Source organism: Varanus komodoensis, unplaced genomic scaffold (assembly GCF_004798865.1).
Source record: "Varanus komodoensis strain SLA01 unplaced genomic scaffold, ASM479886v1 scaffold4, whole genome shotgun sequence".
Lineage (NCBI taxonomy): Eukaryota > Metazoa > Chordata > Lepidosauria > Squamata > Varanidae > Varanus > Varanus komodoensis.
This window is the reverse complement of record NW_025335941.1, coordinates 52,790,443-52,855,519: the sequence shown is the minus strand read 5'-3', so window position 1 is coordinate 52,855,519 and position 65,077 is coordinate 52,790,443. Positions and strand designations below refer to the sequence as shown.

The following is a 65,077-nucleotide window of genomic DNA, read 5'->3' as shown; positions in this document are numbered from 1 at the left end:
CTGGAAGCAGAAGCCGCAGTAAAGCGATAGGTTGAAAGCTGCCTATAGGAAAGCCTTTTATCTTAGGCTTCCTGCACCTTTAATAGATTTTTCTTTTCATGAAGAACAGAATTAATTGCCGTATTTATACAAAGGGGTCAAGTACAAGGGAAAGTGTTGGAGGAGGGATGTTTGCATTGCTTGCACCATACCCTGCTGAAACCTGACCTAATAGAAAATACACCAAAGTGCCATAAAAATTGTGGAACTAGTGTATGGTTTTTCCACAAACAAACCAACAAAGCCAATAACTTAGTAAAGATGCAAATCTATGCAAGTTTAGACAGCAAAAATGCTTACAACTCCTAGCATTCTGGAAGTTGCGACCACTTTTTTCTGTCCAAACATGTACAGGAATGCACCCTACACATCTATATTCAGTATGATATACACCTGCAGTCATGAATGAAAGATTAAACTGAATCCTTTAGTTTAATCATTCATTCATTGGGTAATGAAATGCAATGTTCTGGGTTGGGTCCAAAAATCATTATACCTTGAGAAAGCAGACTGTTCGGTGAGCTATGTCCACTGAGATGAATCAATGCAGTGGAAAATGAATCAGGAAAATTAAAAAAATGCCAGTTGTGTCCAACACCGAAAAGAGGACAAAGGTGGATTCCACATTCAGGAAGCACTAAGTGCCCATTTAGCAACTGCGAGGTGCCTGTGTGCTTCTGATTTTTATTTTGTTTCTTAATATTTTGAATCATTTTTCACTGGGACACTGCAAAGTGAAGAGCAGACTTTCAATGGCCACCTTATTTAGGTGCAAAAGGGTGGTGCTGTGTGTGTGTGTGTGTTTTGCTCCGAGCGCACCTCTGCCTTGTACCAAGGGATTCTCAAATCACTTGCCGTTCAGTCTCTCGAGTTCACTGACCGGCACGAGCCATGCTGCTTTGCGACGGAGCCTGCTCGCCACAGTAGACATTTTACAAATGGGCAAATTCCATTGGTTTAAATAGGATTTAGTCATGGCTACCTTTAGGTGGACTGGGACCTCCTTGCCTGTCTCAAGCAGCATGAACATGAGCAGCTATTACTGCATTGTCAGGCTCCCGGCACATAAGTGGACCTTCCTAGTAGTGGCTGATGAAATACAATGGCGCATTCTCCCACAAAAGGTTTGGGAGGCAGAAAATGTGGCAAGCTTCAGATGATGATGATGATGATGATGATGATTATAACATTTCTATGCCGCCCCTTGCCGAAACCTATTCCTTCACTCTGGCTTTCTGTAACATGTAATAAGTCTCAACACTGTTCTATTTTATCGCTTTCATTTTATTTATTTATTTATTTATTTAAAGTTTTTTGTATGCCGTCCCCTTGCTATATAGCCTCGGGACGGCTCACAGAACATCTACAAATGTAAATGTATATTGGATATTTACTGATCATTCTTGTGGAAAACATGATCTTAAACTAACAACAGTTCATTATACAATTTATATTTGGCAGAATATAGCTGTGTTTCTCTTAAAACTAACTGCAGTCCTGCACACAATTGGTCTGTTCTGTCCCACTGACTTTAGTGAACAAGTTGACCTGGGAAGAGGATTGCAGCTTGTTTCCCTAGCAGACATCAGTTACTTTGCTTTTAATGTTAAGTGAGAAACAAAAAATAAGAATTGCTTTGGGTACATCCAACAGCTTTCAATCGCTCAATGGGAACATTTAAAAAACATATTTCTACAGCAGTTTCTAACCCATATTAAAACTGTTTTTGAAACTCCCCCAAATGTCAAAAGCAGCTTACTGTAGCATATATGTCGGGGAAGGAAAAGCAAGATCCAACCAGCTACATAGCAACTGCAGTGATTGTTTGCCAAATTAAAAATACTGCTTGTACTTTGTCTATCCATTGTTTATAAAACAAAAACTGAATGTGAATGTCTTGACAGTATTTATTGTTTTATATTGTTTCATTGCCATTTTTAAAATTTTATTATGCATGCTTTTATGCACACCTCTTGGAAATCTTGGGATCGAGTAGTACAAAGCAGCTCGCAAAAAGTAAATTAAATAGTAGGAAGCTTACTTCATTGTAGTACCTGCCACAGCGAAGGATTTCAACTGACTCCCTCATGTGGGACCCAGAATATGTAAACAGGTTCCTGATCAACAGCTGTGAATGATGGAGTTGTCTCAGTGAAGCAGGAGGAAGGTTAAACAAACTTTTCTGTAGCCTGTTTTACCAATATGTGACATTTATGTAAACATTTAGACTGTCATGGATGTTAATCAAGGGTACTTTCTGCTTAAAAAGAAAAGTAATGTATGATTGCAATAAACCTGAAAACAGGTGCAGAGATAGATATTTTATCTTTTCATCAATGACATGGAAGAAGGAGTGAACGGTCTGCTGATCAAATTCCCAGACGATACTAAAACTGGGGCAGTGGCCACAACTGAGGAGCAGGTACTCCAGATCCAAAAGGATCTGGGCAGACTATGGAAGTGGGCAGGAGATAACAGGATGGCATTCAATGTGGATAAGTGCAAGGTCTTGCACTTGGGGCATAGGAATAAGTGTCATAAGAACAGGTTAGGGGACAAGTGGCTGGAGAGCAGCACTTGTGAAAGGGACCTCAGGGTACTGGTTGACTGCAGGCTAAACATGAGTCAGCAGTGTGATGTGGTCAAGAGGGCGAACGCCACCCTTGGTTCATAGCCAGAAGTGTGGCTTCTAGATTGAGAGGTATTACTGCCACTCTATACGACTCTCATGCACCCGCACTTCCTGACAATTAGGACCCCGAGGATATGGAATGGGCTTCCACGGGAGGTGGTTGAGGTCCCATTGGTGAGGGTATTCAAGGATAGGCTAGACATGCACATGGAGGGCATGTCATGAGTGGAGCCGGCTGGAGCCGGGGATCAGACTAGATGGCCCAAAAGACCCTTCTAAGTTGCTCTGTTTCTATGTTTCCATGTTCTATGATTCTATATTTGGTGAGCCCTGATATGACTATTATGAGATGAATCCATCTTTAAAACTAGGGATGTGTGAGTTCAGTTTCGGTTTGGCTTTGGCCCAAAATGATCCAAATTAACCTCTCAAACCTAAATGCAGACTAGGATGGACTTTTGAGCTTGTGATGTGATTCATGCAGCAATAAAGGTACTTTCCAAGGTGGCACATGGCTGAAAAATTTGCTTGAATAACAGAACAAAATGCAAGAGCTTGCAAACTAATGCTTACAGTTGGATAAACAGGTTCAGATGTTTGGACAAACCTCACCACAAAATATGCAATCTGTGTGTTGAGGTAGAAATCAGAGAAGGTTGACAAACTTGAAACCTGCTGAATTACACTTCCTTACTTAAGACACATGAAACAATTACATCAGTTTTCTCAAAAGAGCAGCTTTCAGATGTGTTGGCCTGAAAACTACGCTGGCTGAGGATTCTGGAGCTTGCAATCCAAATGAATCTGGAGGCTACCAGATTGGGGGAAGCTGTTCTGGAGTATGGTACTTCCTGAACTGTATTTTCAGCATCCCCTTTCCATCTCTTTTTTCCCTCTTCTCTGCTCTAATTTCCCAATACAAACCTTATTGCTCACAGGCAAAGACTTCCACAAGTTATAGTTTCCTATAATCTTCACAGCCTTTTTACTGTAACAGTTTAAATTAAGTAATGTTTGTATCCTGTACTGCATGTGCAAACTTGTGTAATGTGAATTGCTTCATATATTGTTTTTGTGTTGCTTTTTTAAAGTTATCAGAATTCAGTTGCTTTGCATTTTCCCCTGCTCATCACAAAGTCTCAAATACTGGCAGTACCAGTGAACAGAACTGTAATGTCCAGGCTGGGATGAAAAGCAGGAGTGGGGGACATCTGACCTTCAGGCCAGGTATGGCTGGTGGGAAGTCTCCACTCAGCCCCTGACCTTACCTCCCCTGCCCTCTGCTTAGAGCAGAGATAAAGGATCCCCCTCCTCCCTCCAGTGGAGCCAATGAGGCTTCAAAAAGCCCAGTGACAGCATGGGACCATCCTGGGACCTCTAGATAGCATCTGATAAATATAGTAGTCTTCAGATTCCCAGATCCTTGGTCAGCAAAAAGTTTAGACCTTGCAAGCTGGGCATCTGGATTCCCACTGCTCCCCAGCACTGCAGCAGCTGTTCACTCTCTGCAGGTTGTGAGGCTTTCCGTGGGATGGAGAGGGGAGGAGACAGGGGCCACCAGATGACAAACTACACAGCAGTGCCTCTGGTCCTCCCTGCCACTGCTGGATTGCCATCCAGCCGTCTTTGCACTCCTCCTGCCCTGCATAGGAAGCTCGTAATCTTCCAGTTTCAACAGCTTACAGGCATTCCCACTGGGTTTCACCCTAAGGAAGTGAATGGAGCTATTGTGTTAGTGCATGTGCCAGCAGTAGGGTGGTCCCAGCCACCTGTGGTGTGGCTCCATCCCATTGGCACTTGGCCTCAGTGTGCTTGTCCGGATGTCACTTTGGCTCTTGGGCTGAAAAGGGTCCCCCACCACTTACGAGGAAAAGCGACAACGCCTGGAACTGAGAGAAAAGGCAAGTGAGGGCAGACACGGCCCAGGGGCACCAAATTCTGTACAATGTAGAAAAAGTGGCAGGGGGACATTTTCTCCCCCTCTCTTTACACTAGAACCCAGGATCATCCCATGATGTGGTGGAATGCAATGGAATAACAACAACATCATCTTCATTAACAAAAATTTTGTTTTGCAGCTTCAACATTCTAGATTGCATAACACTTTGTGCGTTAACAGAGATATACTTCAAATAGTTCTCTTTTCTTTTTGTTTTCTAAGCTAACAGTTAAACCAGCTGTTGCTCTTCATTACGCGAACCACTCTCTTAGCATTCAGATCGAACTCCCACTGCCTGGACCCATGGAAAAAATAGAAGAAACCTAGAAATAAAGGAGGGAGCATTATTTGAACCAATTCATATTACGGAGGGTTGGTATCAAAACAGGAGGGTCAACATGCTGTAGACTTTCTCCCCAGCCCTTTTGGAAATCTGTTTGACCAGCAACACAGTCAGGGCATAATCCAGGCCTCTGTGGATGCAGCACCTTTGCAGAGTGATGGCCACAGGGCCAGTTTCTGTGTCTCCTGGAACTGCTGCATAGGAAGCATGCCAGGGCACGTTGGGGAACGGAGAGTCTGTACACAGCTCTTGTATGTGTCAGTCATCCTCCTCTTAGTGGCTCTGCCGCTTGAGCAGAGAAGAAGAGTTGGATGGAGATCCCAGAGGTGTGCACTGCAGGGACATGGCTGTTTGCTTAAGGGCACCCTCCATGTGCTCACTGTGTGGGAGTCTTCAGTCTCAGGGCTTTCCGTACATCCCCTGCATGGAGTGAGCATCTCGGCTGTGCCCTGTGCCTGCACTGGGCCTTGTAGTTTATCTAGACAGCCCCTTTCAGTTGTCGAGATAAAGTGCCAAGGAGGGGAATGGACAAGGGCTGGGATGCCACCAGGAACTGGCATAATTTCTCCTCCCCTTCCCGCTTCCCAGCATGCCCCATCTTGCCTTCTCCAAGCTTCAATATCGGGGGCTTGGGAGGCATCCTGTGACATTCTTTCAGTGTTAGATGTGAGGGGAGCAGATTGGGAACTTGGCCTTTGGATTTCTAGCCCAGGATGACAGAATTGCAACTCAGAACAATTCTTTGGCCTCCCATAAAATGTCAGGAGCCCATTGGGTTGCACCCTAAAATGTCTGTCCACTCTTTCTCCACCAGTTCAAAAATATGAATCTAAAAATATTAGATTCATTAAAATCTAAGTCTTGGAGAAAATCTTTCCGCATGTCCATCAGAACTTTTTCCCAAAGAAACGTGGGAGACAGGTGACCGCATCCAGAAGGTAGTGATCTACTTGTCTTTCCTGGCGCAGCCTGTTTATGGACTAAGGGGCCGGCACATTGCAGGCCTTTGAGTTTAGTTCCACTTTAGCAGAATCTTAGTTAGCCTTACATTTCATCCAGGGATCCTGGTTTAAAACAGACTCTGTGACGCTTCCTCAGAAACCATCTTTGCACTAAAAGCTGGCTTGTTAAACTAACCAGTCTTAAACTAAGATCTGTGGTTCAAATATAATGCTAAGCTACAATTCTGCAAAAGTGAATTTAAACTCTGACAGTGTTATCCTGCCTGTGTGGGAGGCAGTGAGAAGGCGAGTTCAGAATATCCAGAATGCGGAAGGATTTGGAGGACCGGGTCTCACCGGCCCTAAGCTTCTGATGCCACCAAATTATCAGAATCAGCAAGCATGGTGCGAGGGAGAGAGACCTTTCCTGTCACAGTCCAACTGCTATGAGAGACACGGACGGGGGGCCCCTGGCCATTCAGCTCCATGACCCAGGTCCCTGGCCTGCACTGCTGGTTGCAGCGGTTTACCCTTACCATTTTGCTGAAAAGCAGCATCAACTTTCTGGCCAATTTCAGGAAAATCATCCCTTATTTTCCTTGGGTAGTTCTCATCCATAGATCGACTGTTCTCATCATACCTAAATAATATAATTTAAGTAAATTGATTGTGTCACATTAGGTGGGGAATCTGCCTAATCTACATCTAGTCCCAAAGATTTCAGACATAATTGATAAAGCTAATAACATTTGGCATCAACTATTATGAAGGAGAACTTCCTCTTATTTGTCCTGAATCTCACACCAATCCTGCAAATCAGTTTCATGGGATGACCCCTGAGTCTAGTATTAGAAATATTTCCTTTCCACAGTGGGGATGGCAAGCCTGATTTCTGAGTCCAATTCCTTCTAAAATTGTTGAATTTCTAAATTCTTTTCTTTGCTTCTTACAGTTTGTAATCTGTGTTGCCTGCACACTTCCACAGGCATTTGATGAAAAGAGAGCATACCAATATCCTGAATGAGTGAAAGTCAACTCAGTGCATCACATCAATGCAGCTAAAAGCAATATGTAGTGCCTCTCTCATTGTACTGACATTTGCTTTGAAAACTAAAATGTATTAATGCATAGCATAGCCAGAAGTGTGGCTTCTAGATCGAAAGAGGTATTACTATCACTCTGTACGACTCTGGTGTGCCCGCAACTGGAGTATTGTGTTCAGTTTTGGGCCCCTTGTTACAGGAAGGATATAGCCAGGTTAGAGTCAGTGCAGCGTAGGGCCACAAGGTTGGTGGCCGGTTTGCAGGGGATGGGGTATGAGGCGAGACTGAGGGAACTGGGTCTCTTCAGCCTGGAGAAGAGAAGACTCAGAGGAGATATGTTGGCGACATACAGGTATGTGAGGGGATATCACATGGAGATGGGTAGAGACCTGTTCTCCCCTGCAGAAGAAGGCAGGACACACTCCAACGGAGGAAAGCTCAGGGAGCCAAGGTTCCATTTGGATGCCAGGAAGCACTTCCTGACAGTGAGGACCCCGAGGGTATGGAGTGGGCTTCCATGAGAGGTAGTTTTGAGGCCCCATCAGTGAGGGTGTTCAAGGATAGGCTACACATGTACGTGATGGGCATGCCGTGAATGGATCCGGGGGTCAGACTAGACGGCCTGGGAGACCCCTTCTGACTTGCTCTGTTTCTGTTTCTATATGAGCCCTAAACTGCTAAGTGTATTAAAAGATTACTCTTTTCTACTTTTTCCTTTGGGGTGTGTGTGTGTGTGTGTGTGCGCGTGCGTGTGAACACTACTCCTTTCAAAGCTTCTCAGAAAACAAAAGCCATGATTTCACTGTGCGCATGGAGAGATCCAGCTCCATTTCTCCACTTTTCCATATGTACCGGAAGCAGCTTACCAGGGTGACCTACAGACTATTCCCCACAATGGCCAGTTGTACTTTTTCACAAAGCACACAATTAAACTATGGAATTCACTTCCACAAGAAGTAGTGATAACTTCTCATTTGCTAAAAGTGAAATATGAATGCAATGTAATAATGACAATAATAAGAATTCCCAGAGACCTTACCTCCAATACTGGTTACCAATGAAGAAATAGGTTTTTTGAGTATTTTTATCAAAAACAGCAGCATCAATTTTCTTAATGTTTCGTGGAAAGCCAAAATGGTCGATGGTTTTGGGGTAGCCAGGCTGCATCTGAAAACCACTAATGACCCAGAAGTGATTATCTGTTCAAACAGAGAAAAGACTGTCAAAAAGTTTATGATTTCATTGAATTATCCCTGCATAAAAATATTTATTCATTACAAATCAGTGCAAGTGCAGTTCAGTGCTTTCATCCAGCAGAACTGACAGTATGGAATACTGGAAATTGAAGCCCAAAACATCTGAAAGGTCATAACTTGTCTGCTCAGGCTCCAGAACATCATTCACCAACCCATTGCCTTCCAACTATGTGTGACTATAGATCCTATCATCCTCATCTATGGGATGATGGGAGAAGTAGTCCAACACATCTGAAGGGCAGCAGATTGGCATAGGAGGCTCTGAATCGGGGTGCTCAAACTTTGCCTTCATACTCCTAGCATCACTTAATTCGCTAGTAATCTGTACTTCTTCCCCCAGAGCTCCTCATGCAGATCATTCTTTCCATGCCATTGCTGGCAGAGATAAAAAGCAGGGACATGTGTGCATATGTGCAGGTGGAACCTGAGCCGCAAGCCAGCATCATGTGTGGCCCTTAGGGCCAAAAAGCTTGTGCACCCCTGCTTTCAGAGCGATGCTTTCCAGGTCACTGCAAACTGCTCAGCCCTGACAGTGCCCTAGAAAATGCCCCCAGAATCCTTCACAGCAAACAAGGACTCTGTGGCACATACTTAGTAGTTCCTCAGTGGAGATGGGCAAGCGCTCCTCTCCAAGGTTGGGGAAAATAAGTAGGGAAAATAGGCTGCATGTTTCTGTTCTTATGCAAGACAATTCACATGGTTAACAATAACCAACCTTCCAAACTTGGTCTGTACATCCAGATGTTCAGCCAGCATTAGCCCCAGCCAGTATGGCCAATAGTCAGGAATTCTGCAGTCCAGATCATCTGGAGGACACTAGGCTGGCGAAAGCTGACATCTGAAAGCTGACTCTGCCTTGTCATGAACACAGTCACCATGTGTGTCTTTTTAAGAAGCTGAAGGACATCTCTGCAGCTGCTTCATGTGATAAACCATTGACTGGTGGTGGCAGCTTCTTAACTTCAAGACCTGGATTGATTCCACCCACCCAGGCTAGCCATTGAATCCTTCAGGGCAGGTCAGCATAGGAAGGGTTTCCTGTTGTAGCTGAGACTTGCTGGAGCACAGGGTCTTCAAATTTTAATTACTCTTGATTGTATCTCCTTCCTTGTCCTCTGGATCTCTCCTAGGTCCTGATTTCTGGCTTGCTTCTTGACTTTGTCTCTTGGTTTGCCTGTGATTCTGACTTACTTTACTACTAACTTGCAGTAAGGACTATATGCTTAATACCACACTATAGCTCCTGCTTCCCAGATTACAACAAACCAAACTTAGCACTGTATGTGAACCAGGTATGTGAGGCCCCAGAATCATTCAGGTGGTGCCCAATGAGTGCCCAAGAACATAACCAACCCTCTCCTTTGCCCTAGCTCATTTAACCTGGATGTTTCCTGCCCACTTCCAAGTGGGCTGCACTGGGGAAGGTTGTTAACTTCTGTCTCTAAACTGGACCATGATTTGCACATTGCATGATTTGCACGTAGAAATGTCATTTCCAATGACATTTCTACGAATAAACAGTCGAATCCCATGCTAGAGCCTTGTGCTTATTCGTAAACATTTCATTAGCAATTTTAAAAATGTGCAGATCCCTCTCTGTCTTAAAGATGGAAGTTTGCATCTAGCTCATTTCACACAATAATGAGTTGGTGCCAGTGCAGGACCAACACACTGGAAATCAGGGGGTAGAACTGTGAACAGCTTTTGGGTTTTCACACACCCCTAGTCAAATTTGGAGGAAGTGCAGTAGTGCAAATCAGCAATTTCTTACCTTTGAAAAAGTAAACTTGATCGTTCATATTTTCATAAGCTGCCTGGATACCAGATGGTAGGAAAGGCCAAAAAGTAGAAATAGATTCGAGATCAACTTCAGAACGACCTGGGTACACTCTCCAGAGCTGCCTGAAATGAATAGATCATGGCTCCAATTACAAATTATAAATACATGAGAAATTGCAACTCATGGAATCATAGAATAGAATCATAAAACCAAAGAATAGTAGAATGGAGGGGTCAGTGAGGCCACCATTTTGATCCCCTTCTCAAAGCAGAACTCCAAGTTCAAGCATCCTTCTCAGATGCTTGAAGATGCCTAGTATGGGACAGCCCACAACTCCCATCATTTCCAGCTGGCGGGGAACAATGGGAATAGAAATCCATTGCATCAGGAGACTACTAGATTGGAGAAGAGTGATCTAATCTTATACAAGACAATGACTAAGATATGAGTTTCTGGTTCAGGCCCTGATTTTGGCATGAGCTCATTGCGTTGGAGTTCCTTTTCAGTTTGGGTGGGGGAGCACAATAGCCTTCCTACTTGAATGATAAAATAGAGTTATATAAAAACATATCGATTGGTTGTACACACACTCATGCACTCTGCTATGTGACAAAGAATCAGAATGTGGATCAGAGCCACAGAAATAGAAGGTTGCTTCTCAGTGGACAGGGTCACCAGTGGGAAGCAGGAGTCTCATGTAAGTGAATGGATGCCATTTAATCCTTCAAGGAGAGGAACAGTACTGTTCCCAAGGACACGATTACAATGAGAGGAAAACCCACTGTTCTGAGAATGGATGGCTGGATTATGCCTCCTGGCAGTTCTTGCAATATTATCTCTCTCTTTCTCTTTCTCTTACACACTTAATGCTACATCAGGCATTGGATGGTGCAAGGAGGAAGGAGAAGGAGGAGAAGTAGGAAGAAGAGGAGGAGCATTTTTACAGACTCCATCTGTCAATCAGCCTAAGGAGAAGAGGAAATTGGTATAGGGAAGGGGAGAAGAACAATCCTCTCCTCTGAACAGATACTAGAGCATTTTCAAGGGAACTGTGTTTACCTGCCCTTAAAAAATATGACTTCTCTTCGCAGCGTAGTGATGGCATCAAAAGATAACTTAGGATCACAAGTCTTTGGCAATGTTGGTTTCTCTGGTATATTTGGTGGATTGAGTGATGGTCCTAAGATAAGCAGTTTATGAGGAATATTTTAAACTCTTGCTAATGAAAGTATACAAGAAATATGTTTAATTATAATAATGTTAGCAAAAACATTTATGTTCCCTAAGTCCTCCAAAGAGCTCCAGATGCAATGCATAGTTTTTGCTTGCTAGCTCACTATTTTATCACCATAACAATCAAGTTACACTGAGAGATAATGACTGGGCCAAGGTTACCCACGGAACTTCATCATGGGGATTTGAACCTGGACTTTATTCTGTTATCCAGAAATGCCCAGGATTGGTAGCTGTACTAGCAAGTCCAATGGAACTTGGGGTGCAACACTAGCAAAGTTTGCTCAAGTGCTGTTACGATGGCTTTACAACAGACCCTTCTTCCAGCTGAGATGCTGCAGCCTTGTGAATCGACTGCACATGCAAGATGAAACTTTCCCATATTATAATTAGGGATGAGACAGAAACTAGTTCCAAATTATATTTGGGATTTTTAAAACTTTCTGTGCTTTTGACAGCTGTATTTGCAGAAAAATAAGTAAAATAGGCAAAAAATCTTTCCATGAGCATCACAGACACCATGTGACCCGGGAAAGCCAGTCCTCTGCAGAATCCATGGGGTGGACTTGGGCAGTATCTTCTAGATTCAAATGCAGACTGCAATCTGCAGGGTGAAGTCCATGCACACGCGAGCTTGTGATACAATTAGTGGAAGAACAAAAAGCTCATTCAAAAACATGAATGAAAAATGTCTACATCTGAAAATGTAGACAAGCCCTCTTTAGTCAATGGGAGAAAATGTATACATTTAAAAATGTGCACAATTGATGTGTACAGTTGGAAAAATGGGCGTGAAATATGTATATTTTCCATGTGGAAACCATCAGCACTGCTGCTGCTGCCCACCAGGATCACAGCCTTATAGAGACATGCCCTGGAAGAAGCCTCAAGACAAAAATCAGGCAACCTTAGTAAGCTCAAGTTTTGCTGCTTTGCAAAGTGTGGCACAACACTTAGGGAATGGATTGGGCATTGGGCAACCCGGGTTCTAGCCCCACTTGGCCGTGAAGCTCACGTGAAGGCTTTTGACCAGTCTAAACTCTCTGTTGTGGGGATAAAATGGAGAGGTGGAGGAAGATGATTATGCAAGGCCCTGCATTCCTTGCCTGAAGAGGAAGAAATGGGATAGAAATGTAATAAATGGAGTAAAATCCCAATGACAGTTGCTACTCTGCCTACAGAAGCCATACAGTTCAATCAGAGATTCTCTTCTAAGCCTGGAAGCCTAACAATACACAAATATCCTTTCCCTACCAGAAAAGCTTCCCTCTCACTGGAGGAAGTACATTTTTGTACCCAACTTCTGGCTAGCTAGACCTTGTTTGACCAGCAACATTGAGTTGCGCACAGGAACAATCTGAGCACTAATTAGTACTACAGCTATTAAGAGAGGGATGTTTTAATACTGATACAGATGCTGGTTTTGGCTTCATAATTGACCCCTTATTCCTTGTTCTTGATTATTAGCTTGTTGCCATTCTTTTTGGGTGGCTTCTTGGTCTTACCGTAAATAGCCTGGATGCCATCAATATCATCGCGGGAGAGTGGGAAAGCAGTGGGGTCCTCCAGAGGTTTGTAATTGGGGAACATCAGTGCTCTTGGGTCATTGGAATGCGCAAGACCAAGTGCGTGGCCAATTTCATGAGCAGCAACCAGCCTCAAGTCAAATTCTAAATAAATACATACATGTACAAAGGTACATTACAGATGGACTTTAGCATGTACTAAGAACTAGGAATGTATGAAAGGAGCAAAAGCTGGTCTACCCACATTTCAGGCAGCCTGCAATCCGTGTTTTGAGGACTCATTCTTTGTGCAAATTGGCCAAAATATGCAAATATCTCCAACGTGCTTTCATGCTTTTGTCTGGGGAAGGATTTGTACATTTTGGCATTTTTGTAATGTTTTGTAATTTTGGCAGATAAATTAGCAGCAAAATAGAAAATCTTTCCACAGGCCTCACAGACTCCATGTGACCCCAGAAAGCCAGTACGTTGCAGAATCCATGGAGTGGACTTGGGAAGATGTTGTCTCATTTGAATCCTTTGTGAATTTCTCTGAAATCCCTATTTTTAACTATGATGCACAGAAGTCCATGGGGCTAACTCTCTGGCACTGTGCATAGAAATGCTCCACCATTGTCCTTTGAGGGTGCACCTCCAGTGGCTCCAAAGCTGGATCCTCGCTGCCCCCTCCCTTGGAACATCCTATTTCAGGACTTCCACCTGCTGCCACTGGCAAGGAAACTTGCAGGTGGCTTTCTGCCCACCCATGGATAACAGAGACTGCCAGTGCGGCAGAGCCCCCTGCTGGCAGTTCTCCTCTCTGCCAGTGGGGGTCAGCAGAGAGGCCCAAAGTACTGTATTTTTCCATCTATAAGATGCCCCCATGTATAGGACACCCCCCACTTTTCTTACCATCTCCGAGTGAGCAAGCTGCTGCTGCCTGCTCATGCACGCCGCCTCACCACCTCCCCATGCGCCTGCGCCAGACGCCCCCCCCCCAAGCGTGCCCATCCCATTCCCCCCTCCCACTGAGCGCACCTGCAGTTCTCCTCTTGGCCCCCCATGTATAAGACGCCCCTCCATTTTTTGGTAAGTATTTTAAAGAAAAAGTATAGTCTTATACACGGAAAAATACGGCAATCTTCCTACCCGAACACTGGGGTGTTAGAACTGTGACAGAACAGATTGTTCATTAGGACATACGTTCTCCCATGTATGTTTCACATCAGAGTTTTGCAAATATTAAAGGGAGAAAGGGTCTTCCTTGCATCTTTTAGAGCAGCCTCTCTCAACCAGATTCACAAACTCCTGGCTTCCCCCAGCCAGCCAAGCAAATGAATGCATTTGGAAGGCACGGAGTTTAGGAAAGATGTTTAGGATCTGCCTTTTACTTCCCAGGGCTTGGTGGTAAAAGAGCACCTGCTAGCCAGCTCTTTTAGGCATTGATAGCTATTCAGAAGTGTGTTCTTTCCTGCCACACATATTCCACACATACAGAATCAGAAAGGTACTTCAAATGACATAACAGTGGCTCTATAGGAACTTGGTATCCAAGGATACATTCTAAACAATAAAGGAATTGCTCATCCCCACCAAAAAAGGGGGAAGGGAATACACTATTATTAACACATTCAAGTTAGCACCCCCTCCCAAATCCCACAATATCAGTTTTGCTCTGTGCAAAAATTGTTTATTTGCTGCTGTATATCACAAATTTTCGGGGCAGCACACCCAGTTAGATGATTTCTTGTACCTGCTTTGCAAAAACAGTTTCTCTGCTACTGTCATCACCTTAAAAATGAAAGTAAAAGTAACATGGCGCTTGCACGAAGCTATCATGGTTTTCTGCCTTACCAACAGTGTTGTAGCGGAAAGGGACTGGATGGGGGTGAAGGCCTGGCACTTTTTTCAGAGCAGGAGTGATGCCATCATCCATCCATGTTCGGCGGTATTTGTCAGCTACTCCCTGTTCTGCAAGGGACAGAGTGGATAATGAGGCTTTCAAGTATGACTGAAAGAAGGTTCAAGCAGAGGTTGGAGATACCTTTCTTTTCCTTTCACAGGCTTCCTACTGGACATTGGTAAAGATTATGGAGACACCTCTTTGTACAGTTGTTTGTATTTTTAATGGAAAGCTCAAAGTTTGCCTTTCAAGATCTTTTGTAAAAGCGCAGGTTATTTTATTAAAGGTACAGTCCTATGCATGTTTAGACAAGTCCTACAATTTTCAGCATGCTGAAGACAGCCATGCTGGTTTCTTTGTTTTCTAAACTAGGAATTTCTTGGTGCAACCATGCATAGGATTTTGCTCTAATAATACACACTGGGGGACTTTGGGCCAGTCATTTTCTGTTGGCCTAACCTACTTTACAGGGTTGTTGCTGTGAGGATAACATGGAGAGAATGAGAACCTCATAACCTGCTTTGGGTTCCTTGCAAGAGGAAGAAAGGTGGGTATATTGTATTTTAAATTATTATTACTATTCTAATATGTATATTTTAATTTATGTGGTTTTATTTATTGTTGTAAGCCGCCCTGAGGCTTCGGCGAATGGGGCGGCATAAAAATGTTTTAATAAATAAATAAAATAAATAAATGCAATGCCATAATAACAACAGGAATGTGGCTATGCTGATCCTAGTAAAGTGGGCATCGTGCCATGTACTGCTGCTTGTTGGCATATCTATGCACACTGCTATCTATTGTTTGATTGATTATTCACATCATCATCATTATCATTGTCATCATTGTTATTAATATACCACTTTATCTGCTAAAAAGCTATCAGAGCAGTGTACAACAATGGGCAATCGTAACACCTGAAAACCGTAGCACAAAGAATATTCGAACAGTAAAAATGCTAAACATGAGACTCTAGATTTCAAACAGATAAGATGAGAAGATGCCTTTTGCATGGCTTTCTCAAGGTGAAGAGAGTGGGAGCCGGTTGTAATGACTGAGGGAGGAGATGCCATGCTTTTTTGGCTAGTAACACATGAGTTCATTTCACACATGCCTGGAAATGAACCTCTTCTGCAGTTTGTGAGATTCAGGCCATTTCCTAGTGAGCCACGCAGTCTCTTGGATAGCCAGGTCCTAACTTTAGAGCATAAAAGCAACACCTTGAATTGCAGCTGAGAGGTGACTGGCAACCAGGGTAGGTGGATAATGAGGTCCTGAGAGCATGCGGTGGTGAACACCCCACTGCCACATTTTGTGCTTCTGATGCTCTGAGGCACTTCTCACAGCACCCATGTCAGTGGTCTGGACATGAAGTCACCAGCACATGGATAACTGTGGCCCAACTGGGTTGCAGCTGGTGCACCGACTGTCATTGTGCAAATGAACTCCTTTCCACAACCGCCACCTGAAAATCCAAGGACAGCAAGGGCCGAGTCCTTGCAGGCCCACATTTTGCAAACACATGTGCTTACCAGCTGAATTGGTAATCCAGTTTTCATCCTCATCGAAGTGGACATTTCCGCGGAAGGGATGGCCTGGGGGGAAAGCGTGTCCAAGGACTCCCAGAGGCCCATCAAATTGCCGAGGGCAGGACGGATGCACTAAGTAGCGACACAGGGAAGCTCAGTTATTCATCCCATTGTAGTGCTGCAGGGGTGCAGAACCTCTTCCAGGGCGAGGGTTGAATTCTAGTTAGAGAAATGCTTTGGCATGCAGTCCAGTGGAACTGGGGGCACAGCCAAAAGGCACAGGGCCCAAATACCAGCATATTGTATTGCAGAGCTCTTACTGCCTTTAATTCAGCACTTCATCCTTAGAGAAAACTGTGGAAAAAAACAGGAAATCACCAAGCAATGGGGACAAATGAAGAGTGTCCAGGGGAAGAGGGGGTAGCTATGTGGGGACAACTAGAGGGCTGGACTGGACGCTGAGGTTCTGCACTCCTGCAGCAATGCATGGAGCTCCATGAATCTTAAGACTGTGGTAATGCAAATATACTACCTCGGGTTGCAAATTCAATCATTATGTCGGCTCTCCCCTTATGAACCCTGCTGAAAGTTAAAGGAGTCACCATACTCCAAACCTCAAAGGCCTTTCGGATGGCTGTCTCCACATCAGCTCGTTTCATATCAGGTGTGTAATTCACAATCCTAGAAGATAAAATCCAGGAAAGTTCATTCTTTTCTCCATGACAACTAATGATGTGCATTTTTGTTTTGTTTTGTGATTGACCCAGACAGCATTAGTTACTGGGCAGATTAGAACTGCCATTAATAAATACATTCAGAAATGAAAATGTTATTGAAAACAGAGATCCGAAGGCCAGCTGGAATAAAATGCCACATTGCTTTTCATTCAGGCGGATCTCTCTTTTGACCAGTTCCAGATGATGAAGACAATTTATGTAACAGTTTATTTGTTTAATCAAATGTGGTGAATTTCAATTGATTTCCTCACTGGCTGTTCCCTTCTCTTAATTTGTTCCATTTTATTTGTTTTATAATATGTTCCAGCATGCTATTTCCTAATCCCTGATATTTTGAAGAATTTCTGGGATTAATCACCTCTTCCTGTGCATATTTCTCCTGAAGCAAGCCTAACCAGATTTACTTCCAGTAAATGTGCATAATTATTGAAGCTTTATTTCGAATTACCTGAATCCATTCACAAATGCATGGATAGTTAGATTGCATGACAAGCTACACCTGCAGAGATTTGTGCATCTACCTAACTCTTAGAAGTGCAGGAGACTGTCCAGTTGTTTTGATCTAACCATCCAAACAGCTTAGATTCAAGAGCATACTGTTTGGTAACCAGACAGGCCAGACTCTTAGTATGGTTGTCACCCTTTTTGGAAACCCTGCCTGTCAACCCAAAGAGGCTATTCCCAAAAATAGAACTGCCCCACTTGGGAACCCCTGAAAATGGACATTTCCAAAGAATTCAAAGTTTTCTTTCTATGGCAGACATATAATATAAACCAGAAACTGAGACTGCACAAAAGACACATCTTCTGTTGCTCTCAAGTGGTCTCATGTTATCATGAAGTCATTTCTAATATTGGCCATTAAAATTTCAGCTTCTGGACAGCTTCTGTATCAACCTATTTTATTTATAATGGGTGAGGTGCTCTCTCTTTCAAAGGACCAAATCCTAGGAATGTTTACCTGGAAGAAAGAGCCACTGAGGTCAGTGGAGTTTAAGTCCACATCAACACACATAGGAATACAGCAGCCTTCTTCAACCTGGTGTCTTCCAGATGTTTTGGATAACAGCTCCTCATATTTCTGACCATTGGCCATGCTAGCTGGGACAGATAGAAGTCAAAGTCCAAAATATCTGGAGAACAGCAGCTTTGCTTGTTTATTGTACCAATTCACTGTAACAATTATTTATTGTAAAAATTTATTACTTACCTGTATGTAAGCCTGGTTTTCTTCCATCCAGGAAGAGCCAAGACATACTGTCCAACATCAGGCACCCCACATCTGGGCTGCTGCATAATTTCCAAAGTGTTGGCATCTATTTTTCCAGTGACATTGAGCCCAAAGAATTCTTGCATTTGCTGGATTTTGTCCACAAAAGAAGTCCTGCTTTTCCAGCCTCGTTGCCCTGGCTCATTTTCTTGTACATAAAACTGATCTAGGTATTTCTAACAGAATTAAAAAGAATATTACAGGATTTGGAGGGATTTTAGCTGTAACTTTAAAAAAATCTCAGTAGGTCCTGCATTGGCATGAAAAGTCCAGTATTTTCCAGGAAATGAACCACTGTTTCTTAGAAATAAGCACATATGCAATAAATCTTCCCTATCTGCTGGTTAGCAAGTCTTCAGTGCCATTGGTTTTGTCTGTCTTTTTAAAATGCATTTTCATGGCTATTTTGGGAATCTTTCTTTTCCTTACTCTGTAAATAAACCCACAGAATTTACTAGACTGCATTTATTTTAATAGTTTCTTCTGTGCTGCTTGGGGATAAGAGGAGGCTACCAAATAAGAGCACAATCCTGTTCATATGGAGGCTGAAAAATCTCTTACAGCTCCTGCTGTGCTCCCTGTTTCCCTCCCACTCTGCAAAATTCCAGCTGTCTAGTGCGTCACACCTTGGAGCAGGAGGGAAGGAGGCTGAGGTACCCCCAGGACATCTTTTATTGTGGTGGCACCTGTTTTCTCCCCCCGCATCCCCGTTCCTCTGGATTGCCTACAAACCCCCTTCTCTGAGATCTCATTTGGGACTTTGGAAAAGCAGCCGCCATGGGTCATCCCACACCAACTATGGGGCAGGGGTGTGAACTTTCCAAGCTCGGAGTCCCAGCTCTAACCTCAGAGCAAGTTTCCAAGGCTGGAACTGAGGTGCCGGATGGGACTGCCCTGTGAATGGCTTAGATCACTCTTGTGTTCACTTGTACCCCAGAGGCAACTAGGAAATCTGTGTAGGTGAGTGGGTGGGTTTGGCAGCCCTTTCCCTCCTCTCCAAAGACACTTATTCACCTGCATAGAATTCCGAGTCACCTATATAGAATTCCGAGTCACCTATATAGAATTCCGAGTCACCTATGCTGATCTGTATGGGCTGAAATACAGGGCTGTGATGCACAGTATTTATTGTGCATAGTTCCATCTTTAACTTGCCCTCTCTCCAAAGTCTCAGGGAAGGAAGGATCACATATTTATACTGGTGTGGAGGCCACAAATTACATTTTTTAAAAACAGTTATGTTTTTTCAGGAATACACACATTTAATCCAGGTACAACAGGGGTATAAGCAAAAGAAAAGGTAAGCATTTCACTCTGCCCCTCCCTCTGTATTCAGATTCTTGCTGAATCCAAACCAGCTTTCCTCTAAGCAAGAAGTACAGAGAAAAGAAGGGAAAGAGGAAAGCAGAGCTGTCTCTTCCATTTTAACTGCACTAGAGACAGGTATCTAAGGTTGTCCTCTTATAAAAAGGAAGAAGTTCTACAGCTAGGAGCATCCTTCAGTCACCTTGACTGGCTGAGGAGTGCTGGGAAACGGCAGGGCTGTTTCTCCATCTAAACATGCTTCGGATTATACCGGAAGCATCTCTGTCACAAGACTCGTGGCCACATGCCCACAGTGGCTGCAGTTCATGAGCCTGATGTGAGATTTGAATCCGTCTGCACCAGTCATGGTGCTACATTCCCTCTGGCCCTCTCGAAGCAAGAAAAGGGCATGTTTGATGTTTTCTCTATAAAAGAAGTCATACCAATTCTTAACATGAATAGAGCTTTCAAGCATTCAGGTGTAGCACTTCAGGTGCATCATCTAGTGGTCCTCATTACAACAACTTTACAAGGTTAGTCAGTATTATTATTTTCCCATCTCACAAAAAAGGGGCCTGAGGTTGCGAGGCATGGAGCACAAAGCCAACACTTACGAAACTCATTCTCTTGCCCAATCCATTCCTGTTCATGCCCATCCCACAAATCCTTGCCCCTTCCCCCTAAACAGCTACCAAACAGATCCTTAGATAAATCAGGGATCTGAAAGACATGCAAACAGAGGCTGACCCCTTGTTACCTGTGCAAGCTGATTGTTTTGTTCTTCACTTCTTTCCCCTGGAAAGATGGGAAGTGCATAAGAAAGTGCAATGGAGAGTAACAGAAGGGGAAGGCTCTTCATCTTCTGTCTTGGCCTTCTTGTTTTAGGGAGCAGGGAAGGCTCACTCTCTGCTGTCGCACAAATTCTGACTTTTGAGACGCTTTGGATTTTTCTGTTTCATATAACCAGCTGCGGACTGACTCACAGTTTGTCATGCATCAACAGAAAGCATGTGCAGTGGTAGAAAGTGTCACAATACAAGTCAACTCAAAAGCCTGATTTTGTAACCCTTTGCAGCTGAGAAATGACACTCTCTTTTCTAAAAAACACTCTCTGTCCTATGCTTCAAATATGCTAGGCTAGCGTTGGCTCCCCTCTTTCAGGTACTTAACATCCAAATCCCAGATGTGGGCAACTCTTGGGATGCAATCTCCATCAGTTCTAGCCAGAATAACCAATGGTGTGGATGATGGGAGTGACAGTCCAAAGAATGTGCAGGGACATCACCTTGAGTTAAAAGTAACTGTATCCAATTAGAGTCAAAAGCTGGAAAGGGCCATTTAGGGCAACCCTCAGCTCCAGGCATGAATCCAGTTTGAAGCATCATTGGCAGATGGCTACCTGGTCTCTGCTTGGATACCCCAATTTATGTTTGTGTATCATTATATTTACATCCTTTTTTCCTCTTGCGAGAACCCAAGGAACCAAGGAAGGGTACACAGTCCTTCTCTCCATTTGATCCTCACAACAGTCCTTTAAGGCAGCTTAGACTAAGAACCCATGACTGGGCCCAAGTCATCCAGCGAGCTTCATGACCAAGTTCAGATTAGGAGATGGATCTTCAGAGTCTCAGTCCAACACTTACCACCAGTGGTTGTCTTGGTACATGCTGTGGAATAAGTGTGCTTTGGAAGAACGAGTAGAGGTGGATGCCAGAAACTCTTTGGTGGTCCATACTAGCAAGGTTTATTTTATACTCCGAGAATGCAGCAGGCAACCTGATGACTGATGTGAGGACCAGCCAGTCAGCACTGAACACAGTCTTGCTCGGAGGAGGGATTTAATGATTGACAGATTTACTGGCTAATCAGCACTGCACACATCTGGCTTCTCTTATCAAGCAGAAAAACAAGCTTCCTTTGGAGATTAACTGGGGAGGAAGATGGAATGTGTCTAAAATGGGTGGTGCACGTTTCCATAGCAGATTCATGGCTGCTGCACTGTATGTGTGCCAGTTCACAGAGTGTGCAGACTTTTTCTGTGGTGGTACGAGAAGGAATTAGATCTGATAGACAGAGTGCCTGAAGAACTATGGACGGAGGTTCGCAACACTGTACAAGAGGCAGCAACTAAAACCATCCCAAAGAAAAAGAGATGCAAGAAAGCAAAATGGCTGTCTGAGGAAGCTTTACAAATAGCTGAGGAAAGAAGGGAAGCGAAAGGCAAGGGAGAAAGAGAAAGATACGCCCAATTGAATGTAGAATTCCAGAGAATAGCTAGAAGAGATAAGAATGCCTTCTTAAATGAACAGTGCAAAGAAATAGAAGAAAACAATAGAATAGGGAGGACCAGAGTTCTCTTCAGGAAAATTCTGGAGATATGAAGGGAATGTTTCATGCAAAGTTGGGACCAACTTTGCATGGCAGGGACCAAAATGGCAGGGACCTAACAGAGGCAGAAGAGATTAAGAAGAGGTGGCAAGATTACACAAAAGAACTATACAAGAAAGAGCTTAATGTCCCTGATAACCATGATGGGGTGGTCACTGACCTCGAGCCAGACATCCTGGAATGCCAAGTCAAATGGGCCTTAGGAAGACTGAGCAACAACAATGTTAATGGAGGTGACAGTATTCCAGCTGAGCTATTCAAAATCTTAAAAGACAATGCAGTAAAAGTGCTACACTCAATATGCCAGCAAATTTGGAAAACTCACCGGTGGTCACAGGACTGGAAAAGGTCAGTTTACATTCCAATTCCAAAGAAGAGCAATGCCAAAGAATGTTCAAACTACCACACCATTGCACTCATTTCACATGCTAGCAAAGTTATGCTCAAAATCCTACAAGCTAGGCTCCAGCAGTATGGGGACCGAGAACTACCAGAAGTACAGGCAGGATTTCGAAGAGGCAGAGGAACTAGAGATCAAATTGCCAACATACGCTGGATCATGGAGAAAGCTAGGGATTTCCAGAAAAACATCTACTTCTGCTTCATTGACTATGCTAAAGCCTTTGATTGTGTGGATCACAACAAATTGTGGCAAGTTCTAAAAGAGATGGGGTACCAGACCATCTTATTTGCCTCTTGAGAAAACTATATGCAGGTCAAGAAGCAACAGTGAGAACTGGACACAGAACCATAGATTGGTTCAAAATTGAGAAAGGAGTTCAGCAAGGCTGTATACTGTTGTCCTGCCTATTTAACTTATATGCAGAACCCATCATGAGAAAGGCAGGGCTAGATGAATCAAAAGTTGGAATTAAGATTACTGGGAGAAATATCAACAACCTCAGATATGCAGTTGATACCACTAGAGTGGCAGAAAGTGAGGAGGAACTAAAGAGCCTCTTGATGCGGGTGAAGGAGGAGAGTGCAAAAGTTGGCTTGAGACTCAACATTAAGAAAACTAAGATCATGGCATCCAGTCCTATCACTTCCTGTCAAATAGATGGGGAAGAAACAGAGGTAGTGACAAGATCACCGCACACAGGAACTATAGCCAAGAAATTAAAAGACACTTGTTCCTAGGGATGAAAGCTATGGCAAATCTAGACAGCATACTAAAAAGCAGAGTCATCACCCTGCCAACAAAAGTGTATATAGTCAAGGCTATGGTTTTCCCAGTTGCAATGTATGGCTGTGAAAGTTGGACCATAAGGAAGACTGAGAGAAGAATTGAGGCCTTTGAACTGTGGTGCTGGAGGAGACTCCTGCGAGTCCCTTGCACTGCAAGGCAATCAAACCGGTCAGTCCTAGAGGAGATCAACCCGGACTGCTCTTTAGAAGGCCAGATCCTGAAGATGAAAGTCAAATACTTTGGCCACCTAATGAGAAGGAAGGACTCCCTGGAGAAGAGTCTAATGCTGGGAACAATTGGTGGCAAAAGAAGAAGGGGACGGCAGAGGATGAGGTGGCTAGATGGAGTCACTGAAGCAGTCGGTGTGAGCTTAGGTGGACTCTGGGGGATGGTGGAGGACAGGAAGGCCTGGAGGAATATTGTCCATGGGGTTGCGATGGGTTGGACACGACTTCGCAACTAACAACAACAACAAGGGGAGCCTTATAGATCCCATGAGCTCAGGGCTTTCTCTTGTGCCTGGCTGTGACTTTGAGCCACACAGGTTCACAAGAATTGGTCCTCAATAATTATGCTCCTGTTTCCCTCCTTGCTACTGCATCTCTGTGTTGAGGAGGCCTCTATAGAGTCTACCATTAGACTGGATTCAGATAATGCAATAACCCAAATACTAAGGCTCAGTGTGGATTGTCATTGAACCATGGGTTGTTGAAATATGGGCTATCATGTTGACCGAACCAAGGCAGGATAATAAATCATAATGAACAACCCACAGTTTACAACCCAACAATTATCCATGGTTCTCTTCCTGGGGTGTTGCTGTTAACAAGTCAAAGCTTGTTGATTCAGCTGACTTTAGCAGCAATTCACAGTTCAGCACCAACCATCCTCAACCAGGCTCCACCCTTGAGTGTAGGTGATTGTACTGTCTGAACCCTAATCAGAATGAGATGGCTGCCTCAGGTGGCTGATGCCATGCTTGGTGGTGAGCAAGGGCAAGTTGGAGGGCAAACCTGGGTGAACCACACTGCCTGCCCATCACCTCCCAAGCTAGCTTCAGGTATAGTGGAAGATGCTGACCATTGCTTACATGTGTGCAAGACTCAAAGGCCAGTTTGATCAATGTTTCTTGATGGGACAGTGTGAGGTCAAATCTACTGGGGAACATTTATATCTGGGTTGGGCATTACTGGCAGTGGAAAAGGGAAAGACTTCTGGGTTCATGTGTATCCCACAGTTTTGCATTCATGTACATCAGAGACAAAATGCATTCACCACTCTGCAGAAGAAGTTTATTTATTTATTTATTTATTTATTTATTTATTTATTTATTAAAACATTTTTATGCCGCCCCATTCACTGAAGCCTCGGGGCGGCTTACAACACTAAGTTAAAATAATTATAATATAAATTAAAAATATAAACATTAAATTAAAAATACAAAAATACAGTATAAAATAAGCCGCCCTGGCCAGATAAAATCCAATAGTATTAACAGTTAAACTGCCGCTTGAATAAAAAGGTCTTCGCCTGGCGCCGAAAAACAAATAACGACGGCGCCAGGCGGACCTCTCTGGGGAGCGCGTTCCATAGATTAGGCGCCACCGCAGAGAAAGCCCTCCTCCGAGTACCTACCCTCCTAATTTCTTTCACGGAGGGTTCCCGGAGAAGGGCCTCCCCCGCCGATCTCAAGGGGTGGCTGGGCATATATGGATGCAAGCACTCCTTCAGGTAATCAGGACCTGAACAAGTTCAGGGAGACTTATCCCCAAGCAGCAATATATAGGATAGTTATCTTAGTTTCTAGATTGAGAGAGGACAGACACCAAAGGCAGTCCATCATGTGCAAGGCCACCCTTCCCACGAGGCAGAATACGATGCTTGCTTCAACATGCAGATGATGGATGGGCAGTGGCCCCTGCTTGGCAAAGCAGTGAACAGGCAATGGCAAGGTGTTGACGGCCAGAGCTCTGGCGTGCCACACGGCATGCCCTCTACCATCAAGCCAGCCATTGCCCTAAGAAGGGGTAGCAACTGCTGTGCTATCACCTACATTTAAGGAAGCATCGGCGACTGATCTGTTGACTTCTTCGCATGGAACCGGTGGTGGGAAGCTGTCTTGTCCTTCATCTCAGACAACAAAACATCTTGGTCCAGCTGTGAAGATATGTAGTATGAACACCAAGGATTAAAAAATGGGAATCTCCAGAATGCAAAACACGGAAAATGATTGAACAGGGATGGGTATCAGAAATTAAGGACTACATGTTTTAAAGAGGTACACTTGAACTAGGAGGAATCCCGGAGTTCATCTAGCCAACCACATACTGCATGTCGGACCTGTCATGTAGGATGCCATTACTGTGCCCTGAGAAATGACCACCTGGCCTCTGCTTAGATACCTCCGACTTCTTTTGATCAGACCTTCCTATTCTTGGGGAGGCTCCCCAGTTCATTATCTGGCCTGGGAGGCACCTTAGGGCAAACTTTGAAGGGAGGGAGGGAAATCGAGTTTGAAGTGCTGCAGATGCTCAGGCTTTGAATACTCTCTGGACAATTAGGCCTGGTGGGAAAGCAGATCATGCTGAGAAGGCAATTAGTACATATCCGTGAGGAGACCCAGGATGCAATGAGTCACAGCCATCTGTGATGAGGCAGCGTGTCATCTGTGTTTCTTACAGCTTACATTTTTTTGACACAAGATGAAGTCTGCGCCTGTTGTAAATCAACATCAAAGCAAGCAGATAAGTTTTTGTTAATTGGCATGTCAGTCATTACTATAGATTGCATCTCATGGATAGGTTGGATACTAATTGGATAGGTTTCTATTTTCCACTGTATAAACAAGGAATGCTATAGAAACACAGAAACAAAGTGAGTCAGGAAGGGTCTCCTGGGCCACCTAGTTGACCCTCGGCTCCAGTCTGCTCCACTCATGACTTGCCTACCATATAAAAACAAGGGGCTATTCTTTCTGGAGAGGGACACTTATGGCTTTCAGGGGACACTCTAGCAACTTCAGTTCTCGCTCCTGTAATGGCTCATGTGCGTGCTTTATTAAACCTTAATGCAAAGTGTTTAGTCTTATGCATAGTCTTCAACACTGTATATGAAGAGACCTGTTGGATCGGACCAAAGTTCATCTAATTTCATTTCCCATAGTGGCCAACTCCCTCCTTATCTCTCCCAAGCCAACCATTATGGCCTCAGGGCAGTAGAGCTCTCCTGTTTTTGCTCCCTGGGAGCTGGGACTCATTTCCACCATTAGCCACAAGTTGTTGATATTTCCTCTGTTGGGAAATTTTGCAAAATATGTGTCAAAAATCACATCCTCTGTAATGAGTTGCCGTTGTGAGCCTGTATAGACTGGGCACTTCTTAAGGGAGGGAAGAGGAGAACTGGCTTTCTCATAAGCAACATCGCCTGTTGACTACATTTCCTGTCTGAGGCTTCCATCACTGAGGCAATGCTTGTTTGTGCTGAAGTTCTTGCATCACTGTCAGCCCATTGCCCTGGAAGAAGGTACCATTTTCAATGGCAAGATGAGGCTTGCAGATCATCAAAACAAAGAGATCATAATATCACCAAATCTAAGCTCTTTCCAGCTTAGGTAGAATCTGTCATTAATTAGGGATCTTCCCTAATTACTGCTTAAGGACTTGCCTTACAATCTTGCAGTATAGAAATAGCAGAAAGAAAATTAATAAATATTAGACCCTTCCTTATCTTTAAACATGGACACAATGTTGGTAAAGGAGAGTGGTAGAGCCTTGCCCACTTTGGGGTTCTGCCAAGGAGGTATTTGGTGGACTGTGGGGAATGCAATCCTGCAAAGGAGCAGGGCAAACAGTTCCTGTCTCTGCTGGGAAGCAGGATACATGGGGAATAAATGCCTTGCTTCCCATCAGAATCTCAGCTGTTGGCAGGCCAGGGCAGAATGTGATTCTGCGGGCAGTTGGGTGGTGTAGCAATAATAGGGCCATGCCTGGGAGGTAAGGAGGGCCACAAAGCTTCTCCTGGGGGTCACATATGGCCTGCTCACTATGGGTTACCCACCCTGGCTTTTCCTGATGAAAGGAAAGGGACCATCTTTCCATTTGATATTGGCACACCACATGGTAGGGCACCTGCTCACACTTCACCAAAGAGAAGCATTATCACTGAAATGGGGGGAAGGGAAAGGACACCAATTTGCATAGTTCTGTGTGCTAATTTATACAGAAATAATGACTACGCGTCACTGCATTGGGGAAGACTCCCATCAGGTTACCTGTGCACCCACCTGCCCAGGCTTCCCTCCAGGTGGTAACTGTAGATGGGCAACTACAAGGCTCGTGTGCTCCCTCCTTAGGCTTCTTGACTATAAACCAGACTAGGACAGGATGGTGCTTTGAAGAGAGGACAGTGTTTTGTTAAGGACACCCTCTGCGGGGAATATGTGCACTGTTGGGCTGGAAGAAACTCACCAGCACAAGCTGCTGGGTGGCAGGTAAAGTTGCGTCTGAATCTAGTTTCTTTGGCTTGTTACTTCTCTTCTCCCTTCCTATATGCTCCCCCATCACTGTTAAAGCTTATCTTATAAACCCTCAGAGGCAGAACTCCAAACCTACAATACAAGAGGTCCATGTGTCCTTTCCGACCTCCAAGGTGGTGCAGTTGGTGTCACTTCAGCAATTATGAAATTCCTTCCCATAGAAAGCCTAGCTGGGTTCTTTCCTTCCCTTTTAATGTACTTACTGTTTCAACTGGTGCTCAAAGTGGAACACTAAGTGGTGCTCAAAACTAATAATAGTGACAAGATAAGTACAAGGAATGTATAGAATATAAATAAAACTAGGTCTTAGGAGAACATGTCACATCAGGACACACATTTCTTTCTGTTTCACAGACTTCGGGTTTTGAACAGAAACTGTTTTTCTTTCTCTCTCTTAGAGGAGGGCTTGGGTAAGCCTTTCAGCTAAAGAAAACATTCACATACCCACGCATAGTGAAATCATTTGTCATCCTGGGAAGTTTTGTTTTATTTTGTTTTGACTACAGAATAAGCATGTGTAGCCTTGACTAAGATCATGATGTTCCATGTGAGTAAGCTAAACTTCCTTTTGTTTTTGGCCCAAAATTCCACCCACTCCTCATTGGGGGAGATGGGTACTGATGCCCCGTTTTTCTTTGTTAGAGGTTTGCAGACCAACACTGGGACAACTGGACATCCAGGTCTAAGTAAAGCACTCTGTTTCCTTCACCTTACTCAGCCTCTCCTACTTGACTGCTTTAAAGGAACCTAGTATAACCTGGATTGACTGCCATCCAGCTAGTGACATAAACAGTACTATTGCCAGTATCAACTGTGGGTTATTTGTGGATATCTTTCATTGTTGCTGATTATTCTTCAGTATAATTTATGAAAAATGTATCCAAAAAACAAACTGAAATGACAGCACACCAGATTCAGGCTAGGCACCAGGAAAAACATCCTAACTGTCAGAGCAATATTTATTTCTTCACATATGTATACGCTGCCTATAAGTGCGAGAATGGCCTCCTTAGGTGGCTCACACAATAAAACAGCATAAAACAGTTAAAAGAATAAAATTGTAAGACATAAAAATAGTACAGTATAATAAAACCAATAGTTATTTATAATCCCAGTGCAAAAAATCCATTTAATATACAGTTCTCAAATAGAGAACATATCAGGTATTAAACTGATATGACAGTGAAACGAATTGCCAAGAGAAGTTGTGGGCTCTCCCACACTAGAAACAACCAAGGCAAAATTGGACAGTCATCTGGGTGGGATGGTGTAAATTGTGTTCCACACCAGGAGGGGGTTGGACCTGATGGCCTTCTTGGCTCCTTCCACCTCTACTCTTCTATGAATCTATGAAACTGTTAATTCATTGGTTCTGTTAACTGTTTTAAGTCTTTAAAAGGAAGCTGTATTGTTCATATTCATTAGATTAAAGTGTGATTACCAGTTCTTCTCTCTTTGGCATAAGAGAAGAATGCATTCTGCCATCTGTAATTGAAAACAGTGTGCATTACATTAGTTCAGCCTTCTCCAATCTGGGCACCTCTAGACACCAGTATTACAGGTTTTATTTATTTATTTCATATTTATACCACCACCACCAAAGCTTTCTGATCCATAAAACAGATGGTAAAAATGAAATAAAATAGCATAAAATCAGAAAACTATTAAAAAGATTTAAAAAGCTAAAAACAAATAAAAACAAACAATAACGGGGAATAACGAAAAGTGACTCTTGAGAACAGCTAGTGATCCCCCTCAAGTCCCTGGGTGGCCAAGTAAGTCTTTAAAAGCCTCAGAAAAGAAGGCTGTCTTCAGCTGGTGCCAGAGATGGCAGATTTGGCACCAGCCAAGCTGCAGAGGGGAGGTTATTCCATAGATGGGGCCACCACTGAGAAAGTCCTTGTTGCAGTTGGAGGAAGGCCTCAGAGGTGCAGCTTTGTGGCTGGGCAGATCTATTATAGTTGTAATTTTTCCTAATGAGATATTGTCCAAAACATCTAAGGGTTAAGGAGGGATGAACTGGTAAACACGAAGCCAAGACCTGAAGTGTACTTGATGGGCTTCCATGCATACCTCATGTTCAATGGCTCATAAGAACTTAGACACCAAGTGCTCAGGTCACCTGCTGGATCTGGACATCTCATACAGCAGGCAAATAATCAGCTCAAGGAATGAGCAAGTCCTTCATAAGCATGGCTGGTAATGTATGAAGAAATGGTTCAGGCTGGCAGGTGACCATCTTTACAGAGGACAGTCTTCTATTCAAAGGGTTGTCTAGTCTAAGTCTGGCTTAAAGATACAGAACAACAAAAAGGGAGAATACACAACCTTGTAACTGGCCATCAATACTTAGCATCACCACAAAAGAAAGACATGTAGCTCTCTGGGTCACTCTTCCCCACTATGGTGCACTGTATTTCTATTTAAATTATAGTTATTTCTAAATTTACATCTATATCATCACCATCATCATCTCAATTTCTATACCACTCCACTGTTGAAGCTCTCTGGGAAGGATTAGCTCATGTAAATGTTATGCAAATTTGCACCATCCTTTGTCATCTTTTTTGTTGATGTATTTACTCTCTTTTAGCAACGCATAAATGGCAAATGCATGATGACTGAAGTCTGGTTTCTTAAAACAACAACAACAAAAAACAGTGTACCCAGAAGAGAGATGTACAACTTATGACCATCACAGATGCATTAGCCTGTAAGGCCCATCAGCCCACACCACTGACTGGTGAACTGTAAATTATACACCAAAACCTGGCCAGCCACAAGTTGCTCGTCTTTGATCTGGACTCCTCATCCACAGGGGAGTCCATGGCTCAGTGGCTGAGCTCCTGCTCTGCGTGCAGAAGGGCCTAGGGACAACCCACAGCATCTTCAGGTAGGGCTAGGAATGAATCCTGCCTGAGACCTTGGAGAGCTGCTGCCAGTTTGTATTGGCAGCTGGCATACTGGGCAGATGGACCAAAGACTGGGCTTGCAGTAAGACTGCTTTCTGTGCTCCTAATCATGGGAAGATCTTCTGCAGACAGTATGTCCACCTTTCATTCAATAATGTACTCACTTCTCCTTTAATTAAAATTTGTTCAGTGTGTGTTAAAGAGACTTAGCCAGAAGATGCTGTGTATTTTCCACTGCAATGCTCATCCCAGGATTCAAACTGCCAAGGGATTTGCCCCGCTGACTTGAAATAATGGCACAATGACCACTTGCAAATGAAACAAGATTAGACAGCAGACCTTTGTGTTGTGTCATTTGCTCAACTTCCATGCTGAGTCATGCAGAAAACCACCTTTTCATGTTACCAAATCCAATTTCTCACTGATTTTTCCTGCAATTCTGTCTCCCCTCATGCCCCCAGGATCTTTTAAAGGGGTGTTTTCCACTTAGCCAGAATCAGGAATAGGAAATGAGCGAATGTGGGGTTTAATGGCCTTGTGGGGCATTTGCAGAGCTGAAGGGGAAAGTACAGGAAGGGACAATCTTGGTGCAGTCCTATGCATGTATCTTAGCAAATGCTGGATGAGATGAAGGATGGTTGATAATTTTATTCCTGTTTTTTGTTGGTTATTTTGTTGTATAAGAACATTTCCCCCCACAAAATCCATGTTTCCATAAATAGCTCAACATTTCAAAAGACTGAATATGGGAGAAAGCAAGACTGACAGATCTGTACATCCAGGCAGAGTATGGAGTGCTTAGCATCGTCCTTGCATGTGCAGCCATGTTTGTGGTGCTTAATGAAGATCGGCCCCTCTTTTTTCTGACAGGTTCTTCAGCTACATGGCAGCCTGGTTCAGAAGCTGCACACAACCTCCCTAGGTGATTGGCTTCATCACCATACTGCTCTTTTTTCCTGATGCCCATTTGGAACCTGGTTTCCTGTAACTTGAGCCCATTATTCCATGTCCTGCATTTTGGGATGATGGAGAAGAGATCCCAGCCTTTGTCTGCATGACAACCTTTCAAGTACTTGAAGAGTGCTATCATATCTCCTCTCAGTCTTCTTTCCTCAAAGTTAAACATTTCCTGTTCTTCCAGTCTTCCTTACTGGGGTTTGTTTCCGGTCCCAGGATCATACCGAACCTTTTCCACTTTGTCTGCATTTTTCTTAAACGGTGTGCCCAAAGCTGGATGTGCTGCTCAAGATGAGGCTTAAAAAAGTACTGAGCAGAAGAGAAACTGTTACTTCACATGATTTGGAAGTGATGCTTCTAAGAATGCAGGACAAAGTAGCATTGGCCTTTATTCAGCATGTGAGTTACAATTCCAAGATCCTTCTTACTTGTACTACAGTGGTACCTTGGCTCACGAATGCCTCAGTTCACAACCAAAACGGGTCACAAACAAAAAATTCGTAAACATTTTGACTCAGGTTGTGAACTCTGCATTGGGTGGCGACCGTGATCATGGCCCTCTCCCCACCTCCACCCCCCGAGTGGGGAGAGGGCTGAGATCATGCTGAGGGCAGTGGGAAGATGGCTTAGATCATGTCCGTCTTTCTTGAACGAGCATGCCCATGATTGCACCCGTCTTCCCTGCAGGAGCACAACCGCAATCTCGGCCATCTTCCCCCATCCTCACAGCATGATCGTGCCCATCTCCCCCCCCCCCGCACACCTGCGTTTGTGCCCGTCTCTCCCCCCCCCCCCAGCGCACCGGGATGATGGGCACATGCAGGGCTGAGGGGCGCGATCGCGGTCATGCTGGGGGCGGGGAGATGGCTGTGCTCATGCTCAGGGTGTGAGGGGGGGAGATGGCCATGATCTTTGTTGTTCTTTGTCACTTTGCATTACATTTTTCTGATTAAAAAAATAGATAAAGAACAGATTAACCTTATTTACATTGAACCTTATGGGGAAATTTAACTTGGCTCTCAACCAATTTGGGTCATGACCAGAGTCCTGGAACAGATTAAGTTCATGAGCCAAGGTACCACTGTATTGTTAAGAGACATGTCTAGCATCTCATAATGATGCAGTTGGTTTCTTTTTCCTAAGTTCAGAACCTACTACTTGTCCCTGTTAAATTTCATTCAGTTGCTTTAAGCCCAGTACTCCAACCTATGAAGATCAATTTGAATTTTATTTCTTTGTTATATTTATAAAATTTATCATTTTTTCTGCCCTCCAGAGAATTAACTTTCCCACCCAATGTTGTGTTATCTGCAAATTTGATAAGCATTCTCTGTGCCTTCTCATTCAAATCATTAACCAAAAAATGTTGAAGAACAGTGGCCAAGAGCTCAAGGCACCCCCCTGGTTACCTCTTCTCAGACAGAGAAAGTAGCAGTGAAGAGCACTCTTAGAGTCTGATTTCATAGCCGACAGTGGATCCACCTGGTAATTGTTATATCTAGTTCACTTTTAGATAGCTTGCTAATCAGAATAACACGGGCCATTTGGTCAAAAGGTTTGCTGAAGTCAAGATACATTATGTCCACAACATTCCTACGGTCCACCAGGGAGGTTACCTGATCAAGAAATGGTTTCAGATTAGTCTAGCAGGATTTGTTCTGGAGGAATCCATGTTGGCTTCTAGTAATCACTGCATGGTTTTCAAGGTGTCTGCAGGCTGACCACTATATAATCTGCTCCAAAATTTTCCCATGGGTTGATGTCAGACTGACTGGTCCATAGGTCCAAGGTTCCCACTTCATTTTCTCTTTTTGAAGATGGGGACAATATTATCCCTCCTTGTTATCTGACACTTCACTCATCTTTCATGATTTCTCACATATTCTAGAACATTATCCATGCCTGTTTGCTTCTCTGTCACATATTAACTTTCTCTCCAAGATAAGGGAAAAGAGATACATTCTGGACAGTATACATTCCAGATACCGTATGGAAAGTGTACATCCTTTGTCTGAGAACAGTTGCAGAGCAGGAATTAGTGGGATGTGCTTCTAATAGTTGGTGTTTCCAGATAATTTGGTGCACCAGCCTATCTATCTAGTTCTTAGGGAGCATTGTAGTTTCAGCCATGCTGTGAGCATGTGTGGTTGGTACAATGGTATAGGACTTCCAACAAATGCATCACCCATGGAAACTTTCCATACTGCAGTGTCAGATTCTTATTCTTCTGGCTGTGTATTCAGTTCATCCCATTTCTGCATCAGCCTGAGAATTTTTTAAAAGCTATTTGCAAAAAAAAGTGTATGTATTTCTGTTTCACACACAGTTTTGCCTGATATAGCTTCCCTAGTGGGTTAGTGGTTAGGAATTAGTGCTCCCACTGCCCTGGCCCAGGTTCAATTGCCTATCAGGGAACATGTTTTGAAGAGACTTATTATTTTTTGAGAGCCAATATGGCCTAGTGGTTAGGGTTAGGATTCCACATGTCTGGGTTCTAGTCCCCATTTGGCCATGAAGCTCACTGGGAGAAAGACTCTCAACCTAACCTACCTCATTCTGGCAACCAATTTCTTCCAACATAATTCATTTTTCAAAATTATGTTCCCTAGCAATGCAGTAATATTATGTTCCCTGATATTACAGTTGGGTGAAATATTTTTGTACACATTTTCAATTGGAGGACTCCACAAAATTAGGAAAGGTGCACATTTTAGCATCTGGTGATGCTTGATAGGGAAGGGAGGCTGGCAGCTACACAACACGGCTTCCGCAAAAACAGCTCCTGCTAGATGAAGCTTGTGGAATTCTATGACAGGGTTTTGAGGTGGCTAGATGGAGAGGATGCAGTGGATGTGGTTTACCTGGATTTCAGCAAAGCCTTTGACAAAGTGCCCCATGATATCCTGGTTGAGAAACTGAGGAGTTATGGGATACACCAAAGCACTGTCTGATGGATTAGGGCATGGTTGACTGACCGAAAGCAGAGGGTAACCATTAGCAGGGAATCATCGAGATGGAGGCCAGTGGCAAGCGGGGTCCCCCAGGGCTCTGTCCTGGGGCCGATCCTGTTTAATATTTTCATAAATGACATGGAAGAAGGGGTGAACAGTCTGCTGATCAAATTTGCAGACAATACTAAAACTGGAGCAGTGGCCACAACTGAGGAGCAGGTACTCCAGATCCAAAAGAATCTGGACAGACTATGGAAGTGGGCAGGAGACAACAGAATGGCATTCAATGCGGATAAGTACAAGGTCTTGCACTTGGGGCATAGGAATAGGTATCATAAGTACAGGTTAGGTGACAAGTGGCTGGAGAGCAGCACTTGTGATAGGGACCTCGGGGTGCTGGTTGACTGCAGGCTAAACATGAGTCAGCAGTGTGATGAGGTGGTCAAGGGGGTGAATGCCACCCTTGGTTGCATAGCCAGAAGTGTGGCTTCTAGATCAAGAGAGGTATTACTACTACTCTATACGACTTTCGTGCACCCGCAGCTGGAGTATTATGTTCAGTTTTGGGCCCCTCATTACAGAAAGGATATAGCCAGGTTAGAGTCAATGCAGTGTAGGGCCACTAGGTTGGAGTCCGGTTTGCAGGGGATGCCATATGAGGCGAGACTGAGGGAACTGGGCCTCTTCAGCCTGGAGAAGAGGAGACTCAGAGGGAATCAGTTGGTGACATACAGGTATGTGAGGGGATGTCACAGGGAGGTGGGCAGAGGAAGGCAGAAGAAGGCAGGATGCACTCCAACGGAGCAAAGCTCAGGGAACCAAGGTTCCATTTAGATGCCAGGAAGCACTTCTGACTTAGGACCCCGAGGGTTTGGAATAGGCTTCCACGGGAGGTGGTTGAGGCCCCATCTGTGAGGGTGTTCAAAGATAGGCTGGACATGCACATGGTGGGCATGTTGTGAGTGGAGCCGGCTGGAGCTGGGGGTCAGACTAGATAGCCCAGAAGGACCCTTCTTACTCACTGTGTTTCTGTGTTTCTGTGTTTCTATGTTTTAAGGTATAACTGAATTTAAGTGTGTGTTTTAGTTTGAAAGTATGAAATACGGTAAGTTCATATTAATTTGTTGGATGGATTTATTTCTCCCCAGCCCTAATTTAAAGGCAGTAGAGTAGATCCTTGTGTAATTTAGAAATATAAGGATTCCATGGAAAGGTGAAACTACAGCTGAGACAAGGCAGAGTGCATTACCAGAGCAATCAGCACATTATGCAGATTACTTTAATCATAAGTTTACACTCAGAATCAGGATGGTGAATGGTCCATTCATCTCCTGCACATGCATATTCATGTCTGAATGACAGCATCCATGACAAATTGAGGGATATGCATATAAATGTGTGAGTCAGGCCAAAGAATGATAGAGGAGTGAACTTCTATGCTTTCAAAGAAGGACTTATGGGTTGAATGGGAGATATTCATGATCTTTTAAAAACACAGCAGAGTAGTTATTCTGGGTTGATTAATTTATTTAACTGAGAATACAGAGATACAGTCTTGTGTATTAAGCATTTGTATGGAGTAAAAACAAAAGAAACACTCAGCTATTTTGTCCGTAATAAGCACTTTATGGAGGTGAAAAAATCAAACCTGTTACAGAGCATGTGAGCAGTCAGATTATACGAGAATTCCATTTACACTTGAAAACCTTACAAAAATGCCTGACTTGCACCCCTGAGTGTGAGCACAAAGGCAATTGCATTTTCCAGGAAAATTCTTATGTAATTTTTAATTTTGTAATTTTGCAATTATGTTGGCAAAATGTGTCCTTTTTGGAAAGATGTTCACTTTAAAATGTGAATGTTTAACTTTAAAAGATACAGTTGTGCATTTTAATAAATGTGGGAAAGTGTGTGTCTAAAACATGTGCATTTTTTCTATTTGAAAAATCCTTCATATTTTACCCATACCAGTGATCTCTGAGATGATAAAAGAAGAGCCTTAATAATTCAGAATTGCTTGTTCACCCATTCCAGTTACTGGGGGGTTATTCAGCCCGCACTACTTTAAGTTTGGGTGTGAAAGTAATGCCACATATTTATTGCTGAGTTCTCAATAAAACTTGAGATCAGGATCAGGCACGGCAGCAACTTTAACTAATAATAAAAGAGGGCAAGTTAAATAGTTTAACAATTCAGCCAGCTGTTGCTCCTTTGACTAGAATTAACAACACGTTTTCTGTTCGGGTCAAACTGGATCATGCGGCTTCCCTGGAAGAAGTAGATATAGCCTGAAAAAGAGAAAGAAACAGGAATAAATTAAAACAAAGAAAAACCCTACCAAACCCTACCCTCTTTCTTCGAACAAATCAAAACAAATCCTTCTCTGCACAGATTTAGAATCTTGTGTTTAAGGAATATTTGGTTATATACGTTAAAAAGAAGACATATGGGATGATTAAAATTATGCCTTTATTTCTACCTCTAAGCTCAGGTAAAATTGTGAACTTTGTGGCTTTAAGGTAGCTTTGGTCTTGGGCTACATTTGCAATAGAGAGAGAGTTCCTGAATTGTTATGGGAAGTGTAACCTCCCATGTTGCAACAGTTCTGGTTCACTTTAACTGCTGCGTATTGGGCTTATAATCTCTGCTTCCTCTCCCCTTCTCTAATTGTCGTGGGTAGAGCATTTTCATTACTTCTGGCATATGTCTACAGTATGCATCTTTGCAGAGTTTTGGGGCAGCCATGCCTCCCCTTTGCAGTTCCTTGGTCACCCGAACAGTATTTTGCTAGCACCAATTTGCATTAGCCTCAATTCACATCCCAAACCCAGAAGCAAAAAAATGTTCTGCAAGCTACAGAACCCAAAGGAAAAATCTGGTCAGCTGCAAAATGTGCAGGTCAGATTCCCAGGAATTTGAACTCATTTAGATGCACTTCAGATCTCTCTGACTTTCCTAGTGCAAACTCCCCACTTTCTTGACCTGGAGCATCACACCTCTGATGCAGATTGGGAGCATGTGAACAGGTGGGCAGAAGTGCCAAGCAACCCTGTATGTTCCTTACGGGGCATTTAATCTGCAGTCACAAGGGAGCATGGCAGGAACATTCTGCATCATGACCATCAAACATCTATGGCCTCATCCTCCCTGACTTCGTTTAATTCTGTGTTTCAGCCTTCCAAGTTTGTAGCCACCACTATAATACATGGCAGTGAAATCCATAGCTTTCTATGGGCCTGTGTGATGAAATATTTCCTTTCAACTCTTCTGAATCTCCTACCATTCAGTTTCACTTCACAAACCCAGCATTAACCATCCATAGTTTATTGAAATAAGTCAGTTTCAAACTGAATCCCAACTCTCATTTAAACTAATCAGAGTTCCCAGTTTGGACATAATGATAAATTCAGGTTGGTTTAGGGAACCAGGAAGAGGAACAATCCTGTTGCCTCACAGTCATGCTAAAGGAGGGGACAGGTGAGGAAACAGCATGAGCTGAGAACAGAGCAAGCGCATTTGCGGAAGGGTAAGCTGTGAGTTAGCATTGCATCAGAACTAAAACATAAAATGGGGTAGGAGGAGCCTTTTGTAACTGGTCCCTCCAGATTGCTGCTTCCACACTTCTGCACTCAGAAGATAAGTTCCTCACTTATTCTTTAACTGGAAATGCATATTTGAATAATACATGTGACTTTCTTAAAGTCATAGAAGGATGCATATTGTTCTTATTTCTCCAATGATAATTATGCCAGTCCATTTCTTTACTTACCTTCATGATTTAAAGCAGCATCAATTCTGGGCTTCACGCCTGGAAAATCTTTGGCTATAAATCTTGGGTAGCCCTTTTCCATGGATCGTCTTATTTCATCATATCTGAACAACAACAATATCATATTACTTAGTGATTTTTTAAACAGCTTTTTGTGCAAGTGATGTTTTATTCACTATTCAGGGAAATAGTAATAATATCACTATTATAACTACATCAGCTTGTTTGGTAGAAAATCCAAAACAAATGGAATGACACATTAAATTAATCCCTAAAACATTAATATCTACAATCATATGGCATGAAAGTAAAGTGACATGTAACAAAGAGTTGGTAGTTTTTGTTTTTGTTTCCTTTGCAGCAGGAAGAACAACATCTGAGTGCATTTTTCTCCATATTCATTTGCAAATTATGGAAGTCTAGTAGCCCTAGAAGTTTTAAGGTCATCAGTGCCATTCAAACAGAGCAATTCACCACCTTTACCCAGGGCAGTGAACTTGCAATGTCCTTCATGTAGGAACCATAAGAACCGACAGCACAGTAACTGCTACCAAAGACTTTCAACCTGCCGCAGTACTCTAATACACGCCTTCCCCATCCTGTGTACCCTCCACATGGGTTCGACTGCAGCTCCCAACATACCCCAGCCAGCCATGGCATGCTGGGAGTTACAGCCCGATGCAAATGGAGGATGCCAGGCTGCAGAGGCCGGCTTAATCCAACGCATCACCTGAAAACCTCGCTGATGGGTTAAAATCCCATCAGTGAGACGTTCAGCGTGCATGAAGTAAGGATGGGACTAAATTCAGGCTCCCAGTCCTCCTTTCAAAGAGCGATCATGTAGCAAGGATGTCAAGTCAGGACGGCGGACCATTCAGCCATACCTCCAGTATTTGTTGCCCACAAAGAAATAGGTCTTCCCAGAGTCTGGGTCACTAAATGCAGCATCAATCTTCTTCACATTTCTGGAGAAGCCCAAGTGGTAGATGTTCTGAGGATAGCCAGGCAGGACATCGTATCCATTTAGAACCCAATATTTATTTCCTGCAGTGAAAGTTGATTTACGGTTAAGGAAAGTTAAAATGTCCTTCCTGCAAAGATTCGTCTCTTTGAAGTTTTTGCTCTGGTTATTTCTACCCTGCCCAATAGTCAAGGCTCTCCTGGGGAGTTCCCAGCAATGCGTGAAGCACATGTGCAGTGATGAAAATGAGCAGAAAATACCATTGTTACAAAAACATCACAGTATTTTAATATATATAATTTAAAAACAGTTTACACAAACACAACTATTTCAATAAAAAGAAAAAATAGGCCTGTTTAACTAGACCAGACATGATATGGTATTAAAGCTAAAGAGTAAAAGGCAGTGCTAATTTTGTGCAGAGAGGATGTTGGCACCAGGCAAGGCTCAGTGGGGTGATCATTCCATAAAAGGAAGCTAGTTTTGAATTCAAAACCTCCTTAATGTTCAAGCAGTAATTTACTGCTTTTTCTCCTGAGAGAGAGTTTGAGAGAGCAAGAGTGCACATAGATTGTTCTAGAGGATAATTTAAGTCTTTCTGTCCTGCTGAGCAGAAATAGGCTCCATGCTTTATTTTCCTGTATTTAATGCAAAGACAATGCAGGGGGCAATATTATGGTTCTCATCACAGCAGGAAATCAAAGACAGGAAAGAGTTTTTTCAGTCCCCTGTAATGGAAGTGCAAACAACACCCAGGTGATGAGATACTTTACTGCAGAATATGGAATATGGAAATAACAGTTGGTAGTGTGGCTTCTTTCCCTTGCTTATACAGCAATAACCAACTGCTCAAAAGTGAAGCGTACATGATGGTTCTAAGAGATGGGAGAAGCTAATTTATAGCTTTTTCATTCATTTGCAATCTATCTACACTGGTAAGAATTTTTCTAAACCCACAAGTGATTTATGTAGCCACATTCAAATAACATTTAAAATATTCATTTTAATACCCACAGTATTGCAAATTTTTACAAAACTAACATTTTACCAATGCATGGGGTTGTGGGTTCCTCTGATGGTAAAATGCCTCTGGATACCTGTGCAGATTTAAGATCTGTATTTTAAGGTCACCTTTGGAGCCTCTCTTCCCTTGCTTGCCACCAAGATTATGTAGATTGGTAGGTACTATAGATAAGGCCTTCACCGTGTTGGGCCCTATGCTTTGGAATTCTTCTTGGCTTTGGAAACCTGTATGTTATTTTCTGCTGATGGAGAAGCTGTATTTTACTTAAATTGTTTTATTTAAACAACTGTCTTTATTTGATACGATCCTATTAGTATGTTTATATTGTTGGTATGCTGTAAGCCTCAGGAAGGCCACCACCTTGAACGAGTTCACCACTCACCTTTGAAAAGAAAAACTTGGTCTGTTTCATAATTTTCATAAGCAGCATCTATTTTGGAGGGCAGAGCTGGCCAAAACAGGGAGATGAATATGAGTTCCACTCCTGTTTGAGGGTGTTTACGCCAGAAATGCCTAATTTTAAAATGAAAGAAGCACATTGGAACATTCAGGATCTTAGAAAGAAAAGCATCTTACATCACAGCAAGTAAGGTGAATACATCAGGAACTTGGAAAGGACCCTAAGCTCATTGGGAGAACAAATGCTTTGTACCTTGTGCTCCAACCTGGTGCTCATGGAAACCCAGGTGTCTGCAGACTCCTCGGCAGCCACCAGACTTCCTGTGTCTTCTGATAGTTATTTTATTTCTTAAGAATTTATTTTTTTTTAACTGGCAGGTTGGCATCTGCAAAGCAAACAGCTGCCCTCCAATACTATCTTTATTTGGGCACAAAAGAGTGCTTTTGCATTCCAGTGCCGAGCCATCAACTTAGCCTTGCCCTTAGGTTCTTGGGCCAGCTGCTTTTCTTTTAGCCTCATTGTGGCAGTCCTTTTGCGAGAACACTCATGACACTTTCCCTAAAGTCTAACCCAAAACGGCTTTGCATGCAAACCTTTTCAGCCTTGCCCAGGTATATCTGAGAAAGACGCATGTCTCAAAACCTGAAAGGCAAGAGATGGCATAGATCACCCCTTCCCACCAATCTGGGGCCTTCCAGTTGTGTTGGTCTAAAGATCCTGTCATCCCCAAACTGGTCTGACTCTGTATAAGACTTTTTTCCACAGTGTGTGTGGGAGAGGGAGAGGGAGAGGGAGGGTGAGAGATCAAGGTCTTTGAATTATTTTGGCACAATCCAGACATGTGGCAATATCAAACTGCTATTCCTGGCAATTCATTTGACTTGTGCCTGGACAATTCTTGCATCTGTTCACCAAGCTGCATTTTTGGACCTGGGAATCTTAAATAGTAGACATGCAGTGGGAAGGAAAGCATCTTCTAAGGGGAAAGTGCAGGAAAAGCATTGTCTGCTTCCTTGCTTTTCATGGATTTTCCTTTGCTTTTGGTTTAGCAGTGTTGAGGCACCCGTTGGTTTGGTCTGCTGCAGCAGGGCCTGGGACATTTTGCATTAAAAACTTGTTCCTGCCCGCTGAGCTACAGTCTCTCCCTGAGGGGAAGCCAGTTGCCTGTACAGCATGGATCCATTTTCTTGGCCCATAGGAGTTAATGGGAAATCTGCATGCATTTTTCTCTTCAAGCCCATTGAGTGGCAATGGTTGGTAGTTACGTATGTGGCAACTGCAACCTGTAAAATCAGATTGTGCCAAATAAATCATAGCTGGTTAGTCAGGGAAGTGAATAAAACTATATTTAGCAGCATCAGAAATAAAACGGTTTTGGTGACTGCCTGACTTAACACATTTGTTTGTCTAATATATGTTCCTTTATGTCTGGTAGTTTTTATTTGTCCCAGAAGGCAGCTCCTCATGCTATGCAGCAAGAATACAGCTGGATATTCCTCCCACTGTGCTCAATTTTTAATTCTTTGCTCCTAACCTGCGGTCTATTTCAGGGGAATTGCTCTAATTCAAGGGCGTTCCCATTCATTCTGACCATGTCTTAGTTCCGTTGCATCTATGAAGGCTGGTGTGTCCATTTCAAATAATGAAGAAGCCCAGCCAGCTTGCTGGGTTGTCTTGACTTTTCTTGCCAAGAGCTGGTTGTGTCCTTGTCTTACAAGAGCTCAGCCAGCTTGCTGGGTTGCTTTGATTTGAATCTCAGTTGCCTTAACTCCTATTTTGATGGAACAAATTATCCAGATTGGTGCATTGTTCTTAAGAAAGTGATTTACCTGTCCTTAAAGAACATCATTTCTCCACGAAAAGTGGCGATAGCATCAAAACTGGTACTTGGATCACAAGCTTCTGGTGTTGTGGGTCCAGTGGGTTGTATTGGGCTATCTGTTTTTCCTAAAGTCATGAGAAACAACACATTAAGTGGACAGTAAGAACAATCCAAAATATGGGCATTCACTTTTTGACCAGTTCAGTTCAGGTGGTGAAGGGAACTTCCAGCTGCAATGTAAACAATTAAGACATTTGATCTTTCGTAAATGAGGCTGTTTTTTATGCAATAATGTGTGGGCAAAATCTGTCAAAATATTCTCCTGTGTGAGCCATTCTAAAATTAAAGGGATCTATGGAAGGATACTAGTGGACGATTCACCATTCTTCTTAAAATGTTTGTGTGTGCTCCATTATATTGCAGTTAGAAAAGCAGATCAAATTCATTCAATTCATATTTCAGTCTTAATGTGAATGTACCCATTTTCACATTATCAGAGCATTATGTGAACCAAAAATAATGATTCTTCAAAATGCACACTTCTCTGAATTTTGCAGTCAGGTAAAAAAATGTTTAGGAAGATATATAAATTAGAGAAAATAATCTTCTGAAACACTATACCAAAAATTTGCTTACAAAAATGTATAGATTAAGCAAAAATATGCCCAAATAAATGTATTAAAAGAAACATGCAGAACAATGCTGATGGTTGTTCATGTAATCTTTTAAAAAATCTTAGAGTATGGCTGAAACAAATTTCAAAATTAAAATAACCACACAAAGAAGAAAACAAGGAAAACCGAATTTGACAAGTTTGCCCATCCCTAATTCTGGGTAAACTGAAAAATAAATAGTTTTTGGTAAAATGTATTTGATTGCATGTAAGATTTTATTAGTCTTACTCTTACCATAAATAGCTTGGATGCCATTAATATCATCCTGAGGAAGCCGGAATAAACTAGGCTCTGTGTAAGAGTAGGTGGGGAACATCAGTGCTCCAGGATCGGAGGAGTGAGAGAGACCCAACGAATGTCCGAACTCATGGGCAGCAACAAGAAACAGGTTGCGACCTAAGCAACAGACAAGAATGCTTCATGTTTCAAAGGAAGAAAAATGTGCTGAAATGGAGCAAGGGGGTGCTAATTTAATATGCTACAAAGAACTGTGGCCCAGAGGAAGAACACCGACTAGCATGTAGAGACTGTGGGCCACAATAAAGCAGGCATTAGTGACAACTAAAGACCAAACTGAATAGCTAATTGTGTGGATGCATTTACGCTATCAGGTTCCCCCTCATAAATATAAGGGTGAGGTTAACCTTTGCCTAACACAGTCTTGATGAAAACTTTCCCTGTCCCAAAGACAGAGATATCTCGATCCCATTGGATAGAGAAGAAAACGTTCCCATTGGTACAAGTTTTCTTCTTGGGGCTATCAGTGGCTGGAGATAACATGCAGATTTACCTGCACAATTCAGCCAGGGCTTGGAGGACTGGTCTGGCAGGTTCTGGAGGAGTTCTACTTTCCATGTCCACAGAGGACAGGAAAGTGGGTGAGGTAGAAGGTATCAGAGGAAAGCTGGAGCCCCATGCCTTGACAGCATTGGGCCTTTCAGCTTGGTTCAACTGGTCAGTCTGGTCCATCGACCCATAATTTGCATTTTTTAAAAAATCATGCTTACTGTTAAGTGAAAGTCATATAAATGTACCTTTTGGACCCTTATGTGTCCAAAGTTCATCCAGATCAAAATGGGCATCTCCACCAATGAACTTTCCTGGCTGAAAGGCATGTGCTAGTATCCCATCAGGGCCATCAAATGGAGAATTATCACCGTGGGCTGAAAAAGGAGGAAAATGAATGAGTTCAGTTGGGTTTTAGGAAACAAAAACAAACCCATGACACACGGTAACTCATAATGCTGTCCAGTTACCTCTTCTTTCAAACGAGATCATTATATCTGCTTCTTCTTTTCCATCAGTGACCTCTCTGAATGTCAGAGGGGACACATTGCTCCAGACTTCGAATGCTTTCTGGATTGCTTTGTCCACCTGAGATGAATGCATATCTGTGGTGCGACTCATAATCCTTTAAAAGGGAACAAAGCAAATGAATTCCTTTGGGCACCTGAACATGAAACAAGATGCTGATTTGGGATAGAAAAGCCCAATCCTAAGAAATCCTTTAGGCACAGGCAAAACCTTATGTGAGTGTAGAGCAGGGGTTCAGAACCTCTGGCTCAACAAATCTGGCCTTTCAGGGAATCCTTACTTGGCCTTTTGGGGTTCCCTTTTCTTCAAGCATGTGTCATGTGAAGGTTTCCTGGGTTTTGCACACTTTTTCTTCCATTCAGAAAAGTTGAAATGCCTCTCTTAAGACTTAGTTACTGGTAAAGAGAGTTTTACACTAAAGGATTCTGGCATTTTGGGGGACAGGTGAGTTGGCTGCCCTTTGACTTCAGCCTTATTTACCACTGGGATATGACCCTCCAAGAACTCTCAGACTGAATTCAGCCCTTGGGCTGTAAGTTCTGTCCCCTAGTGTAGTGGGACGTTTATCTCTACCTTTTCCCACTACGAACCAAGATGCACAGAAAACTAAATATTTCTTTGCATTGCATGTGTTGTAGTTTTATTTCGTTTGGTTTTTTGAAATGCAAAGAACAGTGCTGGGAGGCACCCGTAATGATCAGGACTACAGCTAGTAGGGAGTGGAGAGTTCAAGCCACAGCTGCAGTCTTGTATCTTCGGCAGTTGCTATTTCAAACAAATGTGAGCAACAAATGTGACTCTTAAGTGCAAAATTGTCTAGGTTGGCCATCAAAACAACCCCCGTTCCTGCTACTTTGCTGGCACTGGCTACCTTTAGATTTTGCCCAGTCTGATGGCCAGTACGTAGCTTCAGGAAAACTCTTTACTCAGCTGTTTCAGGACTTCCATGAGATCAAACAACAATAACAATCCTACATATAGAAAACCCAGGAATGGTGGGAGCTATAGGATTTTTTTTCTGTCTAAACATGCATAGAATTGTGCCTTAAAAGTCATGTTTGTCTATCATGCCTCAAAACCTGTATCTCCCATTAAAAAATCATCTTAAACTTTTACCTGTATGTGATTTCATTCTTGTCCCATTTTGGTTCCCCTTCAGTGAGGGTGAATGAGTCCAAGTCAGGTACTCCACACCTGGGTTTCATCATCACTTCAACCGTTTCAGTGTCAGCTTGTCCAGTGACATTCAGCCCAAAAAATATCTGCATTTTCTTGAGTTTTTCAGTCAAAGAGACATTGTCATCCATGAAGAATGATCCACCGATCTCACTTTCTTGAGAGTAGAAGTTATTTAAATATTTCTGATAGGGAAACAGACAAACAGAAAGTATGAAGGAACGAATATACTAAATTAAAAGAAAAAGTAATAGATCTAACAGATGTCCCCGAGTATCTGGGATCTTGCATTTCCCAGGAAAATAGATCCTGTCTTTTCTTCCTTGCTTGCCCAGAATGTGCTCTGAAGGTTATAACAGAGTTATAACAGTGCATTAATTAATTTCACTTATTAGCTAAATCACTGGGAGGTAGAACCAGGCTTACTTCTTTCTATATAACCGGACAAAGTGTTACCTGATAATGCTTGTCCCTTTTTCTTTGCACTGTCAAATATGAGGAATAGACATCTGATTTCTCAATAAAAGCTAAAAATTCCACAAAATGGGCTTTGGGTGACATGCTTAGATTCTAGGAAATCCCTAGATGTCCCAAGCTGTACAGCAATCCTAAGAACAGAGCTGGGTACCCTAACATCAGCACAGGGTGACAGTTTGTCCCATAGTACTGCTGAGCTGGCAAATTTCTCCAGCACCCATCTGCGAAGACGGTGCTGTGCCAGGGTATGACATGTTCGTGCAGTGAAGGCAGAAAGGAGTGCGGGCATTGCGAGATGGTGCAGCACCATGGACAGCTCCCTGAAAAGTCTGTTTGATCCCAGAGCAGATGAAACCCCCCACCAGCCTCTAGTGCAGAGGTCCTCGCACTTTTTGAATAGTGGGGCAAGACGCCGGCTTGCTCACAAGGAGATCCTTTTCTCTGAGCGAGTCCAAAATGATCTCCTCGAGAGCAAGCGGCACCTTGCCACGCACATGCGTGTGTGCACGCACATGTGGCGAGCTAGGACGGGCTGGATGAATGGCCATGGCGGGCCGGATCCAGCCCGTGGGCCATCGCCTGAGGACCCATGCTCTAGTGCTTCTGTTTGAAATACTATCATAGGTGCTGATGGACTGGTACAGCAACATGCTAGACTAAGCTATTGATAGGGTGGCCTTGTGTTTTCTTTTACAGAGGACAGTCCTCTGTTTGAATGCATCCTCTCTGTGAAGGGCTGCCCAGTCCAAAGCCAGTTTAAAGATAATGAAGGAAGAAGGAAGAGCTGGGCCTTGAAGCTGCCCATCAACAGAACCTGGGGAGTGAGCAAGGCACCCAAGCCACCAAGTCACCATCTTCCACGCTATAGTGAGGAGCACTACATTTCTATTAAAATCATACCACTTTTTTCTTGAATGTGCATCCTTATATGCAAATTTGCACATGCAATTTTTATGTCAATCTGTCTCCTCCTCCTCCTCCCATTTTTCATTTTTGGTGATGTCTTTCCTCCTTACTATATTCAAAACAACCTATCCCACTTTCAGTGTGATTCATCATGAGCAGCCCTTATGCATGAGGCTATATGGTCTCAATGTGACATTAAGGATACTACAAAGACATGCCATCCTTCTAACAATAAGTGACAACCAAGCATCAAATACTCCTTTCCAATTTGTAATTGTGCCCATGCATTCTCAAAGCTCCAAGGACTAATGCTTGGGTTACTGCTTTTGAGTAATCCCATGGTAGGCAGTTGAAGTAGGGAGGTCATTTACACATTGCTAAACCAGAGTCTCCATCAGTAGAGAAGGCAAAGAAGAACATAGATTTGCATAGCTTTTGCTCATGTATATGCATGTAGCCAAGTTTGAGGGATAGGAACAAATTGAAATGGCTTACATCCTAGACATGCAAAGATAGACAGCAATATAAGCATTGCTTTTTATTTTGCAAACCCCTCTAGGTATGTTCATCAGTTTCACAGCTACCAAGGGGGAAACGCTGTACTCCAAAGACTGTAGCCAGATTTCCTTAACATAATTTGCTCAGGACCTTCCAATTTCAGCAAATACTAACAATATCAATATAGCTTATCAATAAAGATCTTGCAGTTCAAAACAAGTATGAAGGCATTCACCCAAGTCATATGGGCTGTTCTTAGCTAGACCTTTTGGGTCCTGCCAAGATCTCTTACAAATTGATTGCACTTTTTATAACAGAAAATCTGAAACAGTATTTAATGTTGCAAGCCTAGACAAAACTGTTCAAGACATGCAATCTTAGGGCAGTAGCCAAGAGCATTATTCTGAAAACTTAAACAGCACTAATGGAGTTCCATCAAATCCTTCGGTACACAAATGGTTGTGCACTGCACTTGTGCAACCAGTCATGGAAGTTTAATGCACACCTGTTTCTATAACTACAGGTCCATCGTTCAGAACCTAGATTTTGCTAGCACAATGTCTCTTGCACTTGGGGAATGATGCAGTTGTGTACACACCATAGAATACATTTGGAACCAATGTGCAAGGGGGTTTCTAAACATATACAGTATTTAATATAAATGGGATATAATGGATTCCAGGACATCATTCTGAGGATGTGCCGTATCTTAATGGTAGCATTTGTGCTCTGAATGCATAACTTCCCAGAAGAAATCCCCAACATCTCCAGAGGTGGCTTGGCAAGAACCTTTTCAAGCCCCCATTTGAATCCCTTTAGAGTCACCTCCAACCAAGGTACACCAGAATTCCCCAACCTGGTGCTTGCATATGTTCTGGACTATATCCCACATTAATCCAAGCCAGTTTGACAAGGGCCACTAATTCTAGGTACCAGGTTGGGGAAAGCTTGTGTTGGCTAGGAGTGGATAAAAGTAGCCCTCGTTTTGCACTTCAACTGCCAGAAGTCCAAAAGTCCTGCAAGCATGGCCAGTCATGGGGTTGCTGGGAGCTGAAATGTCAAACCTGTGGAAATCCTGAACAGAAAACCAACGGTAGGACTCAATATAAAGAAGCATCCTATGCAGCTTATTTTAAAATCCCCCACACACCTTCTTTTCAGTGGCAAATGTTCAGTGCAATGCTGGCCCAAGGCATTTTACTGGCCCCTTGGCTTCTACGTACTGGACTTGACTCTTTCTTCAGCGCTGGCAATGGGATCATGTCCCTCATCACATCCAAAGCCAGCAGGGCAGCTGAGGGAGCACAGGGCGAGCTGTGTAGCACACAGTTTTCTCCCCCACCACATTGCTGCTGCCCCCCAGTGTCTCTCTCTGCCTCATGATAGGCCTGGCCCTGCTCCATTGTGAACATGGAGGCCTTTTCAGACCAGTAACTTCCCACATTAAATCAAAGATATACAACAATCCCTGCATGAGAAAGGCAGCATTCGAAAGCCAGGATATGAATTGTTCTATTCCGTAGTGGCCAGAAAGTTGAGTTCAGCCATGGAACTCTGGGGTCGCACCTCTGCTGAAAACATCCATCAGTTACCCACTGGACATTTCTCAACCTAGCTTAAGAGTTTGGGGGAAAATGTGCATGGAAAAGTTCCTCCCCGCAATTCCTAGGGTGCATCATCTCCAAACCATATCCCAAATCAGAGGTTAGGTTTAGTGAAGGATTGGAAGTACGGGTAGCTAAGAATGGGGGAAGCCCGTCTGGAGCCCAGATCTCCTTGGAAGAAAGGTTGGATCTATCTGTAGTAAGCAGATAATTGAGGTGTAGATAGATTCAAAGATTTTTTAAATTAGTCCTAGCATGGCAAGAGAGAGTTTTGCATAGCAAATAAAGTAAAACATAAGTACAGAAAAGTGCAGCTTTCAGCTGCTCAGAGTTAATATTTACCTTAACAAAATCCAGGTTGGCATCTTTTTTGTCTGGATCTACTGGGGCAGCAAAAGAGGAAAAAGTAAAGGCAAATAGCAGAAACAGCAGTATTGGAAGACTCATCATTCTTTTCATCACAGCCATGCCTTCCCTCTGAAAAGAGTGTTTTCTCCTCCTAGTCTATTTGTGCTTGGGGAATCCTCCATTTATACAACAGTTGACACTTCTCTGTTCTGACTCATTTATGACCACATCCTCTGGTTAGCAATCATGCAAGCTTCTTCATTAGGCAAGAGTATTAGATTGGACATTATTGCAACTGTTCAGATGAATAAGTAAGGAAGATGATATTACATAATTTCAGAACATACTGACATAATAAAATCTCTGTATCATTATTTTCTCATAGGAAGGTCCCATAGTTGAATATTTTAAAAAAATGAAGGGTAGACTTTTCATTAAAGGTCCTGCAGCTTTTGCTGAGCTGAAATGGCATATATTTTAATGTAAGATTTTATTTTAATTTAAAATTAAATAAGATACAAATAAAAGAAAGAATATATATATATACATAGGAAAGAAACAAAGTACCAAGGGATATTATAGAAACATAGCATGTAATTTCAACATCTAACCTGTTCATAAAAACACAGAAACACAGAAATAGAGCAAATCAGAAGGGGTCTCCCAGGCCATCTAGTCTGACCCCTGGCTCTACTTTGAACTGAGAGTCTAGGGCTGGCGCACCTCAAAAACATTTATTTATTTATTTATTTATTTAGTTAGTTAGTTAGTTAGTTAGTAAACTTCTATGCCGCCCCATTCACCGAAGCCTCGGGGCGGCTCACAGACATAAAAACTTTGTTAAAATAATATAAATTGACAGTATAAATTAAGTCGCCCTGGCCAAAGAATAAAATAAATAAACACTATTAACAGTTAAAATGACATCTGAATAAAAAGGTCTTCGCCTGGTGCCGAAAAACTAATAATGACGGCGCCAGGCGGACCTCTCTGGGGAGTGCATTCCATAGATTGGGCGCCACCGCAGAGAAAGCCCTCCTCCGAGTACCTACCCTCCTAATTTCTTTCACGGAGGGTTCCCGGAGAAGGGCCTCTCCCGCTGATCTCAGGGCATGGGCAGGCATATATGGACGTAAGTGCTCCTTCAGGTAACCAGGACCCAAGCCGTTTAGGGCTTTATAGGTCATCACCAACACCTTGAATTGGGCCCGGACTTCAATGGGAAGCCAGTGAAGCTGACGGAGGACTGGAGTCATGTGAACATAACGCCCAGTCCCCGTCAGCAGCCTGGCAGCTCTATTTTGAACCAATTGAAGTATCTGGACCATCTTCAAGGGTAGCCCCACGTAGAGCACGTTACAGAAGTCAAGACGGGAAGTCACCAACGCATGTGTCACTGTTGCCAGGCAGTCGTACTTCAGGTAGGGGTGCAGCTGATGGATCAGCCGAAGCTGAAAGAAAGTGCTCCTTGCCACCGCTGTCACCTGAGCTTCCAGTGAAACATAGAGCTTTTTTACATGGAGTTTTTATCAGCTGTTAATCTATAAAATCTACTTCTGGTTTTGAAGGAAAGTTGAGATCTGAGCATTATCTGTTTTTCTTTTTGTCTTTACCACTTCATACCCTCCAGGTGGCCCTGTGGTATTGCAGAAGAGCACAAACACACAGGAAGAAATCACGCTTTCTTTTGCTTTCATGTTTAAGTGTGGCATTTCCTTAGTCTAAAAAAGAAAAAGAGAACTAGCTGGTTAGTAGCAAAACTGGAGGTCACAACTTTTTTTAAAGAATCCATGAATAGAAAATGATGAGCTTATGATAAATATCTCATGTAGAAAACTCCATATGGCAGAATATCAGCCTGCAGGTCCTATCCTATTACACACCTGAATTCCTCAGACATTCACCTGAACACCTGAAGGCTCACTGACAAAAGATGAGCAGTGCTGAACCAGACTCTCAGCCCATCTAATTCACCATTCTGCTTGGTCATCTCAATGCATGAATCCCACAGCATCCTATGGGGTCCCCCCCCCACACCCCACAGCAACTGGTGTTGACAGGCATGTGGCCTCTGATGCTGGAGGCGATATATGACTGACATGAAGAGTTTGTATGCGCAATTAGCCGAGGTAAAGGCGTTCATGCATGTTCTAAAAGATCCAAGCCACATTTGTGACTGATGGTTTTAAAGACTAATGTAAACCACTTGCACATTTAAGTGATAATGCTTTCATTCGGCTGTTACAGGGGTCTCCCATGGGAGAAGGTGAGGGGAGTTCCCTGCATATACAAAGCTAGTACATCAGGAATGGACTTAGCTCATCTCTTATCCCTGACATGCTTGTCTTCTATGTGCAAGAAGCATGAGGAGTATGAACATGCAGCTTCTTGCCATGCCGGAGACATGATCTTTTTATTTTCCCAGACATTTTAGGGATTGATTTTAGTGATGATATCATCATCATCATCTTGCACTTATGTCCTACCTATTTTCCTCTTCTGAGGAACAAAAGGCAGTTTACCCAGTTCCGTTTTATCCCTGCAACAATGACCCTGTGAGGTAGGTTGGACTGAGAGGGAGGGACTGACCCAAAGTCACCCAGTGAGATTCATGGGCAAGTGGGACCTGGAACCTGGATCTCCCATCCAGTGCTATAACCACCACATCACACTGGCTCTTTTAGATTTTTTCAAAAAGATATTTACTTTTTAAATCTTCATATTGCTCCATTCCTGCTACTGAGTTTACATACTTTTTCCCCTTAACTGTTGCTTGTGGTTTTCTCTTGTTTTTATTACATTTATTTGGTTTTACTGCCACTTTGTATTTTAAGTTTTTCATGTGTATGCCAATCAGAAAACTTTTATTATTTCAAGGCACTTTCAAGACTTCCATGCCCAAAGGTATTAACTAATTTCATGGAGTTTATGGCAAAGAGAGTAGGTTTTGAAGTTCCAATAAGTTATTCCACAGCAGTCCTTGGATGCCTTGAGAAAGAAGCTTCCTGATCCTACACATCAAAAGACATGGTGCAGCTCTCCTTCTTTTCCTCCCAAACTGTTTTTTTTTTTTGGTGGCAAACCAAAAGAGAGGAGGCAGTAGGAAAACACAGGAGTGTTTTCAATGGATTGCATGCATTGCATGGACCCCTCCAGAACGGTTTCTGAACAAAGCAGGGGGATTCCATGATGAACGTCACATCTGGTGGCCCCCTTTTTCTGTTTCATGACCAGAACCCAGGTCCAGTCTACATTTCACATGTGCATATTTCCACTTGATGACTGCACTGCAAAGGGACATGTGAATGAGCTGTTGGAAGTCAACCATAACAGAGTGGAGCATAGGAAGCTGAGCCAGGCATTCTGGTAACACAGAAGTAACTGTGTCAAATGGGCCCCCATTTCACTCCTTTGGGGATGGCTCAGTGAAAAGGAACAATATTCTTCATGCCCAACCATGCAGGGACCACTCCTGCAACACCCCGTTTCAGCTTTCCCAGTTTTTTTTAAGCCTGCTTGCAGTGCTTTTGTCAAAGTCATCTTCATCCCTCAGAAGAGTGAGAAGCTCATGGTGAAGCCAATGAGAGCTCATGGTGAAGAACAGACTCATTCTGAGAAACTTCATTCGCTCCCAGTGGTGACATCATCTCACCCTGGCAAATTGGGAGAGCCAACAGCTGCCCTGTGTGCCCCCAGTCTGGCCATGAAGAGGAAGCAAAAGTTGGAGGCCGAAGGGAATCAGGACCGTACAAGGAGAGCCCAGAGGGCAGAAGTAAACACACTCATGCGTCTGTTTCAGTCTGGTTTCCAATAATATGATGAATACACATGATGATGGCACCAAGGATGCACACAATGATTCAAATGATTCACACAGACCAATGCTATTCTCTCATTACCCAGAGAAGCACAACAAGCCCAGTATCAAAGAGGGATGTCAAGAAATTGATTTTTAAAAGTCGCAGGCAAACAATCCCTGATGGCAGAGCCAGCTCCATGCAAGTTGAGACAGAAAAACATTGTATAACTCCCACTACACCCTACTAAGCCTTTCTGCCTTGGCTCACGAGCTCGAGAAATTTCTCTCTTCCCCCACCTCTTTTGGCTTGGCTTTGTAGTTTTAGTGCAAGTGTGACAGAGCCATCCCAGAGTGCCTATATAGCACCTGAGGGCCATTGGAGAATGATCTTGGAAAGGCGGAAAGCTACCCCACTGTGGAGGGGGCGAGACTGGAGTGGGCAGATGTTGAGTTACTGTAAAGACTTCCCAGCTTCTCCCACCCACCCCCAAAAACACTCCAGCTAGACAGGTGAAAAAGCCCATCTAGCAAAATGTAGGGGAGGAGACGGGCAAGGCAAAGATGGCCACCATCACACCTCCTGCCAGTGGTTGCATGCTATTGGAGCTCAGCGATTCTGTTTTCGTGACTTTGTGTAGCCTTTCATGGTAGACTTTCCATGTCAACCCAGGGGCCCTGGGAACAGAGACCGTGCGGCTCTTTGCATGACTTTAAAGCCAATGTTCGAATAGGGCACGACATCTCCATGAAGCAAAGGTCTACTGTGCATGGGCCATTCAGCAGTGGCATTTCTTGTCCTGGCAACCATCAAAATCATGGCATTTTATAAGGAGGAAACGAGAACAAGAAGGATAGGAAAATTCTCCTCATTAAGAGCTACCGACTTATTCACAAACCGGGAGCCAGTATGCTGTAGCTGTTAGCAGTACGGGACGGGGGACTTAGGCGATTTGGGTTCCGCTCTCCATTCAGCCATGGAGCCAACTGGGTGACTTTGGGCCAGTCACAAGCGCTCAGCCCAACCCACTTCAGAGGACTGCTGTTGTGTGGATAAGACTGAGAGGAGGAGAATTATGTAAGATGCCTTGCGTTCTTTGGAAGGAAATAATGCAGAATATAAATATAAGAAATAAAACAAAAATTAGCAACTTGAGATTTCAGCCTGTCTAGAGGTCAGGAATGTATGTATTCTACCTTGTCAAAGGTGTTTTCTTGGTTTGGTAACTTTAGTCAAGTTAAGTGTTATTCATTTGGCTTGCCACTTTCTTCTCTTCTTCCTCTTCTTATTCTCCTTGACCTATGTATTTGCTTACGCCCACATGACAGGGACCTGCTTTAGAAGTCAAACAAGAGAAAACATGTTCTTAAAATGGAGCCTTGTTCTGTGGATACAACCTTGACTGACATTCTGCCCAACAGAACCACTCCCCCCACCCCCCCCACACATCCCCTTTCCTTCTCCTGATTCATTTTTAAAGTACTATTTCCTTCTTAAGTAATGAATGGTTCCAGTTCTAGTTCTTCTAATGAAGTCTAGACTGACATAGTAACCCACTGAAACATGTCAATGTAGCAGAACCTGTAGAACAAATCAAATTTCCAGGTGATACAAAACTGGGTGGAACAGCAAGCACCCTAGAAGACAGAATAAAGATCCAGGACAATCTTGATAAACTTGTACACTGGACTTAAAGCAACAGAATGCGATTCAATAAGGACAAGTGCCAAGCCCTCCACCTCCAAAAAGATCTCGGAATAATAGTGGACAATAGGCTGAATAGGAGCCAATAATGTGAAGTAGCTGCCAAAAGGGCAAATGCTATTTTGGGATGCATTAACAGAAGTATTGCTTCCAAAGCACAAGAAGTAGTAGTCCCCCTATACTCCTCACTAGTCAGACCCCACCTGGAATACTGCGTCCACTTCTGGGCACCAAGATTTAAGATGCAGAAAAATTAGAAAGAGTCCAGAGGTAGGCAACAAAAATGATCCAGGGTTTGGAAACACTGCCCTATGAGGAAAGACTGAGAGAACTGGGCATGTTCAGCCTTGAGAAGACTGACAGGGGACATGATATCCCTCTAGAAGTACCTCAAAGGCTGTCACAAAGAGGACAGTCAACATCTCTTCTTGCTGATACCAGAGTGTAGGACACGGAATAATTATTTCAAGCTGTGACAACCCATATTCAGGCGAAGATATCAGGAAAACCTTCCTCACTGTCAGAGCAATATGACAGTGGAACCAGCTGCCTAGAGGGGTGGTGGGCTCTCCCACACTAGAGACATTCCAAAAGAAACTGGGCAGCCACCTGCGTGTGATAGTTTAATTTGGTGTCCTGATGGCATTCATGGCCCCTTCCAACTCTACTATTCTGTGATCCTATGCTTCTATGAACAATGGTTTAACAAAAAACAAGTTAAAGGTAGAATCCTATAGGTTTACACAGAGAAAGTCCTACCATTCCTGGCTGGCTGGGGCTTGCTGGGACTTGTAGGGCCTTTTTTCTGTCTAAACATGCAAACAATTGCATCCTAAAAGGTTCTCCTGCAAAGACAGAGCTTCATAAAATGCTATGTAAGCTGACAACTACTCACAGCATAGGGCCTCTCCCCTATACCCTTCCTTGCACTCATATCTGTTGTTCAGAATCCAGAACCATTCAGAACAGATTTTTGGGGAGTATAGAGGAACTCCAGTGAGGAATAGGAGAGCTTTTCTTCCAGTCATCCTTTCTTCACTGGTGGGTACAGCCTGGCATAGCAATTCCCTAGACATGTGACTCATCACAAACCCTCTACTTGTTGAACATTACACATGGTTCATGATGCTGTCATCATTTTGCTCATGTAATCCAAGAAACTACCTCTCTTGTAATGTATCATGCCATGGCTGTTTTGCTGAATGATTCCTTGGTAAACAGTCTTGTTGTGATGGTTCCGTGTGGCCCTGATCAAAAACCCAACTTCCCATTGCTCTTCAAACACCGCTGGTAGCATGTCTCTCCATTTTTAAAAGACAAATTAACAACCACTTCCTGTAGCCCTCCATGTTTGAAGCCACCTATTCAATTGGACTTCAATAAGCAGTGCATGACACTGCATATATTCCAAATTTAAGAATCAAAATGGCAATATTCTGTTTAGGTTGAGCCTATATGCGCTTACTTGGGAGTGACTTCTATTGGTTTTAATAGGCTGTATTTCTGAGTAAACATTATAGGATCACATTGTAAATCTCAGAGATTGGTGGGCATTTGCTTGCACATATCAAGTACATCACTTGTACATTACTTTGCTTGGCCTTCCCCCTTATTTATTTATAACATTTTTATGCTGCCCCCTTTGCAGGAAGCCTCGGGGTGGCTTACAAAGAAGATAAACAACATAGAATAACATTAAAAATTCGGAGCATCTTGGCAATAGTTTAAAACCAATAAATAAAAACAACAATTAACAATTAAAATATTGTTTAAATAAAAAGGTCTTGGCCTAGTGCCGAAAAACAAATAATGACGGCACCAGGCAGACCTCTCTGGGGAGCGCATTCCATAGGTTGGGTGCCACCGCAGAGAAGGTCCTCCTCCGGGTACTCACCCTCCTAATATCCTTCACAGAGGGCTCCTGGAGAAGGGCCTCCTCCACCTATCTCAGGGGGCGGGAGGGCATATATGGACACAAGTGCTTCTTTAGATAACCAGGTCCCAAGCCGTTGAGGGCTTTAAAGGTGATAACCAACACCTTGAATTGGGTCTGGACTTCAATGGGGAGCCAGTGAAGCTGATGGAGAACTGGGGTTATATAAGAACAATGCCCAGTCCCTGTCAGCAAACTGGCAGCACTATTTTGCACCAATTGAAGTATCAGGACCATCTTCAAGGGCAGCCCCATGTACAGCATGTTACAGAAGTCAAATTGGGAAGTTACCAATGCATGTGTCACAGTTGCCAGGCAGTCGTTCTCCAGGTAGGGACGCAGCTGATGGATCAGCCGAAGCTGAAGGAAGGTGCTCCTCACCTTTTTTTATGTGGGTCTATGCCCCAGTCTTCCTCTTGCAACATTTCCTGTTTTCTGATATCTGTCCCTATACAATCCTGGTCTACTTTGGTCCCTCTTTTTCTGCTGTGGAAACCCAGAAGTGAAATGAACGTCCCAGAGATGCTTGTGAGGCACCTGCAGGGGAGGGCCTTGTTTTTCCAGGTCTAAAGGAACCACAGTTTTTTAAACTCGGGTGTGTGTTGTAGTTTAGTCTCTCTTTAGCCTCTACTGTATTTTAAATCTTGTCCCTTTGCCCCTTAACCCCCTTTCCTTCTATTTTATGCTGTAGTTTATTTTAAGTTTATTAAACCTTATTCATTAAATTAGTTCTAAACGTCTCATTTTATAGTGCATTTTAATTTGAGCAAGTACAATGAACAAACAATAGAGTGAACATCTGTTGGTCTGCAGGATACTTAGAAGGAAATCCCAGCCTGAGCAGGGAATGAATTCATCTCCTTCCACATGCAAACCCACATAAAAGCATGTGGGAAGGCAGGCAAGAAAGTGAGGTGCAGTGCACAGACTGAGGTTGTGCCTGGAAAAATTGTGAGTGTGAGCAGACACAATAGAAGGATACAAAACTGAGCATGATGCAGAGAAAGTAGATGAGGGGACAATTTCCTCCATCTTTCATAATACAAATTCAGGACAGGTAAAAAGGAAATATATCTTCACACAGCAAATGGTCAGGTTATGGAATTTGCTACCAAAGGATGTAGTGTTGGTCACCATTTTGAATGACTTTCAAAGGGGATTGGACAAATTTATGGAGGAGAATTAATGGAGGAAAGCATCATTAGTTTGTACGTGCCTGTCCCGTGCGTACTATCGTTGCCTAAAACTGTTGCTTTTCAAGAATCCAGTAAAAGCAATTAAGTTCACCTCAAGACTTCTAAAGAAAGTTAGTCTCTGTATAAAATGTGGGAAAATATGTTATGGAAGACAAAGTCACTTCATCAAATAATGAAAAATCAAGTATACACAAGAAATGGGTATTTTAGCTTTGAGACAGAGCAGAACTGCAGTAAATGTAGTACATGCCAACATACACATATGCAAGTTTTTTATTAATAAAATGTTAGTGAAGCAAAAGGAGGCTTTATGAGAGGAGGGAAGAGAGAATGTCAATTCCTCCTCCTCCTTTTTAGGATGCTACATGCAGACATGGAGTGCATTTAAGGCCAGTGGGATGAGCAAATCATAGATTGCTAAGTTGCTATCAGAAATTTCAACACAGTGTTGTCACTTTCCTTTGACCCAAAACATTCTGTCCACTCTTCACAGAAGAAATATTTGTCTGCTGTGGTAGGAGTGATATCATAAATCAAGGTGCTGCCAGAAATGTAACTTCTTATTTTAATTATTGACAAATCACAGCTGATTCTTGTTACAAGATGTCCTGAGGGAACTGATTTGTTCAGAGGCAGTGGAGAACATGTGGGACCTCAGCTGGGGGCAACTGAGTTTAAATTTCCTCATAACAACAGAACTTTCTGCAGATTTGAGTCATTCATGGTTTCTTCTTACGCCATAGGGTTCACCTTGTCTCAACATATTCCATAGGGTTGTCTCTGTGATAAAAGAGGGGATGCGAATGATGTCCTGACCTCTTTAGCCAACAGGTAGGATAAAACTAGATAGATAAATTATTCTCAATTCAACAAATCCACAAGAACACACAAAGGAGGAGGAAAGGGCCCTCAGAAAAACACTTGTTGACAATGACAATATCATTCAGCCTTGCTGAAACAACCCTGCGGCCATGATGAAACCCGGTAGTTCCTCAAAGCAAGAGCTTGCCTCATGGCCCCTATCAGCGGAAGGAGGAGGACATAAAAAGAGAGCACAAGCAGCAATGGATACACATTTCAGCCATTCTGTTTGAATAAGATCTTACTCAGGTTCACAAGTATCATCATTAAAAAGGCAGCATGAATTTTGGACTGAAAAACAAACAAAGAATCAAATGTGGGAGAAACCAAAACCATCCTGGCAGAAGGCTTTGAGTTCTATCTCTTAAACATCTGGCTTCAACTCCTTGTATTTTCAACCATAGAATGCTGTTCTCCTCTCCATGCTGCAAGTAGCCATACCTATTGAATTTGGTTGATGCAGATGGGTGAGAATTTGACTGATTTTGTTCATGCTTTCATGCAATTGCTTTATCTCAGAGGGCATTAACTCATCACTGTGATATACCTTGGGTGCTTGGAAAAGCCCAGTACTTTGATATCTTTGACTAGAAAGACTCTGGTTTAGGCTGAGGTCAGAGTTTAACTTTTTGTGAAATGGAGGATATGGAAGAATCCATGATAGCCGAGCTCTACATGAACTGCTCAGGCACTATCACTATTCCATGCACATGAATTGTGGCCTTTGTTTTGCACATACTGTTGGTTGCACAATCCAAGTTCTGCTAGTATTTGCGGACTTCATCTTGGCTTGGCTTAACTCCTAAGGCAGGGCTGATTCTGAGAGGAAGCCTAACAGAAAAGAGCTGGATTCCAAAAGGATCATTGCAACCCTAGACGAGGATGACCATTTTTGCATTGCTGACATAATATTATAATGGAGGCATTTAGATTTGACTACCTCATGGCATCATTATAGGAAACTGATGCATTGCAGGAAAGTAAACACACAAGTCAACATGTTAAGCACTGAAAACATGCTGAAATGCCAAATCATTTCTTTCAATAAATCCACCAAAAACTCTCCTGAAAAACCTCAAAAACCCCCTGTGAATAATTTCCATTTTCTAGTGCAAGCCTGTTTACTTTGCTTAGTCTTATTTGTGTTTCTTGGTAGAAAGTGTTGTGAGCTGGTTTCCTCCTCCATTCCTCACTCCTTTCCCTTTCCCAGCAGAACATGATGAGAAGCTTCTAACTACAGTCTTTTATTATACTTAAGTGGGCTGGCCAGAACTGGCTTTGCTATACAAAGGTGATGTAGAGGGGTCTTTAGCAAAAAAGCATCTATGAAGTTAATGAGCTAGCATGTGTGTGTGAGAGAGATGGGGGGCAGAGGGAGGGAGGGAGGGAGGGAGAGAATTTTGGGGCTGAAATGTTAATTCCAACCTGAATCCCCTTCTTTCCTTCCTCACCAAATAGAGCTAGCTTCACCCTCAGAGAGGTTCCTGCCAGCATGAGCCAGATGGCAGGAATGCTAGGTGCTATTCAGTTGTCTGGCTGTCCTGATCTGGCATTGAATGGCAGAACTTACTAAGTTACATCCCTCCACAACAGGCCCTCCTTGTCCCTCCACAAACCAGAGGTAATCTGGTTTTCACCAACTACCTGACTTATCTGGAAACTCAGTGGCTATGGCATTTCAGCCGAGAATTGCAACCCTGCATCTTCCTTCAGTTCATATTCAGGGTCTGATGCGTCTACTCTAGATATGATGTATTTTAGGTGAAGGGGTGGAGGGCTTAGTTTCTACAGAAAGCTGAGGTGCAATTCAAATCAGTAAGCTACGTATTGGTGACTTATTGGACTTTGCATTGATCAGGACTGGTTACCTGTGACTTTCCTGATGCAGCAGCTTCACTGGTTACCAACCTATTTTGGGGCACAAGTCAAACTGCTCAGTATATAGTTTGGGACCAGGCTGTGTGAAAGGCCTCAGTCTCTGATGTGAGTCTGTCCAGGAATTAAGGTCTTCCAGGGACACCAGTCTCACACTTTTGCCACCATCAGAGGTCTATTTGGCAAGGACACAGAAGTGGGTCTTCTCTGTGGCTGCTACTAAGCTCTGGCACCCCATGATGAGGAAGGCTAGGTGGATTCCCTCTTTGTTGTCATTCTGTCAGCAGGCAAAGACGCTTTTATCCAAGCAGGCTGTGGGATATAAGCTGATTGCTGCTGCTATTGCTGCCACTAGAAGGCCAAAAATAGTTCTCAAGAAAAAAAAATCAGAACAGAAAGAATGGTGGCACAAAGATTATCTCTGCTACTCCTCTGGCTTTGCATTGGATGAGAGTGAACATGCAGGTTTGGAGACTTCTGCTCATCTCAATAGGATTGCAGTGTGGTGAGCCAGTGTGGTGTAGTGGTTAAGAGCGTGGGACTGGGACTCAGACGACCTGGGTTCTAGTCCCCACTCAGCCATGGAGGCCACTGGGTGACTTTGGGCCAGTCACAGACTCTCAGCCCAACCTACCTCACAGGGTTGTTCTTGTGGGGAGAAGATGGAGGAGGAGAATGATGTAAGCTGCCTTGAACCCTTTGTGGGAAAAAGGCAGGATATAAATTGAACAATAAATAAATAAATTGCACCCTAAATAAATTCATTATTAATATCTTGTTACCTGTATGATAGTTTGGAGAAAATATTGATGTATTTTGTGCTATAAATCCTTGGATTCCTTTGTGCAAAGAAATGAGTCATACATTTCCAAATGAACAAATGCTGAAAACCTTTCTCATAGAAACCACTATTCTTTAGGAGAATAATAAGTGGGCAGTCTTGGTGTCTCCCTGAGATGTTACTAAGAGCTTCAGGGATTTTAGGTCACACCTTTAGACAGAGACAATGTCACCCAGGGGCACAGATTATGCTGTTGTTCTGCACCTTGAATCAGCTAAGAAGAACAACCCTTCCAGCATGAGACACACTGCATTACACATCAATGTCTTTTACCCAGACATGCCATCATCAGCTGAAAACAGATGGATTACTGACAGGGTAAAGAAAGGAGTGCCACATCTGTGCAAGCCAAAAATCTGTTTCTTGACTAAACAGTCAGCTTGTTCTGAAACCTTCTCACTGGCACACTTTATGCTTCTACCTTTTCACTAAATCTGAGAAGTAGTTATACAGTGTTTCCTGAAAAGCATTCTACTTTCTAAAATTGTATTCTTGGAGGTGAATATTCCCAAAACAACTCTGCACCCAAAAAGTTTAGAAGTAAAATTCTAGCAGCAGTTGTGCATTTGAATGATTCCCCGTAGTCTATATGTATAGGTCTGGTCCAATGGCCACTTAAATATTGGCCTATATTTTGCCCCAGTTTATCAGAAGGAGGAGAAATTCTCCAACAGCTTATCAGGAATGGGTCTCAACCTTAGCAGAAGCAATGGCACAACTTCTTTCTTTCTTCTAAGGATTCTGTGTATGTGTTGTTGTTGTTGTTGTTGTTGTTGTCATCATTTGCTGCTGTGACAAGTGGAGAGAATTGTGGTCACCAGCCAAAAACAGTGGAGATTTGTGAACAATTATGCCAAGTGTCCTTTTTCTTGGGAGAAATTTCAGTGCGACTAAGTTAATGTTCTTCAAAAAGTTGCAGAAGTGCAAAATAATTGATCTGCTCTTTTGGAACCTTTCTGTGGATTTTCAAAATTCCAAAAAACAAACGAACAACTATATAGGGTGGTTAAAACCAGAAGGGATTGTGGGGAGATCTAAAGGCTGGGAGAATGGGCATCAACATGGCAAACATACTTCAAGGCAAGCAAATGTAAACTAAGACATGCGGGGCAAAACCCTCCAACTTCAGGTATAGGTGATGGGATGGGAGCTAGCAGTGACTGATCAAGAAAGGGACCTTGGGGCTGTATGGGACAGCTAAATGAAAATTTTGGTGCAATGCTTAATTGCCATGAAAATGGCAAACTTCATGTTAAGCATAATTAGGAAAGGAATTGAAAATAAAACAGCCAAGTTTGTAATCCCCTTACGCAAAACTTTGATGCAACTGCATTTGGAAGATTGTACAGTTCTGGTTGCCACACCTGAAAAAGAGTGTTATTGCATTGGAAAAAGTGAAGTTAAAGGCAACTAAAGTGATCAAGGAGTTGGTGCAACTCCCCTCTCAGGAATGGTCACAACAACTGGGATTGTTTAGCTTAGAAAAAAGGGTTAGTAAGGGGAGAAGAGATAGAAGTGTTTAAAATTATAATTGGTGTAGGGAAAGTGGCCAGGGAGGCATTATTCTCCTTCTCCCATTATACTTGAACCAAATGGTTCATCTCATGAAGCTGATTGGTGGGAGATTCAGATCAGACAAAAGGAAGACCTTCTTCACACAATACATATGGAATTCAGTTATGGAATTCACTGCCAGAGGAAGCAGTGATGGTCACCCATCTGGGTGGTTTTAAGAAGGAGTTGGGCAAATTCATGGAGGAGGTGGCTACCACTGGCTGCTAGCCATGCAGGCTAGGTTCTGCTTTTGTTATCAGAGGCAGCATGTCTGCATATATCAGCTGCTGAAGAGCTTGGGCAGGTAGAAATCAGTGAGGCTGTCCAAGGAAAGATTGGACAACCACATGTTGGGGATTACATGAGTGGAACCAGCTGAAGCCAGGGGCCAGACTAGAGGGCCCAGGAAACTCCTTCTGACTCCTTTTGTTTCTATGATTCTATGAAATCTGTTACCATCCTGCATGAAGGATCCTGTGAGCAGCTGGGTTGCCTCTGTGTGACTGGAGTGCTGGACTAGATGGACCACTGGTCTGACCTAGCAGGCCTCTTCATATGTACTTAAAAAGTAGATGGGCTGATCAAATGTCACCCCGGACTGGTAGTTACTCTCTCTCTTTCCACATTGGACTTCTTACCTAACTTACCAAAAAAACCCAGAGATGTATTTGCCTCATATTAGATGAAGCCATACCTTAAGTTTAATTTAAAGAATGAGGTTACTGCTCATTAAGAGATAAACACATGAGCACAGCTATTGAGGTCATTTTCAAATATACATTTTCATGGCATCTGAAGTTAATGTCAACAGAGCCATCTCCAACACATACACTTCATAGTCCGCATAAACACAGCTGATGAATAAGATGTTCCATGTTGCAAGAATGGCTCTGATGATATATTAGTGCTGTACATTGCTAGCACAGGAGAATTCTTAACTGAATCTCTTCTGGTGTGGAAATGGCCAATTCATCAGCACCTAAACTTGTCAGATGAAAATAAGAGTGGAACATCTGTAGCTGTTTATCCAAGTTCACTGCATTTGGATACATCTGTTTACGATGATAGAAAATGCTGTTTCTATTTGATGCAGTTAAGAATGGATAAAAGCTTATGAAAGACATCCCACAACTTGGCAGCTTTTACTGATTTCAAAATCTATGTGTCTGAAAAATAATCTCCCCAAATCCCTCTCCTTTTTAAATGTTTTTGGACAAGTCAACATCACGAGAGGATCCAGTGATACAAGAGCTAAAGCGCCAATTCATTTGATCTGGGTCATGAATCTATGCAACAATGATCACCCCAGAGATGAGAAAAGATTTCAGACTATCTTTATTTATAAAGAATATGATCATTTATAATTTATTGATACATATATTCAATCCCCACTTTTGTTGCCTCCCATTGTCCAAGTTCTCTAACATCTTTTACTATCAAACTTGGCAAAGCACCATGCGTTTGTACCACTGCTAATAGCACTGATGCTACTACTATACGTATTGGCTGTGAAAACTAGTTGCAGCAGGCTTGTACTTGTATCTGCATATGGAAAGTAGGTTTTGGTCACAGGGCATGGTCTGAAATCACATCATAAGGCCACTGTGATCAAGCTAAGCAAGTCTGGCGCTGGTCATGACCTAGATGAGAGACTACTTGGGAATCCAATATACGACATCCTTATTTCATGGTGAAAGAAAGGTGGACTTAAAGTGTAATGCTTAAATATGTTGCTCTTTCATTATGGCCATCTCACTCTCATTTGCATAAGGGGTCTTCTAAATGTTACCAGGGAAGGTTTCCTCCCTCAGTGCATCTGACCCAGTGACATATGGTTACTGATGGTAGAATTGAAGCATTGGACAGGGTCTTGTAAATGAACTATTTCAACCCCTGCTCCATGCAAGAAATCCAGAGCTACATCATCCTCAACAGGTGGACATCTAGCATTTATTTA

General features: G+C 43.0%; 2 protein-coding genes across 2 annotated transcripts; both read right to left on the bottom strand.

Moving 5' to 3' along the window:
• Window positions 1-4,722: 4,722 nt before the first annotated feature.
• On the bottom strand, window positions 4,723-20,403 carry LOC123029464 (matrix metalloproteinase-27-like). The gene is made up of 11 exons (XM_044442496.1): window positions 20,213-20,403; window positions 18,091-18,326; window positions 16,676-16,824; window positions 16,147-16,275; window positions 14,566-14,682; window positions 12,712-12,876; window positions 11,033-11,153; window positions 9,965-10,095; window positions 7,977-8,136; window positions 6,431-6,534; window positions 4,723-4,933 (listed from the first exon to the last, which is right to left on the bottom strand). Exons 1-11 carry the CDS (start codon window positions 20,312-20,314, stop codon window positions 4,833-4,835), a joined length of 1,515 nt encoding a protein of 504 aa, XP_044298431.1. The 5' UTR covers window positions 20,315-20,403; the 3' UTR covers window positions 4,723-4,832.
• Window positions 20,404-35,895: 15,492 nt separating this feature from the next.
• On the bottom strand, window positions 35,896-49,506 carry LOC123029456 (interstitial collagenase-like). The gene is made up of 10 exons (XM_044442487.1): window positions 49,354-49,506; window positions 45,467-45,711; window positions 44,293-44,447; window positions 44,071-44,199; window positions 43,271-43,432; window positions 42,370-42,487; window positions 40,523-40,653; window positions 39,040-39,199; window positions 38,156-38,259; window positions 35,896-36,674 (listed from the first exon to the last, which is right to left on the bottom strand). The coding sequence occupies exons 1-10, from the start codon at window positions 49,477-49,479 to the stop codon at window positions 36,571-36,573; spliced, it is 1,434 nt and encodes a 477-aa protein (XP_044298422.1). The 5' UTR covers window positions 49,480-49,506; the 3' UTR covers window positions 35,896-36,570.
• Between the last annotated feature and the right edge of the window lie 15,571 nt (window positions 49,507-65,077).

What these genes read in the sequence shown, in the direction of transcription:
- LOC123029456 (XM_044442487.1), bottom strand. Translation starts at nt 49,479, where the DNA reads ATGGCTGTGATGAAAAGAATGATGAGTCTTCCAATACTGCTGTTTCTG. An exon ending in AAGAATGAAATCACATACAG is followed by an intron (nt 44,448 to 45,466) that starts GTAAAAGTTTAA and finishes TCCCTTTTAAAG; the next exon opens with GATTATGAGTCGCACCACAG. An exon ending in GATCTCGTTTGAAAGAAGAG is followed by an intron (nt 44,200 to 44,292) that starts GTAACTGGACAG and finishes CTCCTTTTTCAG; the next exon opens with CCCACGGTGATAATTCTCCA.
- LOC123029464 (XM_044442496.1), bottom strand. Translation starts at nt 20,314, where the DNA reads ATGAAGAGCCTTCCCCTTCTGTTACTCTCCATTGCACTTTCTTATGCA. An exon ending in TTTCCGCTACAACACTGTTG is followed by an intron (nt 12,877 to 14,565) that starts GTAAGGCAGAAA and finishes GTATTTATTTAG; the next exon opens with AATTTGACTTGAGGCTGGTT. An exon ending in TCAAGTTTACTTTTTCAAAG is followed by an intron (nt 8,137 to 9,964) that starts GTAAGAAATTGC and finishes CTGTTTGAACAG; the next exon opens with ATAATCACTTCTGGGTCATT.